The sequence below is a fragment of the Natator depressus genome, chromosome 25 (assembly GCF_965152275.1).
Source record: "Natator depressus isolate rNatDep1 chromosome 25, rNatDep2.hap1, whole genome shotgun sequence".
Lineage (NCBI taxonomy): Eukaryota > Metazoa > Chordata > Testudines > Cheloniidae > Natator > Natator depressus.
In genome coordinates this window covers 5,719,751-5,771,702 of record NC_134258.1, presented here as the reverse complement: position 1 = coordinate 5,771,702, position 51,952 = coordinate 5,719,751, and the positions used below count along the sequence as shown (strand labels likewise).

At 52.1% G+C, this 51,952-nt stretch overlaps 1 protein-coding gene across 1 annotated transcript; it reads right to left on the bottom strand.

Annotated features, from left to right (window-relative positions):
• Positions 1–685: 685 nt before the first annotated feature.
• CSNK1G2 (casein kinase 1 gamma 2) lies at positions 686–41,168 on the bottom strand. Its single transcript, XM_074939543.1, has 11 exons — positions 40,842–41,168; positions 18,179–18,219; positions 16,127–16,196; positions 14,509–14,657; positions 12,933–13,167; positions 11,933–12,018; positions 10,361–10,445; positions 9,616–9,764; positions 9,029–9,112; positions 3,556–3,662; positions 686–2,531 (listed from the first exon to the last, which is right to left on the bottom strand). The coding sequence occupies exons 1-11, from the start codon at positions 41,026–41,028 to the stop codon at positions 2,477–2,479; spliced, it is 1,248 nt and encodes a 415-aa protein (XP_074795644.1). The 5' UTR covers positions 41,029–41,168; the 3' UTR covers positions 686–2,476.
• Positions 41,169–51,952: the final 10,784 nt, after the last annotated feature.

The window sequence follows — 51,952 nt, the reverse complement described above, 5'->3', positions numbered from 1 at the left end:
ACTCCTTGTGTAGCTTGCCGGTGCAGCTGTCCCTCCCCACCACCTTGGTTCTCTTGAGCATGACAGAGGCACTGCTGTTGAAGTAAAACTGCAGACAAGAATATGAGGCTGCGTCTGATTCACAGTCCCTAGGATCTTTAAAGGGGCACTGACCTTCCAGCTTAGGGTGGATGCTGGGGAAGGAGGAAGCCACTTGAACTAGCTTAAGCCTGGTTTTAGCCATTCAGGGCTGATTTAAATGAAAGGAATTTGGCTGGAAGAGGGACAAAGCCGCTGTACTCCAGCAGGAATGGGAGAGAAATGTGCCAGGCTCCCCCTGCCTGTGGGCCCTAGTCCCCTCCCCTACAGCCGTATATTCCTACCCCCAGCCAACCACGTGCTGCAGCAACAGGATAGAGTAGCTGGTACGGCTCGCTGGCGAATCAGCCCAGGACCCCATTCCGAGGGCCTCTGCAGAAAAGTAAAGCAGGACGTACCTAGCACAAGTGGCGCTCCCCCTTTACGCCCACAAAGGATGGCAGTGTTTATTTCAGACAAAAGGCTTTGATCCTCCTCCTGCACAACCTCAGAGCAGCTTCCAGCTCCTACAGCTCAAACATTACAAGTGTCATAATTACACAGAAAATAAAAAAAACCCACATGCTACTTCCCCACCCGCCCACCCTGTAAAAAAACAACCCCAAAGTCAAATTTTGTTGCCGTGGTAAATACGCACAACCAAACACACATTCTCAGTCGTTTCACACTGAATTAAGGTTGGCTGTTGTGCCCCTTGTGGCTGTTTAAAGGTTTGTGTGTGTGTGTGTGTGTGTGTGTGTGTGTGTGTGTGTGTGTGTTTAAAAAAACCCCACAACTAGGAACTGCCACATGTGATCAGCTAAGGAGTAAGCACATGGGCCTCTGATTGTTGGATGAGCTGAGTGGGCCAGCCAAGGGCTCCAGCCCCGTGACTGGACTGGCAAGCAGGCAGGGAGGGTTTCAACCTTCATAAGGTTTGCTCTAGCCCTTCTAGAAAGGAGAGTCAGTGGACAAACAGAATGGCCTAGCTGGGTCTATCCTAGTGGGGGTTACTATTTCCCAGCAAGCTACAAATCTGATTCACTCCACGCTGCCCCTTTCGAGTGGGACGTGGAACCCCAGGGAGTTTTAACCATTCCTCCCCAGCTGGCCTCTTGTCCTCCCCTTCTTCCCCCAGGGAACATGCACACTGCTTCCTTACTGCACTGGCTTGGTTTTGGTTCATTTAGAAGGCTCTTGGTCTTCCCGGGAGGTCCCTGCTGATCAGAATATCAGCTGTGGGGAGATTCACTGGGTTGGGGGCTTGGACAACAGGAAAGTCTTTTAAAAAAAAGTCCAGTTAAGCAACTTCACATAAAACGAGGACACTGAACTCTCATGCCAGGAGTATAAGCAGGACTCAGCTATCCCCTGTGCTTAATAAAAACATCCTAAGCTGTCCTGTGCGCGAGGAAGCAATCCCTGCCCCAAGGCTCATTGCAGGGACCATTAAGACATCCTTTTTCTACCTTGCTCTTCAACATCAAGTTTCCCTTTGGTCTTGGCCAGGTGCCCCCAAGGTAGGTTGCCCATTTCAAATGGCTGAGGGCGTGGCTTCAGGGTTCTGATAAGCTCCCAACCATTCCTGAGACCCTAAATTCGGCTCCCCCCCCCCCACCTGCTTTCCCCTGTTAATTACTAAACTGTTAATTTCAAGACCAAACATCGCTTGTATTGCTAGCAAAAGTGCATCGTAAAACGAAAGTGTAAATGAGTCCCTCCTCCACGCATCACCGTACCAGAGACTCGGCTAACACAGCGATCAATCGCCACCACAAGGAAAGAGTTTTAACCAAATGGTGGAAGGGGAGCTTACAGGGAAAACACAATCTTTAAAAGAAAAGCAGAATTTCGTAACACTAAAAAGAGGAAGGTCAAAGACTGACAACTCAGCACTCTGCACCGAGACTTAAATTAACTTCAGAAACAAAGAAGCGACAGGGAAAAAAAAATTCTCCATAGCCCACCGCTCTTGAAATTGTCTTCGGCTTCTTCTATGCCAGCAATGTTTCTCGAGTCTGTAGAGTTGATCCCCGTTTTCAAACTAGTTAATAGAATCAAAAGAAATTCACGTCGTGGGTTTGGTTGGTTGGTTTCCTTTTTTAAATAGCTTAATGCTCCCCGTGGACTGCACGATAGACGGGTGTGGGAACGTCGGCAAAGTCTGACTTGGTTTGAGTAAACGACCACTGGGTGGATGTGGTGGTGGTGGAGGAAAAGTAAAGCAGTTTGGGAACTTCCCTCCCCCCCTCCCCATCCACACGTGGTGCCAGGCGGTGAAGTCATGATGGCTCTTCCCCCACCCCCATCAAAATCAGAGGGAGGGAAGGCCTTGCAGATCTGATCAGGAATCTAGACCCATCCATAGCCAGAGTTAGAGGCGATACTGCACAAACTGATCCGTGCTGTCCCTGGCAGATCACTTGTGGCGCTGGATGGTTTTTCTCTTCCTCCTCTTGAAGAAACAGCAGCACCTGCGGAGAAAGACAGACAGGCTGTCACGGCCCCAGACTGCACTTGTCCTCTCTAAGGCCAACAGCAGGTTCCTCCTGATTCCAGAAGGGATTGGACATTGCAAGGGGGAATGAGAATATCTGGAATCGTCGTAGTTCATGATAACATGGGTTTCTTTTTTTTTTTTTTTTTGGGGGGGGGGGGGGGGGCTTAAGCTGATCTTTATTAGCGACCAGGAGGTGGCCTGTGTGGGGGCAGATTCTCCCACATCTGCTGCTGGGAGGTTCTGACACCTTGCCTCCGAAGCAGCTGGTGCTGGCCACTATCAGAGAGGGGATATTGGACGAGATGGACCATGAGTCTGAACCCATCTGGCAAGCCTCACACTTCTAAAGACCAGCGAGAAGTGGGTTTGGGTCCCATCTCTCTCTCGTTCCCTGGTCACTGAAAAGCCCAGACCTCAAGTCACTGGACGCTGGGGGTGGGGACAGTATTTTTCACAGGAGTTAGGGGGGCACGAGTGAGATCGCGACCCTTCGGAAACGGACGAGTGCTCAGGCAGATGAAGATGCAATGCTGGTCAGCGCGAGAGCCCATGATCCCGCCCACGGCTGCAGCGTCCAGGCCGGGGTTTAGGGGAGAGCCTGTGTGGCCACAGCCTGCGTTCCTGGGAACTGGAATGAACCCCAGGGTCTGTCTCTGGCCAGGAACCTCAGCTCAGCATCCCCGGCAGATTTAAAATAGACAAATCCTGGCTCTTGGGAGACACCACGTGGCGACATTAGGCAGAGCAGGCTGTGAGCTAGAGAGGACGGCAGGGCGCGTCTGCGTCCAGCAGCCTCGGTACGGAGTCCCGTCGATTCGTTACAACTCAGTCCCCTCGATCCTCTACACAGGGGAGAAGGATACAACTGCGGCAGCCACACACAGCAGCAAATAAACCCCAACAACCCATCCAGTGTGGCCAGTGCAGCAGCTGCCAACCCCCCCACCCCACCCCCAGCAACCAAAAAAAGCAAACTGCAGGCGCAGCTGGGTCCTTACTTTGTATCATCCGCTACCTCCACCTCAGCGGGCGCCGTGATCGGGGCATTCGAATGTCCCGCGGTCGGGTCGTCTGTGTTCAGTTCTCCGTTGGTGGAACTCATCACCTGGGAGGAAAAGTTGGACAGTCAGAGACTGGATGCGTTCAAGCAATACAGAGAGCCGAGAGCCTGTTAGTTGGCCCTGCCCCGTCTAACACTGAATCCCTGCACGGAGTAGGGAAATAGGTACACCCCAACAATGCCCGAACTGCCTTCCCCACAGGGCGCATTATATACAGCAGGGGGCAGGTCAAAGCAGCAGCCCCTGTAGAGAAACTGCCACAATGTAAGAGAGCCAAGTTTCCTTCTGAGCACCCGGCCTGGGAGGCAACCTAGAGCTACCAGTGGTTGGGGGGAGGGACATGCCAGTACCCAGGACTGCTTTGCCTAGGGTGGCAGCATTGCTGAATCATACCTGCCCCTGGCCAAGCTGGCAACGAGTGCCATAGGTGCTGGACTAGCTAGAGGGGCCGGGCCTCAGCCTCCCAGCACTCTCTGTCATTGAGCGAGCTTGCATCGCTTGCGGAGAGGAATGCCCTCCTGTCTCCTTGCAGCAGAGGAGGGGTTTTCCAGAAGGCTATTCGGCAGGGCCTGCCACACAACACGCCTGGGAAGGGCCCAGATTTCATTTCTGTAGCACGTTTTCAAACCCGGCTCTTCCTGTGTGATCAGACCCAAAATCTGCGAGCCTCAGAAACCGCCTCCCAATGGCAACCCAGCGAGCCGGGCAGCGCTTCACTCCATGGCCACTCACATCCCAGAGAACGACCAGGCCAGTGGAGCAGCAGTGCGCCAAGGTGGTGGTCGTGGTGGTGGGGGTTCTGCTCTGCTCCCAGTACCTGTTTTGTTCCTGAGCAGTAAAAACAAGTAGGGGAAGGCTAAAGCTCCGGGGCCTGCCCTGAGGTTTGAGCTATTCACATGCTCTGGATTCCCACTAACTTCCCCTGTCCCAGACAGGTTGGCCCGCCTTGGACCCTCGCGCTGTGGACGACTCTCCCTAGCGCCATATCCTGTGCTCAGCCGCCGTTCGTGACTATCCTCGGTGCCGGCCCTTCCCCTTGCAGCCACCGATGCCGGCTCGTGTAGCAGACGGAACAGAGCAGCGCCACCCACGGCTGCGACGCACCAGGGCCAAGCCCCTCACACGCCGGCAGGTCCTGCGACCTCACCACGCACCGCAGGAAACCGGCAGCTGCTTCCCAGCAGCTACGATCTCTGGGGAGCCACCGTCCCTGGACGGGGATCGCTTCCGGTTTCACTGCCCGTGCTCCTGGGAGACGGAATCGAAGTGGCAAGAGGCGGAGACGGGCCAGCACTGCAGTACCTGAGCAACTCTGTTTGATCCCCTCCTCCCCTCTGGGCAAGGCCAAGTTACCTGGCTGACGTCCAGGCCTAATACTTGAACTCTGGCAGTCCCCACCCCTTCCCTGGGGAGGCCTCACCAGCCTTGCCCAGCACTGGGGGAAGCGGCACTATGCAAGCTCATGCCCAGCCCCGGCGACACAGGCCGTGCCTTCAGGGCAGCGCCGTACGGTCGGGTCAGCGGCCAGGCCACACGTGAACAGCGCAGAGCGGCCGCCACATTGCGCCAGCTCAAGCGGCAGCCTCCACCCCCACTGGGGCCAGCCCACTGGTGTTAGCAGCACCCCCACATTGGAGCTATAACTCAAGTTAACTGCAGTGAAGACAAACCCCGAGACTAGAGAGCACGCCAAGGGGGGAGAGCACGTTTCTAGCGGCCATTGCCACAGGAAGCAGAGCTGTGCAGCGAGAACAGCGGGGGATGGTCTGGGTGTCCCTTGCCCACTCACGAAGGCCGGTGGTAGGAGCAGGAGCCAGGGAGAACACACACGACTCAAAGCTCTGCTTGGGAGAGTTAGGCGAGCTTTGCCCCAGGAGCCCCGTGGCAGGGGAACAAATCAAGTGAGGAGAGACAGACAAGCACAGGGACTAGTGAGGAACGAGGACAGTTGTGGGAAGAGTTATATGGAACGAGGGTGAAATTCACCGAGGCCCAGCACACAGTCCAGGGCCCAGCTAAGCCCGTGAATTTCTCCCTTTCACCACGAGACACAGGAAGCAGAGGTGCCCCAGTTTTTGGCAGGGGGATTCTTGACCCTAGCGGAGACGTGCTTCAACACATACCCAGGACCATCTGCAAGGGGCTGGGGTCACAGAAAGCAGGAGAGGACGACGACTATGGGGCAGGATTAAGCACTGCCTGCAGATCTGAGAGCGGACATGGTTTCAAGCTCAGCTGATGCTGGAAGTGGAAGAGGGGAGACGGAGGGGTGAACCTGAGCACCAGAAAGGGAAGGAGAACTGGGGGATGGGCTTAAGGGACAAAGCCAGAGATTCCACATCCACAGATGGAAACGAAAGGTTGCAAAGCCCCAATCCTGGGGATAAGCACAAATCGCGCCCAAAGGATGCTGCTGCAGCCGGAGTTTTGTGGGACAGGCCCTTTCCCCAGTGGCCCGTCCCCCACTTTGGGAATGCCCCCTCCACTCCCACTCAGCACACTGCATGTACCTGCACGGAACCCCCAAGCCTGCTGGTCGCTAGGTGAGTTCCTAGAGGTTCCTCGGCAGGCTGCTGACTAGCCTGAGGATCACACAACTCGTTCCCCTCGGGCGACTGCTAGTGACCGGCAGGACAGGAAACAAAACAGAAGAAGAAGAAGAAGAAGAAGAAGAAGAAGAAGAAGGAGGATGGAGACGAAGGGGCAGGAACGGTGGGGGAGAGGAGTCAAGAAAATAAGACATGCAAAAGCAAAAATGTAAACAGAGCTTAGTGTGTTAAGGCAAATAAACCAGCGTGGTCCCCAGTGAAATCCCATCCGACTGGAATGGTCTGGGACTCAGAGCCATTTGACCAGCTGCTGGTCTGTTGATTGGGTTCATGCTTTACTCACACCTTCGCTTGTGCACGTGGGCACGTTCACCGCCCCCCCCACCCTAACGTGTAAAGATCTCTCGGGGTCTCTGGTGCACTAGTCCAGAAAGATAGGCACTTGGTCTGCTGCCCTCCGCTTTGGCCAATGCTGAGACGTGCTGCTGGCTTTTGGAGATCGCTAGCAGCGGAAGCTGTTTCGCCATGCAGAGGGGACAAGCCGTGTTTTAAAAAGAGGTGGGGGAGCCGACGCTGCCCGAGGTTTGATTTTGCAGAGTGAAGACTGACAGAAATTAAAGCTACGGGTCTATCTTCCCATCGCTGCAGGGTTTAAAGCCGGAGGATTCAGGAAAGATCAGGGCTTAGAGTAAACTGGGTGATCATTAGGAATCTAGATACAGCGAAGAACAGGCACCTCCTGTGTATCAGATCCTCTGGGATTGCACTGGGCCTCTCGTTCAGTAAAGAGCCTGGTGTAGTTACCGCACTGTGGACAGCCTTCCACTGGGGATGTTACCAGTCTCCCTTCTTCCCACCGCTGCTGGCGGCCCGTCAGAAAGAGAGAAGGTCCCATGGATAACTGAGACTAGGGGATGAGCCCTGCAGAATATTCCCTCTCCATAAAAGCAGTGGGACTGCTGGGGCGCCTGTGCCACCCGCACCCAGCTGGTTCGGATTGTCTGCACCGGGTCCAAAAGCCAAACCCAGCTCCATTTGGCCAAGGTAGTGGTGACTTGAGGTCCCACCACTGCTCCTGAGCACCAGGCTTCAAGAGGATTTATTCGGTAAGTTAAGGCAAAGGGAACCCAGTTCTCTCCAGCTGCTGGCTGAGAAGGCTGAACCCTGACAAAGGCTGGGTGTGAAACCCGCTGGTCCCCCCATACTCGGGGACGAGCAGTTTTTAAACTAAGTCCTGAGCATGCAGCACCGCCTGGAATCAAACCCCCTTTGTCAGGGCATGAGACCAAGTCACAAGAGAGCGCTGATTACTTGGAGCTCAGCCCGGCCACCCTAATGTCCTCCCCACTCCATGGGTTTCCTTGGCTGTCCCATCTTCTGGGAGCACCACAGCAGGAGGCCAATTAGCTGGGACTCTACCCTGCTTTCCTAGAAGCTAAGCCAGGCCAAGTTCCCTCCCCACCCCAACGCAGAGCCAGCACGGGCACCCTCTCCACGTGGCCATTCCTCACTGGCCCCTGGGAAGAGCCGCCTCGGCAAAGTGCGCTCCTGGTTCCTAGGGCGAGGCTGCCACGTGCTGTTCTCTTGCCAGCAGCAAAGTTGGGCTCCACTGAACTGATTCCAACTCAGCCCAGCAGTGTCTCCCAGACCTGAGCTGTCTTCACCCATGTCTCTACCCCGCCTTCCCCCCCAGAGAGAGAGACAGAGGCTGGGTCTCCTCCACATAGTGGTGACTGCTGAGATCAAATCACCTGCGGCTCTCCCCACGGGGCAGTATGGAGAGACTCAAATCGGCCGGCCAGCCCAGCTCCCATCAGAAGGGCTGGTTTAACCCAGCTGAGCACTCCCACAGTCCCCTTCATGGTCACCCAGGTGGGGCGACAGAATCAGGCTGCCCAGCTGATTCCAGTGTGGCAGGCAGCACCAGCGATCCCAACACAGCCCCATTCCCTTCGCCCACCACAGGGGGTTGTAGGACTCTGCCAAGGCAGCCTCACCACCAGCTCAGGGCCTCTGGACTCACCAGCAGGGCCTTTCCACTGTCACCCCAAGGACCTGGGCATGCATCGGGGCAGGGATGTCACATGGGAGTCTGTCCTGGAAGCCACAGCTCTCCGGACGCTGCTCAAGGAACTGGACTGGGATCGCGTGACACCAGCACTGGGACAGACCCAAGAGGTGGTTCTGAGACTGGCCTGAAGGCCCGTCAGCAGTGAGCTGGTCTCACCCATGCTCTGGGCTCTAGTCAGTGCCGAACCCAAGGAGGACAAGGTCCCGACTGATCCCCAGCCAGGGCTCCATGACACACATGGTCCCACCTTGCTGTCCACGCCCCCTGGTGCCTTGACAGCAGGTCAGCCATGTACCAACTGCACTGGGGCCTCCAACACCCTGTCCTCCCAAAGCATCTAGGCCTCCCATGAGCCAGCCCAGTACTGAGAGCACTGGCGCAGCCTTCCCCGCGCAGCCTCAATGGCCCAGCAGCGCTTGCAGGGCTGTGACAGGGATGCAGAGGCAAGAAACCCTATGGACCTGCACTTTCCATGGGCCTATGCCCCACCTCTCTGAGGAATCCTCCATATCCCTCCTAAGGGCTTTCCATTTGCCCCGCACCTCCACACCACCACCTTCCCTCTGGCCACGGAGAAAGGGACTGGCCAGCCGATGTCTCTCCTGGATCAGGCAGAGGAGATGCCGGCCTGCCTTTCAGCCCCCACAGGAATGGCTAATGATGTCTGGACCCCTCCTCCCCACAGCTTCCCCTATGAATCGGTTTGCTCCGCCCCACCATGGCCAAGCTGCTCTGTCGCTGGGACCTGGCCCGGCCAGCGTGGCTGGGGGCAGGCAGGCGGGCGGCTCACCTGGTGTTTGGTGTGTGGCTGTGCTTTGTCTCTGTTTGGAGGCTGCACTTGGACGTCGCTGTGGATTGTGCCGATTGGAGTTGGCTGCAGATCAAGACACCAGGAGGAAAAATCATAAAGAAAGGCCCATAATCTCCGTGCAGGCCATGTGCGCCTTGGGCTTTCGCTACCATCCGGTGGGGAGAGGGCCCGGGAGCTGGGGGAGGGCCCAGGCTGACTATGTGGAGGGCGGGATTGTGGCTCATGTTATGAGGGGAGAGATCTCACTCCTGGGGGCTGGCATGGGACTGGTTTGGGCTGGCGCCACTAGAATGAAAATAAAGCCTGGGGTCCAAGTGGCTGAGACAATGTGTGTGTTCTGGGTGGGGGGCAGACAAGGGACTGAGACGTGGAAAGGAACTAACAGGACGATGGGGGGGGAGCTAACCTCTCAGGAGCCAGAGGGGAACTAAGCAGCTGTAATCACACCCAGTCAAGCTCTGCCTGCTGCTCCCATGTACTTCGAGCCAGAGACAGCCATCCAGCCCCTCCCCACAAGGGGCACTCGGGGTCTTCCCCCTGCCCCACCTCCATTCAGCAGCACTTACTAGCGGCTTCCCGGCCCAGTCGTACTCGTAGTCGAAGACGTAGCCGCTCCGGTCGAACAGGTCCGTGAAGAGCTTGCGCAGGTAGTCGTAATCCGGCTTCTCGAAGAAATCCAGCCGCCGCACGTAGCGCAGGTAGGTCGCCATCTCCTCTGCGGAGGCACAGCGGACTCAGTGTGGCCCGCGGGCTGTGCGGAGGGAGCACCCGGCGCAGGGGAGGCGCAGCGGACTCAGTGTGGCCCGCGGGCTGTGCGGAGGGAGCACCCGGCGCAGGGGAGGAACGAGGCAGCAGGGAAATACCCACAGAGGCTGGAGGGTGTGGGACCGAACTGCACAAATGCAGCCCTGAGACGGCTGTAAGGAACAGCCACAGGGAGAGATCCTAACCCACTCCGTCCCCCCACCCCACTGTGGCAGCAGACAAAGGCTGGGGGAGAAGTCCAGCAAGCCCAGCTTTCGGAGGTGGGGCAGGAGGGGGCGAGGCTGCAGTGAACGGTGTTGCAGGGGACCGAGCTGTGCAGTAACCCATAGGTGGCAGTGTAGCTTAGTATACAGTACACCAGACTGGGACTCAGGAGACCTGGGTGCTAATCCCAGCTCTGCCACTGACCTGCTGGGTGTCCCTGGGCAAGTCCTGTCCCCCATCCGTGCCTCAGTTTCCCCTCCCAGCTTCTGGCTGTCAGGTCTATTTAATGCGGGCACGACCGCTGGCCCCTCACTGCTCTCCCAACTTGAGCAGTGCTCTTACCTGGGAAGTTTTCACACAGAACTTCGACGGGGGTAGCTCTTTTGGTATCTCCGATCTTCTGATACCGCTCCTTCAGCGTGTCAGCCTAGAACGGAGAGCATGGGCGAGAGCTCAGCAGGGCACCGTGGACAAGCATCATGCCCGCCCGGATGGCCTGGCAGGAGCACACTGGCCAAAGCCCTAAGCCAGGGTTTAGGAGCTGACTGGGCTTCCCACCCCCACCATCCAGCTACCCCGCTGAGCCATCGCAGGTTTCAGGAGAGGCGGGGAGACTGGGCAGCAGGACAGTCATGCCGAGAGCGGCAGGGATACCAGCCAGAGAGGGGGTGCATATTCCACTCCCCTGACTACCATATGGAATGAGGCGGGAGAGCCTGGCTGGCGGCAATCAGGGACTGACAGGGCCGAGCTCCCAGAGACACAGCCGTGCAGACCTCGCTGGGCACAGCCAGGGACACAGCGTATGAGAGTGAGGAGGGGAACAGCGGCGACTGGCTTGTTACCAGGGCCTCTTTGGAAACCAAACCCGCCTGGTAGCCCAACAGGCCGAAGGGCCAGCCACCAGGAGGGTTGGTAAGTCACCAGCCTGAGGCCCAGCACCGCGGGGTCTGACAGTGGCCAGAGCGGGATTCGTCGGAGAAATGCTAACACAATGCACATAACAATCTGCGCTGCAATACAGCCACCTCTCCGGCACAGCCTCAGCTCCCCACTGTGGGCAAGACAATACCTCAGCAGCCACCTGGCACCCGGGGAACGTGGGGACAGACAGAGCAAGTGGCTGGTCCAAGGCCACAGAGAAACAGCAACAGTGAAGGAAACAGACCTGGAAATCCCCACCCCTCGGCCAGCGCATCTCAGCCTCCGTCTCACCCCTGGGAGAGCAGCGGCCCTAAGGGCTTGGACTTCTTCGGGAGGCTGGCCAACACCAAGCACTTCTGAGCCTCCCCCGCCAAGTCTCCCATGAGCCACAAGCCCCCCGCACCTCCAGCAGGAATTTCCACACAGAAGGAAATTTAAAATACGAATGGTTACTTATTGCAGATTTAAGGAGCCCGGGAGCTGGGGCTGGTACCCGATGAGTGAACTCAGCACTACGCTGCTTGGTGACTGACGGATGGACTGAGTTTGGGAAACCTTCGGGTTCCGATCCTGCAAACACCCATGTGAGAAACCGACTGGCATGCGTAAGTGTTGGCAGGATCGGGGCCCTGCCGTCTGTGAGGGCAGCACCGGGGGGAGAGGTTAGATGGCCCCTCTCTGGACAGTTCTATCAAGAGCTTTTTTTGGTCTGGGCCCATTTCTGAGGGTAGCTGAAATTGACAATTACTCACATTTTCCCCGATTTAAATCCATACTACAGCGCCCAGCCAGCCAGCCAGGCACCTGGGCTCAAACCAGAGCACCCACACGAATGTGTGTTGATGCTGTCAGGCCCCTGTTAACTTTACTCCATCCACCCTCGCGAACTCAGGGTGGGATCCGCGCCCCCCTGCCAGCCATGTGAGAGAGACACGTAGGGCCTTGTGCTCGCTCAGCACCCAGCAAGGACGGCAGCCAGATGGCACTTACCTTGAGCCCTTGCCAAGGGAGGCTGCCCCTCAGGAAGTACATGAACATGTGCCCTAGCGCTTCCAGGTCATCCCTACGGCTTTGCTCTGGGCAGAAGAGAGAAACAGTAAGTGCCATGGGCAGATTCCTCAGAGGGCAGAGCTGCCCCGTGCCGCGCCCTGCCCCCGGCACCACCACCCCGTCGCGCCCTGTGGCAGCTCCTTCAGTGCAAGAAGCCCAGGGCAGCTCACGAGAGTGAGCAAGGCCCAGACTTGCTGAGCTGGTCAGACAAAGCAAAAGCTGAACAAAGGGGCTTTCGATGGCCACGTAACTCTTAGTATTGCTGCATCTGGGCTCCCAGGGGGGCCCAGGACTGGTACAGAACGAGACCAGGCTCTGGGGAGCTCGCTCGCTCCACCAGGACCAGGAGACAGGCACTAGAGGCAGCCAGACTTGGGTGCCTGGCATTAGCGGCTGGGTTTCACTGGGGTGAATAAAGTGAGCGACAGCAGCCTGAGCATCTCATGGACTCTCCTGTCCTGGTCCTGGAGAGGCTGTGACGCCACGTGGACTTGCACAGAGGCACCCCCTGTCCCGCCCATGGCAGCGCAGATCTGAGCGGCGGCAGGGCCCAGCAGCCAGCAGCGTGAGCTCACTGGTGCTCGGGCGCTAGTGCTCCCTAGCATCGTGCTCGAAGCGCACTCGGCTGCAGACCTAGCTACCCCGGCCCATGACACCTCGCTGTCAGAAGCAAATGCCCCCCTAGCTGCAGTCCTCTCTCTCACAGTTGCCCTTTATCCAGAGCAATACGGGGGGACAGGAACATTCCTGGGGCAGACACCAGTAAAGGCAAGACCCCGGTGGAGCAGGACAGGTTCCCCCACAGACCTGCCTCCCCTCCAGCTGCCCCTCGGCATAGAGCCAGGAAAACACGGGGCTGGAGCAGTGCGGGAGCCACTGAATCATCCACCCCCAGTCTCACTCTCCCTTGGGCAGTGCCAGCGATAGCCGGGCACGGTACCTTTCCCGAGGTGCGTGTTGATGCTCATGTATCGCGCCGTCCCCGTCAGGCTCTTGTGCTCTCGGTAGGGGATGTGTTTTTTGGTCTCGGGGTCGATGTACTCCTTGGCCAGGCCAAAGTCAATGATGTGGATGGTGTGCTGACGCTTGCTGCCCGGCCGCCCCACCAGGAAGTTCTCCGGCTTGACATCTCTGTAGATCAGGCTTTTGGTGTGAACGTACTCCATTCGCGTGATCTGTGGGGGGAGGGGCTGGCATCAGCGGGAAGTCGTGGGCAGGCTTGCTCTGCCGGCATAGACAATGCCCGGCCTTTCACTCCGGACCTGCTGGGCTCCGTTCTGTTCTCGCCCCATCTCAAGCCGAAGTAACTCTGCTAAAGCCAGCAGCCACTCTGCTTGGCTCTCAGAATCAGGCCCGTTGGATCCCCACCCACCCAGCCAGCTCCGGGAGAGGAAGGACGGTCAGGGCACTAGCTAAGCCTGTGGGGCCCGGGATCCAATTCCCTGCTTTTCCATAGCCTTCTCAAGCGACCTTGGACGAGCGTCTGTGTGCCTCAGTTCTCCACTTAACAGCCCTGCCAGGACCAGGAGGACAAACATGCACACCCTGAAGCACTTTGGGACCTAACCATGAAAGGTGCTGCATAAGAGCTTGGCCTTATTACATTTTAAAGCCCAAGCAAGGTATTGTTTTTAGGGGTGGAGCCTTACAGACCCCAGGAAACACCTCCAGCGAACCCAGGGCCAAGCTGGCAGGTCACCAGAAGGCCACATGCTGCACCTAGTGCGCCTAAACCAGAACCAGCTGCAGCCTGCCAGGACTCTGGTTCCCATGCCATGCTCCATCCTGAGCTGGAGGCTGCCCCCATGGAGCAGTGCAGGCTGGGAGGCGTAGTCTCCGTGGACTGTAGCTCCCCACAAAGGGCAGGCTGGACCCGGTCTGTCAGACACATGGGTTCTGAGCCTGGATTTGCTGCAGACTCCTGCAAACACCTGGGATTTTTGAGCAACATGAACCTACCTCCAGTTCCCAGAGAAATAAAGTGCCACTATCCCTGGAAACTGAGGCACGGAGAGATATGACTTGCCCACGGTCGCCCAACAGGCCAGCGGTGGAGCCAGGAATAAAACCCAGGCCTCCCGAGTCACGGTGCAGCGCTCTACCCACTAGACTACACTGTCTCCAATTCAACACAGGCATCCTGTGAGGGAAGACTTCCTGAGATGGGGCTCCCCAGCAGGAGTTTCCAGTCAGCCCACCTGTCTCCTAAGGATTCTCTCCTGCTCTTGGATCCCCCCAGTCACTCCCCCCCCCCCTCCAGGGCTGTTCGGTTTGGTGCGGAACATGCAGCCTGCTGATCTCCTGCCCGGAAGCCGCCTGCCAAACCCTGACTGCACCCCCAATAAGAACGTTACACACTGGGTGCTTTTGCCTCTTTCTTCCTCCCCACCGCCTAAGCCCCCCACAGTACATTCTGGCTGGGCCAGAGGCATTTCCTCTGGGGGCAAACTGGTCACTGGGGATTGGACGGCAGGGCATGCCATGCCTCCCAGCTGCATCGCGGGCACCATGCTTACCAACTGGATCGCTATCATCAGGACGGTTTTGAGCGTGAAGGTCCGATCGCACAGGTCAAACAGGTCTTCCAGGCTGGGTCCCAGCAGCTCCAACACCATGGCGTTGTACTTCCCACAGGGCCCAAAGTAATACACCTGAGGAATGCCTTCTGCAAGAGCGAGTGTGGAGGAGTCAGCGCCGAGCTGCAGCAGAGACGGGAAAATCCCTTCTCTCCCAGCGGCCACACCCCGGCCAGGTGGCATCTAAGGCCAGACGCAGGGGGCTGGAGGAATCCAGGGCATGGACGCTGCTGGGTAACCTCGGTACCAGGGAGATGCGGCTAGTACTGGAATAGTAGCCAATGCCGGGGGTTACCAAGGCAACAAACGCTTCCCCCCCTCCCCGGGGAGGACATTAATTGGGAATTGTTGGCAAGGGGGAGTTTGCCCCTCCCTTGCACCCCCAGAACTACTCTGCTGCATTATTCCTGAGCGGGGTTGGGTTCTCCCCACACTCTCACCCTGCCGGAGAGGCACAAGCTGCCCTGTTCAGGGAGGAGGGGAAGAGGCTGGTCTCAGCTGGGGGTGAGACCTGGGCCAGGATAGATGTTGGCACCCCTGGCACTCACTAGGGGCCCTCATGCCATTTTTACAAGCGGGTTAACAGGACTTGGCCCTCTGCTCCAAGGTGTCGGGGGGAAGTTTGTTTCTGTGAAAAACAGCCTGACAAGGTGGAACCAGAAAGACAGCAGCCAGGCACTGAGCAATGCACCCTGTGCGTAATGACAACGCCCTGACTTCTGACCCACAGCCCCTGCTATTCCAGCCCTGAGCTCTCCCCCCCCCCCGCCCCCCAGCTCTGCGATGCCCCTCACTCCCAACCCACAGCCAATCCCTTCTACTCCAGTGCTGGAGGACTTGGGGACGCGAGGGCTGGGGGAGGGGGGGGGGGGCACGGACGGATGACAAGTTCAGTTTCTGGATCCTGTGTTGCAGGGAGATGGAAGCACATCTGATGCACACCGGGTTCCTGAGGTTTGTTTTGGGGGAAGGAGATGATCCTTCCCAGTGACCCGTCTGACAATCCAACCACCACCATCTAGCCCTCTGGCGCTGGCCGGAAGGAGCTGGGACATGGCGAAAGGGCGTTAGCAGGATCTGAACCCCACAGGACTCCACCCATGGACCAGGAACAGAGGCTGTTGGCACTCAATGGCCACCATTCTCCTCCTGGCCGAGACACACTTTCCCACCTTCCCCTGCATCACGAGTCCCAGGGTCAGTCCCAGCTTGGAGGGGTGACACCCCCCACCCAGCCCCATCACCTGGGGAGCAGGACACCCTGCTCTTTGGGGGGGGGGGGGTGCAGGGGAGGAGGGTCCCAGATGACCCAAGGCAGCTCAGCAGCATCCCCGACACTAGCACAGAAATGAAAACAAAGGGGATCAAATATAAGAAGCGTATGGAAGACCTGCTTCTGTCAGCCGAGCAGATGGGCCTCAGCAGCTTAGGCTGGGGATGGAGGGCAAAGCTGCAGCGTCATGGTTACAATGAGAGCTGCGCGCACACACACCCACTCCTGTCCTTCCAGGCCAGCTGGGCCCCTCCCCAGCGCTTAGCACACACAGCTGCTCCTTACCTGCATTTCCGAGCTGTTTGTAAAACCGATATTCTAGATGCAGCTGTGGGGCTCGTGATTTTATCGGTTCCTTGAGGGAAGTGAGAGAAAGAGAGGAGATGAGCAAATGAGGGGGCCATGCAGGGTCTCAGGAAGGGCTGCTTGCTTCAGACGCCCCGACTTCAGGCAAGGCAAATGGCTGGAGCACATTTTACAGCTCACCCAAACGTTCATTACAGAGCAGAGAAGGGGTCTGGTCTATGGGAAGTTGGCATGAAATGGAGACCAACCCTCAGGGGTGGACATCTGATCCATTGGGCAATTTTCTTAATTTACAGGAAATGAAACGAAACCAAAGAATGACACAGGGGAGAGAACGTAGGTCCCTGTGTGACAGAGAACGGACATGGCAGGAAATCATTCCAACGAGGGACCGGCATCACCACAAAGCAGAAGGCCTCAGTTATGCGAAAGCCAGGGTGGTGCAAAGGGGCCGTGGTATAATGGAGACTCCAGGCCGGAGATGATGATCTCTCTCTTCTGACTTTGTTTCTGCTCAGTCACCTTTGGGGCAGGGAGGGAGGGGAAAGGCTGGAGAATCTGTACCTTGGCAATCCCACTCACTTCTGGCACCATGGGCCAAGAGGCAGAGTAACTAAGCAGGAAACTTGCCCCTGGGACCCTCCTTCCGACAGAATCTCTTTTAGCACCAGGAACATCAGGGATGCTGTATTCTGTCCAGCCTTTCATTTAAGGCCTCTCTGGGATACATCTGGCTCACGCTGGGCATGTGACTGGTCTGTGGCAAACTGTGCCGTACGGTCGCTTCCTTCCCAAAGCCCTGAGCTGAGTGGCAAGTCCACGTGGCTGCTCGAAGTCAGTGTGTTCGATGCCCAAACGGTTTTATTGCAATGCACTCCCCAAAGTGGGGGCCGGGCACATGGGGATTTGCCACCGGACAGCTCAGGCACATGGGGTGAGAGTTCCTAAAACCCTCGGGGTCGGCTGGTGCTTTGTGGAGTTTCACCAGCAGTTGCCCCGGGAGGAGAGTTAGGTCAATGCCCCATGCTTTAGCCATCCCTCCGGGGAACCCTGGAAGTGCCACGCAGAGAGAGCACAGCCAATTACACCGGACGAGGGGGAAGGCTCAGATTAGAATGCAGTGAGGGGCAATGTCTGTGCAGCTAGGACTGCACCGGCTCAGAGGCTGGAGCGCCTCACACAGGAGCAGTTCCATGAGCTCCACAAACAGGTGGGGTTTTCATCCCCCGCCCCAGTCTCCCACTCACTCACAAACCTGAGCTACAAAGGGACACTTGAGTTACTGCTGCTGAGTGGAACGCTCTGCCATGCCAGGTTTCTCTACCCTTCTCGGCACATCTACCCCACGATACCGGTTCTGGGCTATGTGGACTTGGGCCCATTCCCCCCACCCTTCCTGACCTGCACTCCAGATACAGGCTGGCACCAGCCCCAACAGTGGAGTGCCGCTCCAAGCAGAGAAATGCAGCTTCCACAGGTGAGTTTGTTAGACACCTTGTGATGGGAGGGGACTGCAGGAAGGGAGACAGCAACAAGCTGCCTGCTCCCTCTGCTGCTAGGCCAATGCAAGGGGAGGCTGAGCAGGAGGTGGCCTTGTCCCAGGTGGCATGGCAAGAAATGCAGTGCTGGTGAAAGGTGCCGATGGGAACCTAGGAGAGGATACTGAAGCTCTCTGGGTGTGTCTCATCCTGACCTTTCACTCTTGGTCTCTCTGCTGAGACTCCCTGTTGGTACCAATTGTAGAGATGGCTAGTGTATGGTGGACAGACACTAGGAAAGTTCTGGAGTTGCCACGATCAAGCTGATCCTGACTCAGAGCCACATGCTTCTCACGCCCAAACCTCACGGCTTGGTAACTGCATTAATTGCTTTGCATGCACTAGGTTCTCAACCACCACTTAACGCATCTTACATAGCCTCTATGTAACAACTGGCTCAGCTAGAGCTGTTTTAACTGATTAGTCAAAGGCCAGGCTCTGAAACACTAGCTAACCTGGACAGCACAGTGAGAGGGAAGGAAAAGAAACTTACCAATTTTATAGCTACGTATTCATTCGTGTAGAGATTCTTTCCTGCAGAAAGAGATGAGAGAAATAACATTGGGAGTGAGCGAAACTTACAAACAACTCCCATGTATCAAACACAGAAGGCTGGGAACAAGCCAAATTCTCTAGCAAGCTCTTATTTTTAAAAGCAACCCCAGCGGTCAGGTGGTTGGCAGAGCAAGTGAACGGGGAGATCTTTGTTCCCTCGGCCCGTAACAAGGAACTGTCTCTGTACAGTTAGTGACAGGGCATGCTGCAGTTCTTTATCCCCAAGGCAGCACACTCAGATTCACTTGCTGTTTGGAAGCTACATGTTGTTCGGGTGACCAGAACAAGGTGCTGGGAACTGAGAGGGCCCCATGTCCAATGTTCTCTCAGGATGGAAGCAGTGCATGCTGGGACCTCTAGTCTTTCCAGGCCACATCTCTCCAACAAGTACGTGAAGGTACTTTCAATCTATTGCATTTCGTGGAAGCTGGCGGAGTCCCCAGCAAGTTATCAAGGTGCCCTGCGCAGCTGAAAGTCTGGGCATGGCCGTTAGCTCACCAGGAACGAGCGATGCGCGACTGCAAACATCTGCAGCAGGGAGGGAGGGGGGTTTCCTGCTCCTCCAGCAGCAGAGGGTCTTGTACAATAGCAGATGAACCTTGGCCTGACCTCACATCTCCGTCTCAAAATGGGACACAAGCCCCAAAGCCAGGACACCGCAAACAGCAGCCCAAGATGAGAATGGAGCAGGGCATCTTCCTTCAAGCACATCTGCTGCTCTGTGTTTATACAGCACCTAGCACAACAGGGCCCTCAGGCACTGCTGTAATTACCACATTACTACTACTAATGAACCATCGCTTCTCTGGAGCCCCGGGGCCCAGTGGGAGCAGAATGGCTACCTGTCACAGTAACTGAGCTCCTCTGGGGAGACAGCCTGCACAGACCCACGCTGCAGGTGCACCCACACACGAGCTTGGAGCCCCATGGGGCTACCCCCTGGCTTCATTCCCACCCCAGGATACTCCGAGGGGCATGGGAACAAAGGGACTGCTAGGCTCTGCAGAACTCCGGCTCCCTGCCTGCGGCAGTCAGCACAAAACAAGCAGCAGTTGGGATGTCCGCCCTTAGATAGCCCCAGGGCAAGGTTCCCCAAGAGACCGCTCCATTTAGAAAGCCCAAGCACAACAGCCTCCCTCATGGCCAAGTCATTGGGGATGGAACTGGGCACCTCCAGAACTGAACGCAGGAGTCTCTGCACCTGCAGCTAAAAAGCTGGACTCCATAGCTGGTGCTGTAACAGACCCATACACTGAGCAGTGGGTCTCACAAGTTTACATCTAGCCCCTGCGAGGCAGATCCCTGAGACCTCAGAGAGCATAAGGGAGCTCCTTTGAACACCAGAGTCCCTTTATTTACCTCAAGGCTCCAGTTACACCAGAGGATTAGTTTTTGCTTGATGTTACACTAAGGATGGCCAGCGCTGCCCCCAGGGGTCTGTCTAGTCCCATTGCACTGGGGTCTTTTCCTGGTTTGTAACATCTGACAGCAAACAACCTTCACTGAGCCACAGCCTCCCTCTCCCATGCCTCAAAGGAACAACACCCTAGGGAGGGAGCAGTTCTCCTTCTGCTGCTGCCTCTAGGACTGAGCTGGATTGGATTGCAAATCTCAGGGAGCAGTAAGGGCATGACCCTAGTCTCCCCACATCAATACAGGGCCCTTACAGAGCCCCGAGACGGTGCCCAACGGTAGATAATGCACAAAATGGATTTAGTTACAATTCCAACGTGAGCAACCAAGTGGCTAGAGCACAGGATTCCTGGGCTCCATTCCAGCCTGACCCATTTGTGTCACCTCAGGCAAGTCACTTTTCCTGCTTCGTGCCTCAGTTTCCCCATCTATACAATGGGGATAACAATTCTTCAATCTCAAACAGCTCTTTTCATCCATAGATCTCAAGTAATAATGTTTTCATCCCGCAGAGGGAGAAGGAAGGGTGAATCAGCGATGGCTTGTGATGTACTCCGAGATGGAAAGCTAAGATATGGGAAACTTGCCTGCCGGCCTACAGCTGGGGAAGGGGATGCTGCACAGCTGGGGCTGTTGGTGGAACCTTCACCATCAACAGGGCTTGGAAATTCATTTATTTGAAGGGCGGCAGATTCTCAGTCCAAAGTTCTAGATTTGCTACAGTTCTGATGGCGAAATTTCCTGTTTTTCCCGAATGGGGGTCAGGGATGTTCACACACATCACTCCCAAGCCCTGGCACCGATCTGGTTTATAACAGCTGTAGTGCGGCATAATGCTCATGTGTGACCAGCCTAGCAGGCTCTGCCAGTTTCCAGGCTGCTCAAAAGGAGTTCTCACCCTGCCCTGGCTTGGGACAGTTCAGAGTCACACTGCCCCTGAAGGAGGCAGAACTCCTCACCTGCTGCTAGATTCCTTCCCGCGGTGCAGCATCCTCCCCACAGCTCTGCGTGGTCCCAGGCCACGGCCTACCTCCCTCCCACCTCAGCTGGGGTGTCTGGTGCCCTAAAGGTTGTAAGGAGGAAGCAATCCCTGTTGTCCAGAGATCTCCTTCTCAGGGTGCACTGTTATTTACATCACTCAATTATCTGTAACAGCTGGGCACAGAATGCTGGGTGCCCTCTATCTCAGCCCAACCCACGCCCCATGCTCCCCATCTGTGGCACGCATGAAGCATGGATGACAGACCCGTACGTGACCTTGACCTCCCCAGGGCAGACACGCAGCAGGCGTCTCCTGGCTAGCAACCATCAGAGCAAGAGGGGAGTTGTCATTAAACAAAGTCTTTATTGAGCGAGAGAAGGGACAGATGGGAACACACAGCAGCGCTGACCCTTGCGCTGCCTATGGCAACAGGGAGTAGCAATATTCACACATGACTAGCCGCAGCCAAGGGTTTCCCAAGTGACTAGTGATTTTAGCAAAAACAGGAGGACTTGTGGCACCTTAGAGACTCACAAATTTATCCGAGCACAAGCTTTCCTCAGCTACAGCTCACTTCATCGGATGCATGCAGTGGAAAATATAGTGGGGAGATTTATATACACAGAGAACATGAAACAATGGGTGTTACCACACACACTGTAACGAGAGTGATCAGGTAAGGTGAACTATTACCAGCAGGAGAGGAAAAAAAACTTTTGTAGTGATAATCAAGGTGGGCCATTTCCAGCAGTTGACAAGAACGTGTGAGGAACAGTGGGGGGGGGAAATAAACATGGGGAAATAGTTTTACTTTGTGTAAGGACACATCCACTCCCAGTCTTTATTCAAGCCTAATTTAATGGTGTCCAGTTTGCAAATTACTTCCAATTCAGCAGTCTCTCGTTGGAGTCTGTTTTTGAAGGTTTTTTGTTGAAGAATTGTGACTTTTAGGTCTGTAATCGAGTGACCAGAGAGACTGAAGTGTTCTCTGACTGGTTTTTGAATGTTATAATTCTTGACGTCTGATTTGTGTCCATTTATTCTTTTACATAGAGACCATCCGGTGTGGCCAATGTACATGGCAGAGGGGTATTGCTGGCACATGATGTCGTATATCACATTGGTAGATGTGCAGGTGAACGAGCCTCTGATAGCGTGGCTGATGTGATTAGGCCCTATGATGGTGTCCCCTGAATAGATATGTGGACACAGTTGGCAACTGGCTTTGTTGCAAGGATAGGTTCCTGGGTTAGTGTTTTTGTTGTGTGGTGTGTGGTTGCTGGTGAGTATTTGCTTCAGGTTGGGGGGTTGTCTGTAAGCAACGACTGGCCTGTCTCCCAAGATCTGTGAGAGTGATGGGTCATCCTTCAGGATAGGTTGTAAGTCCTTGATGATGTGCTGGAGAGGTTTTAGTTGGGGGCTGAAGGTGACAGCTAGTGGCGTTCTGTTGTTTTCTTTGTTGGGCTTGTCCTGTAGTAGGTAACTTCTGGGTACTCTTCTGGCTCTGTCAATCTGTTTCTTCACTTCAGCAAGTGGGTATTGTAGTTGTCAGAACGCTTGAGAGAGATCTTGTAGGTGTTTGTCTCTGTCTGAGGGGTTGGAGCAAATGTGGTTGTATCGTGGAGCTTGGCGGTAGACAACAGATCATGTGGTGTGGTGTGGATGGAAGCAGGAGGCATGTAGGTAAGTATAGTGGTCAGTAGGTTTCCGGTGTAAGGTGGTGTTTGTGTGACCATCGCTTATTAGCGCCGTAGTGTCCAGGAAGTGGATCTCTTGTGTGGACTGGTCCAGGCCGAGGTTGATGGTGGGATTTTAGGTGTCCAGCAAGAAAAGCCTGAAAGGGGCCTGATTAGAGGGCACTCAGCATATTTTGGAAGACACCTTTAAGGTGTCTCCAGTAGGCTCCCAAAATCACCCGTCACTTTGGAAAATCGTGGCCAGTGTCCTCAGTTTATAGTTGCTTCTTGCTAGTCACGGCCTCGCTGGCATTGGGCTGGAAGTCCAGGTCCCCTCCGCCTCCTGTCCCACAGAGCTGAACTCAGTGCCTGCAGATGTCAGCCATGAGAAACCAGGGCTGCCTCTAGCCTCCTCCCCTCTGGGGACATCAAAGAGTTTTTTAAAAATCCGGTTGACTGATTGTTAATTAACACAAGTCACCCAGGCCACTCCACAATCGCTTGTTCTGGGCTCCCACACACCAGATGAGCAGGTACAAATGTGAGAGAGGTAACTCAAGTTACCAGGCAAACTGGTTCACTCCAGTTAAAAAGCCACTAGCATAAACAACCCCTTTTTCAGCTAGTGGGCATGGGCAACATTCAGATTCCAAGGCCTCAAGGGATCATCTAGTCTGACCTCCTGCATGTTGCAAGCCAGAGATCCACCCCCTATAATCTCTGCACTAAGTCCATACCTTCTGGCTGAGCTAGAGCATCTCTCTTACAAGATAGCCAGTCTTTAAATCCAGACCGCAAGTGATGGAGAATGCCCCACAGCCAATTGGTCTAACGGTTAATTACGCTCACTGTTAAAAAATTTTGCCTTATTTTAGGTAAGTCACGAAGATTCTACATGGAGTGTCAGAAACAGACTCATCAACCCCATACCAAAATAGGAACCTCTCCCCTTCAAAAGCCAGCGACTCTAGCAACGCTGGTACTTTTTATTTTTATAGTGCCTTTTACTGGATATGCATATATATACAGTATTATGTCCATACACTGCGAGAGCGCCCACTTGCTGCTACGGAGATGGTCCGAGACAGCGAACACAAGATGCAATATTCCCGACAGCATTTTCTTTCTAACTCTGTCCCCCTATTGCCATTAGAGCTCACGGGCTGGAACTTTTGAAGAAGATGGCCTGCGTTCCTTTGCAATGAACAACAGAAACAGCAGAAGGCACCTCCAGGCTGAGAGCACAGTACCTCCTGATGCTTGGCTGGCAGGTGACCAGGGTAGGAGGTAGGGGAAAAGGCCTTGTCCCTCTCCACCTGTTTAAAGGAGGAAGGGCCACAGTGGAAACCGAAGCAGTGAGATTACCTAAAATCTGTGTGTTGGGAGAGAATTAGAGTCACGTTAAAGCTGTATTTATTTTCTGCACGAGCAGGAAGTGTGAATCATCATCATCATCCAGCTCAGCAGGACCACTGGAGTGTGCATGTCACACACCTGCAGTCTAGGGAAAGGAAAACCTAGGGATTATTTTTACAGCCTAAAGCATCTCTGACTTTAAAAGCCAAAACACGCTTTTTGCGCAAGCTTATCACCCTTCCCTCTGCCCCTTACTGCTCTGCACAACCTCTCTGGCAGAAGGCATGGATTTGTGAGCCAGTCCGAAAAGGTTCTCCTCAGCACGGTGCTTGATGCGCACAGCTGAGCAAGAGGAGGCTGCTGTTCACAGAGCCATGAACTGGAGCTGGGAAGGGGAACCGTCCTACAGAATATAAATTACAAGGAGGCTTATTTACTCAAGGAAATTTCAGCCAAAGCTGGGTGCCTCACATTTAGCACCTCACTAAGTGGCCTGAATATCAAAGATGCAGCACACGGCCAACACCCAGAGGCTTTTAAAGGAAGCTGCACCATAACACAGGGTTTATATTACCACAGCCAGTGCCAAGCAGGCATACACCTTAGAAATGTGTTAAAGGATTCATATGGTATCACCCCTGAGCCTGGTTAGGCAGAGAATTCAGTGGGGTCTGTTTCCAAAAAGATCTAAACTCCCATTTCACCCATCTCCTTCCAGAATAAACATTTAGCTCTCTGAATGTATTGGAGCTAATTGTTTCAGTTTGCCTTTAAGAGGCAGACAACTGAACAGAAAGCCATGAGATTCAGGCACAGCTAAGCAGCGTGGGTATCCGATGTTACGTGCACAGGTCTCATTTCTGACTCGTTGTGACTGAATTACTCAGACACAGCTCTTGGTGCCCATCAGAAGCAGCAATAACCCTCTCCTTGTGACAGCTGCTGTGAAACTGTGTCCCCAGTAGAATGACAAGGAGAGGAATGCAGGGGAGATATGAGCACAATTGCTCCTACCGGGTATAATTTTCCATGAGGTGTTGGCTGGCCTTTTGAGGAGCAGAACCCTGCCCCATGACAGAGCAATGCTGCATTTCAAACCACTCCACCTCCACCACAGTAATAGTAGGAAGGATGGTTTAATGGACAGAGCGCTGGGCCTCAGGATATCTGGGCTCAATTCCCAGCTCAGCCACAGACTCCCTGCACAATCTTGGGCAGGATACACCTCCAATGCTATGCCTCAGTTGTCCATCTGTAAAGTGAGAATAATACTTCCCCTTCTCCTTACAGGAATGTGGAGAGTGATGCTGAACTGCTCAGATATTATGGTGAGGGCTAGATAAGTATCAGTTATCTATTCTAGACAAATGACATGAGACAGTACAGGAAGATGTGTGCACCAGCTACAGAATGGGAGCCAGGACTCATGGGGTCTAGTCTTAACTTTCACCAACACAATTTTCACCAACACCAATTTTACAGCTGGGAAAAAAAACCTGTCAAGGGGCCAAATGCTTGAGCAGTGCTCCGAGAGAGAGAGCGAGCGAGCACTCTGTAATTACCAATGCATGGATAGAAGGTACTAAAGCAAGGCAAAGGATTATGGGTATCAGCATTTGGAAGGGCCCCTCAGTGTGCATGAATTCTCTCATGAGCTAGCACTTGCCCCACAACTCTTAGGAGAAACTCAGTGGTTCTGCATAAGGTGAGAACCCCTGGCCCAGTGAACACGTGGGCTGGATAGGAGGGACCTTTTTGAAGAGATCAAGCATTTCAGGATTGCACACTCTCCCCCCTCACTCCCCAGCTCTAAGCTCCTTTACAGTGGCTGCTGTCTCCGATACACAGTACATGGAAACAGTCCAGTAAACAGAGGAACACAGGGAGGATTAACATGCCCAGGGAGCTTCTCTTTCATTCAGCATAACCTCAGCATTTTGCAGACGTCACAAGGGGGTTGGGGGGGGGGCAGAGAAGTAGAAAGTAAAAGGGGAGCCAGTGGCAGAAGCTTCTCTCCCCTTACTCCCTGGTTCAGGTGCTGGAACTAGGGGTGTAGCCGCACCCTCTGAATTGAAGTGGCTTCCATAATATACAGGGTTTACAGTTTGGTTCAATGGCTCTCAGCACCCTCACTAAACAAATTATTCCTGCACCACTGCCCTGGGTTGGACTGTGGGAATCCTTAAGTGCTATCAGGGGCAAGGCGGGGGCTGGCATCCCACCCCATCCTGGGATTGACTCTGGCTGAGCCAACACTGAGGCTTGCAGCAGCTACAAAAGGTTCTGTAATGTAACAGAGTTCTTGAGTGCTCCATGGTATCATTCATACAATCATAGAATATCAGGGTTGGAAGAGACCTCAGGAGGTCATCTAGTCCAACCCCCTGCTCAAAGCAGGATCAACACCAACTAAATCATCCCAGCCAGGGCTTTGTCAAGCAGGGCCTTAAAAACCTCTAAGGATGGAGATTCCACCACCTCCCTAGGTAACCCATTCCAGTGCTTCACCACCCTCCTAGTGAAATAAATAGTGTTTCTTAATATCCAACCTAGACCTCCCCCACTGCAACTTGAGATCATTGCTTCTTGTTCTGCCAGGATCACCATAACTGCTGGACATGTAAAGTGGGGGCATCACCTTGACACTGAAGGGTGAGTTAAGTGGTAGTGGCAGGAACTGCGCTGGTCCTCAAGGCTCACTGCCATTTATGGGGGGTTACAGTCCCATTCAAAGGAGCTTTTCTCTCACCCGTTGCTGCGTGACAGGCCCACAGAAAACAGACCATCCCAAGGATCAGTGAACCCAGCCATCTACACCAGGCTCTCACACAACAGGTCTTGGCCTCTCACCTCATTCTGTTTTAGTTCTCCCAGTCCCAGGGGTTACCTGTAGTGAACAAAGCCCCCTTGAACCTGCTTAGAACCAATGGAAACTACTGTCTCCAGCATGCTGGATCACTCCACCCACCCCTGAAACGCAGCCATCTCTAGTGTGGAACGCAGCAGATTTTTAACAGCTATGTGATAATTGAGGACAGAAAGTGAAGAATCCACTTACACTGCAAAGAGAATGTAGACATGGACAAAATCACCAACCCTGGACTTTTGCTGGATGATAGGGACTACAGCCTAGACCTTCAAAGGCCTAGAAATCAATGAGAGTTAGGTGCCAAAACACCTCTGAAGATAGAGGCCTAACATCCTCCCTCTTTCGCAAAGGCTCATGGTGAACAGGACCCTTCTGCTAACCTCTTCTCTGCTGGACTGGGGCATTTGGGCAGTACTGGCTCAGCCCGAACGACACCACTGCCTGGTTTTCCCCAGGCAATTTTCCATCCCACTACTGCCCAAGCCAAAGGCTGCTGCAGCTTTGAGATCTCAGCTGAAAGGAGAGGCCCCAGTATGTGACTAACGATGTTCAAATACAAACTCCACTCAGACTTTCCAGGCTTGAACAAATGCCATGAAAAGTCTCTTGCAGCTCATCCCAGCTCAGCGCTAAGCCTGTGGGGCACTCAACCCTTCAGCAACCCCACGAGCACTTGGAGACAACAGCTCATGTGATGGGGATCACTATCCTCAACCTGCATACACTGACTTCAGGTCACATCTTGCAGTTCAGCTGCTGCCACCCTAGCTGCCTCGAGTCAGTACAACCAGCTGATTGTCAAAACCAGGGGTCTCAAAGTCCCGGCCCACGAACCTCCCCACTGTGGCCCACAGAGTAGAGATGCATGCACACATGCTGCTGGCAGTGTCTGCTGCAGGTGCCGCCCCCCACTGCTCCCACTGGCTGGGGGAGAGGGACAGAGATACCATCACTAGTTGCCGGGCAGAATCAGCCACGGAGGCAGTATGGCTGCCCCCCACAATGAATATAAACAAGTCAAAATGCCGAACGCAACTATCTGATGCACATCTTGCTGCAATCCTGAAGGTTTCAACTGCTCAGTCACGGAGGCCAAACATCCACAAACTGACAGAACTGAAGCGTTGCCAGGTGTCTGGCAAACAACAAAAAACTCTCTGGCAGGTGAAGAATTGTATGAGAAGTTGCACGACAGTTTTATTGTTTCTAAGAAATTCGAAATAAAAAATACAATATAAACGTTCTCTTTTCTGAAGACCATCTTCAGTGACATTATTGGCCTACTGGGAGGATTTAAGGACTGGAACTGGCCCTAAGGTAAATTGAGTTTGAGACCCCTGGGCCAAAACGATACAATTATGTCCTACTGGGGAGGGGGAGACCTGAGGTGGCCAATGCAAGGGGATTTGCCCCCTGCTTACACAAGACTGCAGAGGGAGGAGAGCGTATGACATATCTTGACGGACACCCGACGGGGATGACAGGACCAGAACTCAGGAAAAGTGACAGCAATATAACTGATGCAGCGCAGCATCCAGCACATGCAGGCAAATGCCCTGCTGGTGGGGTAGGGGTGTTGGAGGGAATGTAACTGTTCTAAATGAGAACAAGTTAGTGTGGATGGATAGGGATGCAAGTGGGAGATGTACCATCACTGCCCCCCGCTGGCTGAGTTTGTCAATTGCCCAGTCTGTATCAGCCCCCTCGATAGGGTGTTATAATACACCAATATACAGCACCACCCTCAGCCAGGTGCTATGCTGGTGCACAGAGTTACACGGCACCGTGCTTACACTTCTGATCCTGGGACTGAATCACGTAATCCGCATGCAGGTCCGGAAAGGGCAGGTAAATTGTACCATAACCCAGCCAATCAGGACTAGTTCTGTGCCTCCAACAAAACAGCTAGAGAGGGGTGGGAGCATGGGGAAGGGTTTGATTATTAACTGTTGATCTAGCCCCCAGAGTGTGCTAGGTGCTTAAAGACAGAGCCCTGCCCTATGGAGTTTGCAGTCTAAAGAAGAGTGGGAGGGCTGGGAGTCAGGCCTCCTGGGGTCTCTCTCCCCAGAAACTGCATCCACAATGTGGGAACCCCTCCTTGAGCTGTCTGCTGGAAGGGAGTTAGAATCACCCTGGAAAATGGTTCTGGTGGTTTGCTATTTTCCCTCCCCTCCTCTGCATGTTTCACAAAGCGAGAACTTTATTATAACCGTCCACAGGCAACCATAGAGGGAACCACACGTCTGCTAGTGACATGTCAGGAAGCGCCACAGAATCTGCATGAGTGAATGTGGTTTTTAGAAAAAAACGAGGAGATGAGAGCTGCTGAAAAACAAAAATATTTTGGTTTGTGGCACTGGCTGATGCAAGGCGTTGCTTGTGCTGCACAGAAGCAAGACACTTGGAGGAAACGTCTACAGCCGGAGGAAGGTTACGCTGGGGTAGGACTACACCACAGAGGCATAACTAGGCACAAGAGCATTTAAACCCTCCCTGTTTGTAACAATATAACTGGTAAAAGCTAGGGTGTGTATTTCTCTGAACCCCTTAAATAATTTTCCCACCTGCCCCTCTCCCTTCCAAAATGAGTTTGGAAAGTGCTATTTTGACACCTGTTTCTGCACGTCACACCAGCCTTCCTCTGACCTTTTATCATACATGCTGCAAGCATGAGGAGAGAAATGGGGGTCTTGAGGCTAAGTCAGTGGCCTGGGGACAAGGGCACAATTCCCAGCTTTGCCACAGATCCCCTGAGGGACCCTCTGTGCCAGTTTCCCATCCCACCCCTTGTCTGTTTAGATCATCAGCTCTCTGGGGCAGCGACTGTCTCTCATTATGCATACAGACAGTACAGAGCAAGACAGCCCTGATCTCAGGCAGTGCCTCTAGGTATACTAAAAAATTACACTTCCTCTTTCCTCACCCCACTGGTTGCATGAAAGAAACCAGCATAGCAGTGTGTAAAGGCAGGCACAGGCATATGGATTTGCAATGAATTTGAAGAGGACAACTTAAAATTGGCCCCAAATGTAAATAATCCACAACGGCTCCTCCAGACCAACAGAAAATGGTTTCCATAATTAAAAAAATAAACACAGATCCCAATGAAAACAGCTTTCTTAAAACAACTCCCTCCCCTGCAGTGTCTGAAACCCAATCAGCACCAAGAACCTGAACATGAAACTGTTTTTCATTGCTTTTCAAGACAATTAAGTCCAAAGCAGACTACAAAGAGTTAAAAAGGGATCTCACAAAACTGGGTGACTGGGAAACAAAATGGAAGATGAAATTCAATGTTGAAAAATGCCAAATAGTGCATATTGGCAAACAAACCCAACTATCCATACAAACGGATGGGGTCTAAATTAACTGTTACCACTCAAGAAAGATCTTGGAGTCACCGTGGACGGTTCTGAAAACATTCACTCAGTGTGCAGCGGCAGTCAAAAAAAAAAAAAGCTAACAATGTTAGGAACCATTAGGAAAGGAATAGATAATAGGCAGAAAATCCCATGCACCGCTACAGACTAGGGACCGAGTGGCTAGGCAGCAGTTCTCCAGAAAAGGACCTAGGGGTTACAGTGGACGAGAAGCTGGATATGAGTCAACAGTGTGCCCTTGTTGCCAAGAAGGCCAATGGCATTTTGGGCTGTGTAAGTAGGGGCATTGCCAGCAGATCGAGGGACGTGATTGTTCCGCTCTATTGGACATTGGTGAGGCCTCATCTGGAGTACTGTGTCCAGTTTTGGGCCCCACACTACAAGAAGGATGTGGAAAAATTGGAAAGAGTCCAGCGGAGGGCAACAAAAATGATTAGGGGCTGGAACACATGACTTATGAGGAGAGGCTGAGGGAACTGGGATTGTTTAGTCTGCAGAAGAGAAGAATGAGGGGGCATTTGGTAGCTGCTTTCAACTACCTGAAAGGGGGTTCCAAAGAGGATGGATCTAGACTGTTCTCAGTGGCAGCTGACGACAGAACAAGGAGTAATGGTCTCAAGTTGCAGTGGGGGAGGTTTAGGTTGGATATTAGGAAAAGCTTTTTCACTAGGAGGGTGGTGAAACACTGGAATGTATTACCTAGGGAGGTGGTGGAATCTCCTTCCTTAGATATTTTTAAGGTCAGGCTTGACAAAGCCCTGGCTGGGATGATTTAGTTGGGGATGGGTCCTGCTTTGAGCAGGGGGTTGGACTAAATGACCTCCTGAGGTCCCTTCCAACCCTGATATTCTATGATCATAATGCCACTCTATAAATCCATGGCACACCCTCACCATGAATACTGCATGCAGTTCTGGTCACCCCACCTCAAAAAAACAGATACTCAAATTGGAAAAGATACAGAAAAGGGCAACACAAATGATTAGGGGTATGGAACAGCTTCCATCTGAGCAGAGATTAAAAAGACTGGCACTGTTCAGCTTGGAAAAGAGACGACTAAGGGGGATATGACAGAGGTCTATAAAATAATGAATGGTGTAGAGAAAGTAAATAAGGAAGTGTTATTTACCCCCTTCACATAAACACAAGAACCAGGGGTCACCCAATTAAATTAATAGGCAGCAGGTTGAAAAACAAACAAAAGGAAGCACAGGCTGAAGTGAGCTGTAGCTCACGAAAGTTTATGCTCTAATAAATTTGTTAGTCTCTAAGGTGCCACAAGTACTCCTGTTTGGGTTTTTTTTTGTTTTTTTTATTTAAAGGAAGCACTTCACTCAACACACCATCAACCTGTGGAGCTCGTTGCCAGAGGATGTTGTGAAGGGCAAAAGAATAACTGGGTTCAAAAAAAGAATTAGATAAGTTCTTGGAGGATTGGTCCATCAATGGCTGTTAGCCCCATGCTCTGGGTGTCCCTAAACCTCTGACTGCCAGATGCAGGGACTGGATGAGAGGGGATGGATCACTTGATAATTGCCCTGATCTGTTCATTCCCTCTGAACCAGCGATGGCTAATGCCAGGTGCAAGTCAAGATACTGCATGGCCACTCTTATTTTCTTATGCTTCAACCAAGAGAAACGCACAAAGTAAACAGGCCATAACTGGCGTAGATCAGTGAAATGGATTAATGCGCTACAGTGTAATCAAGGGAAAGGGACCGGTTTGTAAGCAACATGTGGATTTTTTTTTCCAGTCATCTTTTAAAAAATGAATTAAGTGCTTTTAAGAAAGCAGGGCAGCATGCCCACTGCCCCAAAAGAACAGTACAGGACACCCTAAAAGGAGATAAGCCTATGAATCAGTCTGAGGTGAGCACACATCCCCTCCCCCTTCCTCTTAGGTCTCTTCAATAGACACTGTGACAAAGCTCTGTCCTTGCCTCCGTGGGTCCTGCGTTTCCTGGCGGATTTCGCTAGCCTCAGAGGCTCACTGTGACCCTCCACGTAACCCTTCTTTCTCTAGAGACAAGGGTCACAGTCTACTGAGCCATTTTCATCATAAGCCAGCAAGGGAGGTGAGAAGAAGTTATCCTTCCTTGCACAGTCTCTGTTGTCTCCCAGTCTCAGTGATTAATCAGGGGGCAAAGGTGGGGGGTGAGCCCAGGCCCACCCTCTACTCCGGGCTCCAGCCTAGGGACCCTAATAGTATCCGCTATGGTAGCTGACCTTTTAGAAACATGACTTGTACAATTCCCTGGGCTACTTGCCCCACAGCAGCCCTCACTTCCTCAAGCTCCACTTCACCCTTACCTCAGGGCCTCCTTCCTTGTGCCTGATATGGTGTGTACTACTCAGCCTCTCCAACAGCGCAACTTCCTCCCACAGCTCCTGACATGCACACCCACCTGACTGACTGGGAGGCTTTTAACTAATTTCAGCCAGCCCCTGATTGGCTTCAGGTGTCCCAATCAACCTAGCCTTCTCCCTGCCTTCTGAAAAGTTCTTAATTAGTCCCAGGTGTCTTAATTGACCTGGAGCAGCTTCCATTTCACTTAACCTGGTACCAGGGATTTGTTTAGCCTGGAGCTAATATATCTATCTCCCACTACTTTTCTATAGCCATCTGGCATTACCCCATCACAACACCCAATGGACAATACCCCACAGGCACCTGGGCTTTCCCAGCAAGATCACCCCATGAGACTGAGCCCAAACATACAGCCACCGCATCTGGGACCCAGACCCTCTGAAAGGCTGGATCCCAAATGCAGTAACATAGGTCAATGTTTTTAAATGTTTTAAATGTGAGCCCGCCCTTAAAGCCTCTAGCAAGAGGTCATTATCATATACATAAGATGGAAGGGGTGCAAAGGCTGGGAGGACACAGGGCAGAGTTAAGGTTCTTTGGGCAACCTTAACTCTGCAAAGCCACTTTTAAAAAAGTTTACTATTAACTTTGGACTTTCCAGACTAACTTTTTTTTAAAAGACTCCTACAACACCCTCAGTAAAATGCCAATCCCTCCATCATGGATGGTTCCATAACAGATCCTGGGAGTGGCAGACACAAGTATCTCGCTCAGATGACAAAAAAGTGTTTTAAAGTTATCCACACTTGCACTGCAAGGCCACTGCAGGAAATGCACAGACGAGTGAAGTCCTGTGCAAGTGGTTACCCAGAACCACTGATGGAGAGACACCCAGCTGGATAAAGGCTCAGCTAGAAAACAGACACACTGAATACCTGGGAACATGAGAGCTCTTTGAGGCCGCACTCAAGGTCAGTGGCCCAACATGAAGACGACTCATTGCTGACCCTCCCAGCTTGATATCCCAGGATTTACATGATTGCTAATAGATTGGTCCTCATGCTCTTTGCCCGGACAGGAGGACACAGCCATGCACAGACACTGGGGTCCTTGCAAAGGAGCGCTTGATTAAAGTACTGCATGTGGTTTGTAACATTTCTACACTCAGAGAGCAGGGTAACCATCCTCCTGTGAAGGCAGAAGCCTCACTCCAGGGACTCAGGCTTCCATTCAGAGTCATGTGAGATACTCCCCTAGATTCCAAGGTGGGGAAGAGAATCAGGCCTTGATGCTCAGTATCCTGCACAGCCATTACAAACCAGGGCTCACAGCTGCCTGTCTTCCTAGCTGCTGCTCCTTGGCTAGCACTCTGTCATGCATGTCAGTGCTTTTCCTCTCCTCCCTTTGGGCACAAGCCACCCTGGTAACAAGCCAGTCTCCCAGCTCTCATCCTTAACTTGTGGCAGCCAGAGAAAGCAGATGGCTGCACACTTCACAACCTCTCTGCAGAGTATGCCGCTGGGCCAGAGCCCGGTGCCAGGGCCCTTTGGAAAAGGTGGCACATGGCCCATTGGCCACCCCTGCTCTAAACAGCTTCCTCCTGTTTCAAATTTCAGAAGGCAGCAGCATTGGTCTCTACCATGGAAGCAGCCTGGTCAAGGCACCAGGCGCATTGTAGCGCTGGCCCTTGGTAACTAGCTGGAAGGGGGTAAGCAGTGGGGGATGTAGGGTGTTCCTGCAGTTCCCACCATACTCTCCAGCTGCAGCTGCTGCATTTTGAAACATGCCTAAGGGCAGGAGGTGGCCTCAAGTTCCCAGCAAACCAATTAAACTGGTGGGATGGGGGAGGAACTGGGGTGGTGATGTGGGTGGGGTGCGCAGGGACGGGGAAGGCCACTGCTGCTGGCTGGCCTGGATGAGCAGGCAAGTCACCATGGTTGGATCTTTATCCAAGAGGAAAGGGCACAACCTCCTATGCAGCCAAAGGATACCAGTGCTGGACACCTGGGAGCAACAAGACCCGGAGACTGTTTAACCCCTGGACAGTAAGAGTGCAGACGTCCTCTGGAGACTAGATAGTTGTGTCTCCTGTCAGTTCCTCCGATGACCTCTGCTTTTCTACCAGCCTCGCTCAAACGGAGTTTGAGGTGGTTGCTCTCCACCCAAGCCCTGGCGTCCCTCCAACATGAGGCCAGCAGAGCAACATCACTGTGGGCAGGCTGAGAAAGGCGACTGGAAGCACATTGGTGGCACTGCAGCAGCTTCTTGGTCAGTCTCATAAACCCAGCTCTCCGGAAGGACTGTTCATTTTCCTGCTGTCCTGGTTTCAATGTTTACATGGTTATAAGCCAGTGAAGAAGTTCTGTCTGTATAGCCTGTAAGCTCTTTGGGGCTCTTTCAGTATGTGTCTTGTCAACACCAAGCAAAAAAGGGACCTGATCTCAACTGGGGCCTTGAAGTGTTACTGTAACATACCTAGACCAGTGGTTTTCCACCTCTAGGTCCACAGACTATGTTTAAGATTTCCAAAGGGGTTCACACTTCCATTCAAAATGTTTTAGGGGTCCACAGATGAAAAAAGGTTGAAAACCCCTGCCCTAGACAATAAGAGACATTGGGAGCCAGAAACTCCTGTTGTCTGGCTTTCATTCCCCTCTTGGCTTTCAGCATATCCCTTAAGCTAACATTTTCAGAAGTGGCTTCTGATTTTCAGCACCTCCCCCAAGCGGGACAATCAAGATCTAAGGCGCCTCTCTCCCCAAATAAAAAGTAGCACCAGCTTTTAAAAGTCAGGTGGTAAAGTTGGTCAATGTTACAAACAAGGAAGTTGTGTGTAGAAAATTTTCCTTTTTGAAATGGACCATTTTCCTATGTTTTTTCCTCCCCCCAAACTGAAACTGTTCTCAAAACACCCAAGACAATTTAATTTTGGTCATGAAAAGTTTCTATAATGTTTTCAAAAGCAGCAAGTTTCCCTTGCAACTGGAAACATGTCCAAAAATCTGTTTTTTAAAATCCAAAACTAATTTTGGATTTTGCAACCAGTTCTGCTTTGGGTGTTTCGTTTCCCCCAGGACAAATCTTACCAACTCTGCTACCAAGGACTGCTGCGGAGATAAGTATGTGCACAAATGGCACTAGATAGTCTCATTTACATTTGACACTGACTACATTGGTCTCTGTCCTTAGTCCTTCACCAAGGCTGAATCAAAGATGAAGTGAGCTGTAGCTCATGAAAGCTTATGCTCAAATAAATTGGTTAGTCTCTAAGGTACCACAAGTACTCCTTTTCTTTTTGCGAATACAGACTAACACGGCTGCTACTCTGAAACCTGTCAAAGATCTTTGCTATTATCTGCTGGCTTCTCCCGCCTTGTCCCCCAAACTTTCCCCAAAGAGGGTGGCATTATTTGATTTCTCTCTGGGCAGGCAGCATTTTCTCCAGTCATTTGGTTCCTTCACACATGCTCCGGCATGCATATGGATCAAGGCTTGCATTTTTGATGAGTGACTACTTTTATTTGGCTCCTGAAAGCGTTCTTGAGCCTTGAAATAAGTTAATGGCGTATCTGAGAAGGAAGTAAATTGGATTTTAGGAGCAAGCAGACCAAATTGTACTGGGACACTCCCCATCCAGCCCAATGGCCCGTTTTATCATGCCATTTTACAGACAAGCATTAATGTATTACAAGATGCGTGGGCCTCCTAGAATAACTGCATGCAGGGACTTTAATGTCAATGGCAAGTAGAAATCCACCCAACAAGCACCAACCTCTGCAGAATCCCAAATTCCAGTGGAAGAAGAAATCTTCCTTTTCTAGCCCTCATGGTTTCGAGCATAACCATGCATCTAGGAACCAATGCAGTGCTGTCTTCCTAAGTGTGCAAGCAGCCTGCTCCTGGGCCTCTACTGCTGCTCAGACCTTGCCAACCTGCAGCAAAGTGAATGCAGGCCAGGGCTTTACCCATTTCTACTGCTGCTATTCAGAGCCTTGTAAGCAGCTGTGAAACTGACAAATCTGGTCAATTTCTTTCTGCCACATCTTGAGAAGTCTCTGATGGGCAGCAGATGCAGGAATTGAAGCTATTTACTGGGGAAGTGATCCTAAAGAAAGAGAGGCTGGGGAAGGGGCCCAATAGCAAAGACACTCACACTGGAGCAGCCAGAGGGTTGAGAGAAAGCAGACTGGAGACCCCTCCTCAATTGCAACAGACTGCAGGAGTGGAACAGTCGCAGAGCCAGTCCCATACAAAATCAACCCCAGGCCTCTCAGCAATCATTTGGCTGGGAGGTGGGTAGAAGAGAAATCCAAGAGAGATAGTTCTTCTCACTCCCAGCAGGCAGAAGTGGTTTGTGGGTTGGAGTGGGAGGCTTCCCATTTATCTCGCATATACTGGCTGAAGGCTGACACACCAGCAAGTCTAGAAATCACTACCTGGCAAGGAAGTACATTTTACTACAGGAATTTGTACCAGCCAAGTGATGTTCCAGGTGGAGCATATCAAGCCAGCAGAAGGGGGAGTCGGCAGGATTTCTCCACAGCTGGGGATCTTCAGCAGTCAGATTTCTCGCTTCATCTTAGCCACTGATTCCATTCAGTGCAGAAGCTGCAGGGCTGGGGTAGCTCCCTGCACTGGGGCTGTCTCACTCCATGCACTGGGAGCAGCAGGTGAGGGAATGGAGGATTTGGCCATGACCCTCTCTGTTCCCTCATGACACTGTAAGGTGCTGCGTGCAGCCCACCACAGCTAGTCTGATTTTGGGAGGAGGGATCTGAGCTGCTCCCCAAGATTCAGGGAGACAGACTTCCCACTTCCCCGAAGGCAGGAACTGCTTGGCTTGGTTTTAAACACAGCCTTTTCCCAAGCTTTGCAATTAAGCTGCAAGCACATCAGGGAGTTTGGGAGCATGCTGATTTGCCAAGCACCACCAAGTCTGTCGCGCTAGGCAGAGCTAGCATGAACTCAACGCACCCAGAGTCAGCGTGCTGAATGCAGGGAGGTAGGCGTGCTCTGTCCCTCCCTCCAGTCACACTGCCTCACAGGCTGCAGAACTTCAGACACCATCCCGCTTGCTGGTTCTTCCCACAGGCAGATGGTGTGAAGCGAAGCCCACATCTAGCTTTAGGCTCAGTCTGGAGAGATACAGGTTGGGGCAACACGTGCCACTGGAGTCCCTGAGACTCTATCTTGGGAATGAGCTACATCAGTTCTCCCTCCAACGCAGTTAATTTTCCAAATATTCTCTGCCTGGGCCAAAATCTTTGTCTAGCAAATACTTGTTCAACACGGTGAAGTCCAATTCACATTCCTAGAGGCACTGTAGAGCAACACCAGACTGCAAAGGGCCTTTCACAGCCGCAGGACACCAGTGCAGCGTGCACCAAGCCAAGAGTCGAAAGAATAGTAAATATGGCAGGCGACCAGCTTGGCTTAATGGTGAAATCCTAGCAGATCTTAAACATAAAAAAGAAGCTTACAAGAAGTGGAAGGTTGGACATATGACCAGGGAAGAGTATAAAAATATTGCTCGGGCATGTAGGAATGAAATCAGGAGGGCCAAATCGCACCTGGAGCTGCAGCTAGCAAGAGATGTCAAGAGTAACAAGAAGGGTTTCTTCAGGTATGTTGGCAACAAGAAGAAAGCCAAGGAAAGTGTGGGCCCCTTACTGAATGAGGGAGGCAACCTAGTGACAGAGGATGTGGAAAAAGCTAATGTGCTCAATGCTTTTTTTGCCTCTGTCTTCACTAACAAGGACAGCTCCCAGACTGCTGCGCTGGGCATCGCAACATGGGGAGTAGATGGCCAGCCCTCTGTGGAGAAAGAGGTGGTTAGGGACTATTTAGAAAAGCTGGACGTGCACAAGTCCATGGGGCCAGACGAGTTGCATCCGAGAATGCTAAAGGAATTGGTGGATGTGATTGCAGAGCCATTGGCCATTATCTTTGAAAACTCGTGGCGAACGGGGGAAGTCCCAGATGACTGGAAAAAGGCTAATGTAGTGCCAATCTTTAAAAAAGGGAAGAAGGAGGATCCTGGGAACTACAGGCCAGTCAGCCTCACCTCAGTCCCCGGAAAAATCATGGAGCAGGTCCTCAAGGAATCAATCCTGAAGCACTTACACGAGAGTAAAGTGATCAGGAACAGTCAGCATGGATTCACCAAGGGAAGGTCATGCCTGACTAATCTAATCGCCTTCTATGATGAGATTACTGATTCTGTGGATGAAGGGAAAGCAGTGGATGTATTGTTTCTTGACTTTAGCAAAGCTTTTGACACTGTCTCCCACAGTATTCTTGTCAGCAAGTTAAAGAAGTATGGGCTGGATGAATGCACTATAAGGTGGGTAGAAAGTTGGCTAGATTGTCGGGCTCAACGGGTAGTGATCAATGGCTCCATGTCTAGTTGGCAGCCGGTGTCAAGTGGAGTGCCCCAGGGGTCGGTCCTGGGGCCGGTTTTGTTCAATATCTTCATAAATGATCTGGAGGATGGTGTGGATTGCACTCTTAGCAAATTTGCAGATGATACTAAACTGGGAGGAGTGGTAGATACACTGGAGGGCAGAGATAGGATACAGAGGGACCTAGACAAATTGGAGGATTGGGCCAAAAGAAACCTGATGAGGTTCAATAAGGATAAGTGCAGGATCCTGCACTTAGGACAGAAGAACCCAATGCACAGCTACAGACTAGGGACCGAATGGCTAGGCAGCAGTTCTGCGGAAAAGGACCTAGGGGTTACAGTGGACGAGAAGCTGGATATGAGTCAGCAGTGTGCCCTTGTTGCCAAGAAGGCCAATGGCATTTTGGGATGTATAAGTAGGGGCATAGCGAGCAGATCGAGGGACGTGATCGTTCCCCTCTATTCGACATTGGTGAGGCCTCATCTGGAGTACTGTGTCCAGTTTTGGGCCCCACACTACAAGAAGGATGTGGATAAATTGGAGAGAGTCCAGCGAAGGGCAACAAAAATGATTAGGGGTCTGGAACACATGACTTATGAGGAGAGGCTGAGGGAACTGGGATTGTTTAGTCTGCAGAAGAGAAGAATGAGGGGGGATTTGATAGCTGCTTTCAACTACCTGAGAGGTGGTTCCAAAGAGGATGGTTCTAGACTATTCTCAGTGGTAGAAGATGACAGGACAAGGAGTAATGGTCTCAAGTTGCAGTGGGGGAGGTTTAGGTTGGAAATCAGGAAAAAATTTTTCACTAGGAGGGTGGTGAAACACTGGAATGCGTTACCTAGGGAGGTGGTAGAATCTCCTTCCTTAGAAGTTTTTAAGGTCAGGCTTGACAAAGCCCTGGCTGGGATGATTTAATTGGGGATTGGTCCTGCTTTGAGCAGGGAGTTGGACTAGATGACCTCCTGAGGTCCCTTCCAACCCTGATATTCTATGATTCTATGATAAGAGTTACAGCTTGGCGAAAACCTGCCAGTGAGGTTTTTTTTTTTTTTTTTGCTTTTTTGACAAGCAATGGCCCTCTCCACCTCCTTCCCACCCTGAAAATGTTTTGCTTTGTTCAAAGTTTCCTGGGTTTTTTTTTTAAGACACGCCCCTCCCCCAAAAGGAAAGTACCCAAGGATATTTTAAAAAAATATATTTTTCAAAATCTCTCTCAGAAAATACTGTTTTCCAACCATCTCTACTGAGAGCTAAACGCTTTTGGCTACTGCAGCTGTATGTTCTGTCTGATGGCAAATATTCATTCCCACCCTCTTCCCCATGTGCTGTTAGCAGATGCTCTCTGTCTCACACCTTGCCCCCACTCCATTCTCCCTCTGACCTCTCCTCCCTTCGAGGGCCTGCCCTTATAGGAAGCCACCTGGTGGTCAAGAGACTTCTGTCCAAACTCTTTCTTCTCTGCGGGGGAAGAACGAGAAGCCGTATGCTGCAACCCATGAGTAACAGACATTTGCTGGCGTTTAGTGGCGCACATGATACAGATTCACAGATTCCAAAGCCAGAAGGGACCATGATGATCATCCAGTCTGACCTCCTGTATAACACAGGCCACAGAACTTCCCCAATACAAATGCATCTTTGTAGATACCTTGTGAAACCCATTCAAATTGACATTGCCTCTAGGACTGAAAACACTGGGATGAAAGGGATCAATTTCATTATCAGATCTTCCCTACTGATCTCAAAGAGGGTGATCAGAAACCCCCTCTGTGACCATCAGCCCTTCTGCTTTAGGATGGGCTTAGAAATGTTTTAACTCACACCTTCCAGGCAGGGCTTCTGTGGTCAGGGAGTCCAGTGCAAGGACACTGGGGAGAAGACACCAGGGAGAAAGGAGTATTTCTGGGAGAGAGATTTTATGCAAATGAGGCAATACATATTTGTGAAATGCAAATCAGGGCATTACCTCTTGCATAAAAGAGTCAATTTTCTGGGCCTGCAGCCTTAATGCTGTCTGACACGGCTCCCTGTAAAGATCTATAGCAGGAGGGTGGGGAATGGTTCCTCCTGTTACTCTCATAAAGGAGGACGGCACCGATATGGATCACCCCTCAGCATTCTCAGGGGGGAAAAGGGAAGAGCTGGATGGATTTCACAGTAGGACCACAGTGTGCAATCACAGCAAGGATGAAAATAAAATAGGCCCATCTCACCTAGACGGAGCTCCCCGAAATTGCCGCATCCAATCTTCTTCCCGACACGGAAGTTGGGGCCCACCATTAAGACTCCAGAGTTTGTCCCTGCGCTCCGGCTCCCATGGCTGCTCCTTCCTCCACCTGCCTTGGACATTCTTTTGCCTTCCTCTGTCTCCCCTTTCCCTCCTCTCTTATCAAAATCCATAAGTTTGTGATACCCCGGCCTCTCCACGGTTACGCTGCTGCCATACAAATCCCAAAGCCACCAAAACTTGAGGGGGGAGGGAGGGGAAGGAAAAATAAAAAAAAGCAGGGCTCTTCTCGGTCAATACACCATCACGGTCTGAGATGGAGGGGAGGGGGCTGAGGGGGTCACTGCCACCCACAGGCGCCGGGCTACTGCAATGTTAGTGCTTTTGAAGGTCCCGCCGGGATTCTCATCTTCGCCTGCTTTGGCCCGCTCTTTGGTGAAGAGCGCATTCTGCGGAGAGGATCCTGCCAGCTTAGATCCTTCGGCTCCCGCCAGCTTAGATCCTTCGGCTCCCAACTGTAAAAGACAGAAGGACAAAATTAGTGTGCATGCTTCCATAAAGTAGGGGGAGTTATAAATTATGTAGAGCTTTTACAGAGGAACACAGGGTGGGGGAAGGTACTGAAGTGGAACAGAGCAAAGTGTTTGGCAGTCAGGAGTACTGGGTTCTACTCCCAGCTCAACAGAATGACCCCAGGCAACTCATCTGACTGACCCCTCTTCCTGCCTCAGTTTATCCTCCTCATTTCACAGGCGGACATGTACCTGGCAGGGGGTGACTGAGGCTTAACTAGTTAACCATTAGGATGTGTGTTCAGATCCTGAGATGGCAGAGGCTAATGAAGCAGGGTCCCTTAGGGTAGCAACCAAAGAAACCCACTTGGGTCGACAAACGCCCTCAGATGCAGATTAAACAGCCTCCTGTTCGCTCTTAGCAAGAGAGGGGTGTGCGCGTGTGTGTGTTTCTCTGTCCAGAGGTCCTTCAGAAGACATTTTTATTTTGCAGTGGGGGTTGAGGGTAGGGAAAGACAACCAGACAAAAAACTATCCAGGCTGCTCTGAGGCCCCAGGTGCATTCTGGGCTCCTTCCCATGGCAATAGTGCAATGGCAGGCTCGCACTGCTTGGGGAAGACAGCCCCACACTACTGATCCTAGGGTCTCCAGCAGCCGGATAAACACCCCATCCGCATAGCAGATTTACCATTTTGTATCAGACTTCCAAACCTTTGTCATCTTTCTACAGAGAAGCTCACTGGGGTGGTTTGGGGGCACGATGCCTAGTGAGCATTCCTGGAGGAGTTGGTAGGGGAAACAAAGGATGATGGACTGAAAGGGAGCCATCAGAGAGATGCTGCTTATTGGCCATACCTGATAGGACAGATGCAGCCCCAGAGAGGCAGCGGAAGAGGACGAGAGTCACTAGACTACTTGGAACAATGGTGAAACAAAAGGACCCTGGGATTTACTATGCAGTCAAAAGGGGATCTTCCCTCCCACACAGGAATTTCCTGGGTCTGAAGACATCCACTCTCAAGCTAACTCAGTCAGAGAACTTTTTGCTGTGCACGAGCTGCAATCCTGTAGTCTGTGTTCTGCCTAGCACTGTCTACACGCTATATCAGTTAGGGGTGGAATTATTATTATTTTTTAAAATAAGTCTATAGATTAGTGCCTATAGGGGTAGTTACAGTGGTACTACCTCCCACCCCCAAGTGTAGATGCATTTCATTGGTATAAAACAGGGCTTGGACTGGTTTACAACACAAACACATCACACTACTGTGAGCTCCTTTTCACACCAATGTGGTGCATCTGGGGATTTGCACTGTCATGGCTACATTGGTGCAAAACCAGCCCCGTCTGCACAGACAGGGCCTGGGATTCTCTCTACTTCCTACAAGTTAACAACAAGCCTTGTTTTTATTTTAAAAGCTGCAATGAGGCAGGGTGATTGCCAGGGCTAATCACTGCTGGGGCCTTTGATCAGAGTGAGGAACAGACAGCTGGGGTGCTGGGCCCGGGGACAAAGATTCTACTGCTTCAATTGCAAGCCCCTGAGGGCAGATACTGCCTTTTTGCTGTAGGATTGTACAGCACTTGCACAGTGAAGTCCTGATCTGTGACTGGGGCCCCTAGATGCTACTGCAGTCTAAATAAATGCTGCCAGCTAAAGAATGCCACTATAGGACTGCCAAGAGGTTCCTGTGTAGCATTCAGAGGGAGGCAAAGCACGACGGAATCCCCAAGGATAAACTTCTTAGAGACGGAAGACCACGCTCCATGTTCCCCATCCAGTGGAAGTGAGGGGAAGAAATACAGCTAGTGAGTGTGGGAGAAAGGGCAGCACAGAGCAGAGACCTGGAGTGGCAGGGACAGTGCTAATGGATTGCAGCCTGCTCTGCCAGACCCTTCGACCCCACAGGGTCCCAGTACTCGGGCTCCAGCCTGAGCCCGGAAATCTATACAGCCTGAGCTCCACAAGCTGGGTCAGCTGGTGCAGGCCAGAAGCGGGTTCTTCGTTGTGTAGACATACACATAGAAACAAGGTATCCCATCTTGGGGGCAGCAAGCAGCCTTTAGCTACCCTGGGAACAAAGGAGGCAAGAGAGAGGCCCATGAAGAGACAAGTACAAGGATCACTGCAGCGAGGTAACTGGATGCAAAGTTAATTGGCAAGCACTGGGATGTGGCAAAGGGGTTCCTAGGGCTAGAGAGAGACAGCTGCAGGCAATAGGTATACAATCAGCTCTATTGTTCTGGGATGGAAGCAGCTGCAGAGGAGCAATAAACTCAGCAACTTTCACTGGTGAGAGGCGGGTGGGGCGCGACTACCATGTGGGGCAGGCTGCCAGGGCAGGGGTGAGACAAGTGAGCGTCAGGATGAGCTGGCAGCTACAGTGCTGGACTGGGATGCAGGGCTGGGTTCTATGGCAGAGCAGGGAACCAATTCCCTCCTGGAAGACCTTGGGCAAATCACTGAAGGTGAAGTTTTCAGAAGGACCTATGTGACTTAGGAGCCCAAGTCTCAGAAAGCCAATGGGATATACACTCCTAAGTCACTTGACAATAGTACTGAGGGGCCTAAGTCACTTCAAGGGTGAAATTTTCAAAAAGCACTTCAGTATCATTTTAAAGTGACTTAGGCACTTGAGCCTAAATCCTATTGACTTCCTATAAGACAGGCTCCCAAATCACATAGGCATGTTTGAAAATTTGATGCTCAAGGTGTCTGCGCTTCAGTCCCCACCAGTAAAATGGGGATAACGGTCCCTGCCACCCACCTTATGCCTGTTGTCTGTTTAGTCTGAGCTTTTTGGGGCTTGGTCTAATCTCTCACCATGACTATCTACACTAATGGTAGCGTATAGAATACAGGCACTATATGGGCAGCTACGTGCTCTAGTGAGAGGCTCCAGAAGGGGGACAGAGTAAGGAAAAAACTCTGGCAGGTCCCTGCTGTCTCCCCGCAACCGGAGCCTTTCCCAGCTGTCTCCTGGCAACCAGAGCCTTTCCCGTGGCAGGCACCACTTGGGCATACAGACAGCCGTGTAGGGTACATACTCTGAGGGTTCAGGCATGTAGGGCACCCTACTCACATAAACCATGCCTCACCATCTACACCAGGATTGGGCAACTTGCCCCCGAGAAGGAGCCAGAATTTATCAATCTGCATTGCCGAAGAGCCACAGTAACACATCAGCAGCCGCATCAGCTCCCGCCCCAGCCCCCAGTGTCTCCCACCCACCAGCAGCACTGCTGATCAGCACCTAACCCTCCATCCCTGCGCCTCCCATGATCAGCTGTTTTATGGCGTGCAGGAGGTGGGGGGGGGGGAGGAAGGGGGAGGATCAAGGGCATGGCAGGCTCAGGGGAGGGGGTGGGAAGGGGTGGAGTGGGGGCAGGGCCTGTGGCAGAGCCAGGGGTTGAGCAGTGAGCACCCCCCGGCACATTGGAAAGTTGGCGCCTGTAGCTCCAGCCCCGGAGTTGGTGCCTAGACAAGGAGCTGCATATTAACCTCTGAAGAGCCACATGCAGCTCTGGAGCCACAGGTTGGCCACCCTGGTGTAGGCGTATCTTATATGTACATACAGCACCGACCACAATTGGGCCCCGATCTTGGCTGGGTCTTTAAGGTGCTACCTTAATACAAACAATGAGTAACTAGACACCCTTCCCTTGAGTTTCCTTCCCGGGGGGGGGATGGGGACACACAGAGTTCTCATCTCATTGCACAATGAATCAAAATGTTTTATTTCGTGGCCACCTCTCAGCTCCTCTTTCCCTACAACACAGCTCCAAAGGGAATAATTATCAAGCTTGCTGGGGGGCAGAGTAAAATTTTTCTGCTCACAAAAAGGTAGGGAGCAGAGCACATTAGTTTTGCCTGCTGGATGTTCAGCCTGGATGTGCAGTATAATCTGGGAAGACTCGTGTCTCAGCCTGTTACAGCACAGATTGCTCAGATCAGTGATGGGGAGGAAAAAGTCAAGGGGTGAAAAGATAAGAGCATGTGTGGTGTAGAAGTTGGAGCAAGGCAATAGGGATCCAGATCTTCGCCAGGTATGTACCCTCAAGCAAGTCACACTCCTTCTGTGCCTCAGTTTCCCCATCTCAGTGGCACTGTAAGGCTCAATTAAGTTGCTCTTAGAGCCATCCTCTAATGAGAAATGCTTTAGAGAGCAAAGAGATCAGTACTAAAAACAATTTTCTTAAATACATTTGTAAAAAAATGCCCAGGGAGGCAGTAAAGCCCAGTGGACAGGGCAACAGACTGGGAGGACACCTGGGGTCTGCCACCGAATCAGTGCGTAGCTTTGGGCAAGTAATTTCATTGTTCTCTGCCTCAATTTCTCCTGCTGTGAAATGGGGACTGAGATACTTACCCATCACTGTACAGCACTAGGTGATCTATAGACAGACAGAGCTAGATGGCACAAAAGAGCTAGACAGGAGTAAAAGGTCCTTACGTATCCTAACGACAGTTAATCCATTGTTGAGGAATGTTTGTCTGCAGGGGGCAACCTCACGACCATACCAAGAAAAAGCACCAAATCAGACAAGTAGGAGCAGGGGACTAGCATCTTAGAGGATTTTCCTTAAACAGGCATCCTCCCTGCCTTTGCCAGGCTGGCTGGGTTGTATTTCTGCAAACTTGGCTACACGGTGTAGGTTTCACACAGGGATCCTGCCTTCAGGTTAAGTTTCCAGGGCAGAGGTCTTATCTGTAGTACATCTGGCACCACTGCTTGGCCCAAATCCCTGTGTCACTTTTACACTCTAAAAACATACAAGCTGCCAGACTGGATCAGCTCAGGGGTCCTGCCACCAATAACGGCCAGCACCAGCTGCTTTAGCGGAAGGTGCAGTGATGTGCTCACATGCCCCCAGAGCAAGTTCCCTCCTGATCCCCAAGTGTCAAGGCTTGCTCATCCCCTGAAGCAAGGTCTCTCAGTGTTTACTCTGGATACTGGTACAGTGCAACCCTGTTGCAGTGCAATTCAAGCCCAAATCCTTGCCTTCCTCCCCTCCCAGAAAAAAAACAAAAAAAAAAACTCCAAACACAATCAGTTTACATGCTCTGGAAGCTGGACTCTGTCCCAGAAGGTGCACGCTCCATTCATCCGAGACACCCATCTTCACTCCACAGCGCAAAACTCCTACTGCTTCCTGGACAAAGGTCTGGGCTTGTTCCTTCATTAACCGAAAACACCACCTTAGAAGTTCCAGGAAGCTAAATACAGTCTCAGAAGTGCAGAGGGTCAGCAGAAGCCAAATGCATTCTGCGACACGCTTTCCACCAATGTTAGCCACCTCTGCTTTGTCCCAGCTCAACCCTCTGGATTTAAAGCAAACAGATCTGGAAAGTAAACTCCACCACTAGCCCCTCCCCTGGCCCTGGGTTCCCTTCCCCAGCTCTGCAAGCTCCAATCACACCCACCTAAGCCCTGGCTCCATTTTCATATACTAAGCGGCTGCATTACCTATGGGTTAAACAAGCAAACCCACACCTCTCCAGTGCACAGCCTCCAGGAAATGAGCACACTGCAAACCCTGAGGTTTGGCCAAGGCTCATAAAACTTTTTATAGCATCTCAATAGCTATTAATAATAAAAAGCGCTTTTTATGCTAAACAATGTGCGGAGGGAGGGAGGATACAGAAATACAGTGGAGGGAAAGAACTATAGGGGTCCCAGTGGTGTCAGGGAGGAGGCTGCTTAGCACCCAAACACTCAATATCACTCAGGGCAGGGTTAGGTTTGCAGACGGAGGGGCATGATCTGACGGAAGCTTCTGGCTCCCCCTGCTCAGACTGATTCCCACTCTGACCATGGACATGTAACTCAGCTTGTCTTTGCCCTGCACAAATTCATGGCCTCTCAGGTCAACTGCAGGGATAGAATCCAGATCGTCCTGCCCCAAAAGCTCAGGGTCCCGCCTCCTGCACTAAAGGAGAATCTCTAGGAACTGTTTCATAGAGTTGAAGACCAGAAGGGACCATTGAATCATCTTGTCTGATCTCCTGTATAATCACACGTCATTAAATTTCACCCACTACCCCTACAAGCAGGGCCATCCCTAGCCATTCTGGTGTCCTACACAGCCCCCCGGCCTCCGCGGGGGGGGGGGGGGGGGAGGGCAGGAGCAGGTTTGGGGGGAACCGCCCCCCAGCATGAGCCAGCGGAGCAGATTGGGGCTGGGTCACTCCACTTCCTGCTGCCCAGTGAGCGTAAGGCGGGCCCAACCCCGCACTCACGGGGTGGTGGAAAGTGGAGTGACCCGGCCCCAGCCCGCTCCGCTCTGCTCCCTGGCTCCCAGCGTTGGGGGGCAAAGGGGAACGCCCCCCAGCACTTGCCAGTGGTGTGGCTGGGGCTGCGTCGCTGCACTTCCCGCAGCTGGTGAGTGCAGGTCCGATCCCTGCTGCAGTCCTCAGGGGAGTGGGGGTGGGGCTGGGACGGGAAGAGGCAGGTTGGGGGCAGAGCTGGAGTGGGAGTGGCGCTGGGGCGCAGCAGGGGCTGGAGCAGCACGCAAATTTCCTGGTGCCCTACGCAGCTGCGTACTTTGCGTATAGGTAAGGACAGCGCTGCCTACAAGGAGCACACCCACTTCAGTCCTCAGGAGACTAAACTGTGTTCGACTAGCAGAAAACAGGAGAAATGAAGGGGCCACCAATGCCTGATGCCCCCTGCAACAGCAGGGAAGTGATGAGGTGAGATGGGCCCAAATGATCCCAGTAGGTGACTTATATGCCATGCTGTAGAGGAAGATGGAAAAAAACCAACAAGGTTCCTGCCAATCTGACCTGAAGAATATTCCTTCCTGACCCCAAATCGGGCTATCAGTTACATCCTCACCATCTGAGCAAGACACCAACCAAGCATCTAACACAGGACTTTCTATATTCCACTTGCCTCTAGCTGATTTGCTACTTCAGAGGAAGAAGAAAAGGCCAGATTACAACTGTGCACTGGGGGTGGAGGTTGGAGGGTGGAATTCCTTCCTGACTCCTTCAGGCAACCAACTGAAGCCCTGAAGCATGAGATTAAAGTCCTCATAAAACAGAGCTACAAGTGTTCACCTTATAGAGCCTATGACACACAAATGAGCAGTTTCCAGTAGAAGTAGTGGTGCACACACAACTCAGTTCTACTGCCCTTTACTACCTCATCTTCAGCACCCTCCTCACCCCACAACGCAGGCACCTCCGCTGACTCTTTCCTGCTGTCCTTTCTGCTCGGTACACCCTCCCCCAAATCCACCCACCTACCTTCCTCCCTCTCCGCTTTCAAATCTCTGCTCAGTCCACATTCCTGTTCTCTCACCTATGGGGACTGTGTGGGGGCAGGGGGGAGAGGGGCAGGCAGAGAGCCAGGAGTTGCACAGAGCCATCCAGAGGTGCCCATGTCTTACCGAATAGCCATGTGATCCTATTACAGTCCCCCTCCCCATCTGTATATGGCTCCCGCTGTTGCTTTGCAAGGGATTGCAACTGCATCCTCTTCAGGGCTGGAATTCAAGCTGCCCAGCACATGCTCCGACACTAGGGCTGCTCATCCCTGGCCAAGGATGCTGCAAGTGTTAATGTCTGAAGATGAAAAATGCTATGCAAGCACGGGGTGTTATTAGCCTTTGTTGCTGTCCCTCTGGGCGGGGCTGGGAGCCGGACGCATCAGAGAGTCACAGCATTCTACTAAGCACCTCTGCTCTGCACCAGTGACGCCCGGAGTCACCTTTATAGTTCAGTCCCTGGCAGGCGGCTGTTCTGGAAGGGGAGCCAGAAGACAGTGGTTGATCTGTGTCACTCAGTGCTCCCTGTGTAGTACGAAGACCTGCCCGGCTCTGCCCACCGGGCTGAAGCCCTGGCACCGCAGTGGTGTGGCCCGATACTACGTCACACTTAGCTATAGCTGCAGGCTGCAAGGCACAAGTCGGGCCTGCAGGAGATCTGGGCTGCCCCTGGCAGCGTGAGAAGCAGCAGCCCAAGTTTTGCAGGACGGTGCGAAGGCAGCAGGGCAGGGGTCAGCAGAAGTGCTGTTCCAGTCACGGATGCATCTGGGCTCCTCTGCACGCTTGCTCTGCGCTGCACACACCACGGCTTGTAAACACAGGAAAGTAAGTCACACATCCCCGCGGCTCCTGTTCACAGGCACTACACACTGACTACTGCCCTACATCCATGGGGGCTGGGGATACGCTGATCTCCATGTCTCAGGTGGGGAAACTGAGGCACAGAGCAACCTGACTTGCCTAAGGACACCGAGTGAGTTAGCAGCAGAGCTGAGAACAGAGCCCATCTCTCCTGCTCTGCCCAGACAGCCGCCTCCCATCTTAGCAAAGCAGGAAACAGGGTGGGAAAAGTGGACCAGAGCAGGGCTTCCCTGAGCTTTGTTCTCTAAGCCTTGAGCATGCACACAGCAAGCACATGATGTCCTGTTCATTCTTCTCTTGCTTGAGAATTTCCTCTTCAGATTCAGCACCTGGAGTTGCCCCCTCTGCCCACCTCTCAGACTATCTTTCTACTCCCCTCCCTTGCTTGCTTCTACCTTGTGCCTCCACAACGGACAAGAGAACCTTCTCCTCTAATTCCTGACATCCGGAACAGCCTCCCTGTTCTTCTCTGCTGCCACCTCCTCTGATATCCCTCTGCCCCCATTAGCGCTTATCTCCTATGGAGCAGTGCATACTTCAAACTGGGGGAAGTGAGCAGGCGATGTGTGTACCATGCTGCTTCATACCCAGTTTGCATTTTGAATCAGACCTTTATGCTCAGCCCTGTGGAATTCCAGCGTCAGACTGTTTGCACAGAACCAGGCAGACGACAGCCAGATTCTGCGAAGGGAATTCCAGCCCCCGGGTTTTTTTCACTTTTAAAAAGGGAGCCATAGGCCAGGCTGCGTAAGGGAATTTTAGACAATGAAACCAGACAGCATGTCCTACCAGAAGGGAAAAAATAAGTTTGTAGTCTTAATAAATAGGGCTTCCTGCGAAGCGCTCGGGGACTGCCAGGCTGTGGGAGGGCGGACGTGGGGGAAGAGCTGCACACACATAAAGTAGCAGTGATTCTATAGCTCTCGCTCACCAGAACTCTGGTCTGGGACCACGTGAGACCATGCATCCAGAGCTTGGAAATAACACTTCCACAACTGTCTTCCAACCCTGCCAGACAGATGCTCATGAATACAGTTCAGGGATTGCCCACCCAGGGAAACTGACCAGCAGAACTACAGCTGTGTAATTATATCAATATAGCTCCTCATCTGGGCATACCATTCTGGAATGAAATTGCCACCCTTCTGAAGGAGAATAATTATGCTGGAATAAAGTCACTTATTCTGGAACAGTGTCTCTACATGAGAAGTTATACCGGCATAACTATAGCGGGATATTTATCCCAGTATAGTTCTGCTGATCTATGTGGATAAGGCTTAACTTTCTGACTGTGTGGAGGAACCTTAGATCTATGGCTGAACAACACCAAAGAGTTGGTGTTCTTTTGGACTTTGATGCTGTATGGTACTAGATGAACAAGGCTGATATCCAGGTGTGGTTTTTACTTATACTGTGCATTAGGGACATCCAGAGCAAGTTTTATATATTGCGGTGTGGGGAATGGGAAGAGTGGGGTACAGTTCTTACAGCTGTGAACAGGGACTCTGTTAGAAGCAGAGAGGTACTGGGTAATTTGGGGTTTCTGACTGCTTTAACGAAAAACCTTGCTGGATACTTTGGGGTTGAAGGTAGTAAGAACATAAGAACAGCCATACTGCACCAGATGACTATTCTGTCTTCCGACAGCAGTTAGAGCCAAATGCTTCAGAGGGAATGAAGAGAACAGGGCAATTATCGGTGATCCATCTTTGTTGCCCAATCCCAGCTTCTGGCAGTCAGAGGTTTAGAGACACCCAGAGTACGGGGTTGCATCCCTGATCATCTTGGCTAATAGCCATTGATAAGTTCATGGAAGATAGGTCTATCTAATTCTTTTTTGAACCCAGTTATACTTTTGGCCTTTACAACATCCCCTGGCAATGAGTTCCACAGTTTGACTGTGCGTTGGATGAAGTAGTACCTCAGACCCCGCATCCCTCAGTACATGCTTTCCTCTTGTTGAGCAGTAAAGGCTTATACTGACCAACAATGTCACCATGATGTAGCCATTCCCCCCAGCGATGCACATAGTGACCTCTATACTAAACTCTTACAACAGATCATCCTCATCATAACCACCATATAAACTGCTGTCGAGGCAGGATTTTTTTTTAAACCTTTACAGAGACCGACTTGATTCAAATTTGGATTAAAAAAAAAAATCTAAACATGGAGGTGGAGGGGACTTTAAAATAATTGGATTTAAGTTTGGTAGAAGAAATTCCAAGTGATCCATGGTCTTAAAACAACCAACCATCTGCTTGCAGTGTTTGCAACCTAAGTTCTGTGATCCAGAGAAGCTAAAAGTGAAATAAATGAGAGAGACCAAGTGTAAGTGACTGCAGCAACCCAGCGAAGGGAAATGCTAAAAAGGAAAAACTTCAAACATTCAAAAGTATCATGAAACAGGTCAGAAAAAAAATGGAAAAATTGTTTTAAAAAATAAAAGCA

Excerpts from the sequence above, each read along its gene's own strand:
- CSNK1G2 (XM_074939543.1), bottom strand. The coding sequence starts at position 41,028 with ATGGATTTTGATAAGAGAGGAGGGAAAGGGGAGACAGAGGAAGGCAAA. Across the intron at positions 13,168-14,508 it reads TGATGATAGCGATCCAGTTG|ATCACGCGAATGGAGTACGT; the intron begins GTAAGCATGGTG and ends CTCCCCCCACAG. Across the intron at positions 9,113-9,615 it reads ACTGGGCCGGGAAGCCGCTA|CCAACTCCAATCGGCACAAT; the intron begins GTAAGTGCTGCT and ends CTTGATCTGCAG.